Below are 72,089 nucleotides of genomic sequence, written 5' to 3'. Positions count from 1 at the left end.
AAGATTTCCATGCTCGATCAACTATGGAAAACTATTCTTGGCAATTGTTTCTCTCTCTTTGATAGACTAAAATGTTATTTAAAATGTATGAAAATAGATGAAAACCTCTTCATTCATATATATATATATATATATATATATATATATATATATATATATATATTCTTGGCAATTTTTTTTCTCTCTCTTTGATGAACTAAAATGTTATTTAAAATGTATGAAAATAGATGAAAACCTCTTCATTCATATGTGTGTGTGTGAATGTAAGTTTTAATTTTTATTATTATCATTGACTTATTTTACACAATTACTTTTTCTTAAAAAAAAAATGTTAGGAAAAATATGAAGATTTGATAGTAATTTCTAAAAAACTAAATAATAAAGTATATATTTCTTAATTTTATTTTTTAAAATTATAAAATAGTTTTTTTTTTTTAAGAGTTGAAAATAGATGAATATGATATATAAAAATATTTTAGTATACCTTTGTTTCCATAACAATTTTTTTATCATAAAAAATGTTGTATAAATACTTATTTTTAAATTAAAATTAGGACAAATCATTTCAATTTAACTACTCATTCTGATTAGAAGGTGCAATGGAAAAAATTGGGATTTGGTCGAAAGGAGAATGGAGCACCGGTCTGAAACCCTGAAGGAGCATGGTTAGGGTTTGTACAACAACCCTACTGCAGACTCCGTTGCTATTGCAACACCGCTTTCCTCTAATGCGTCGGCATCCTCACCGTCACGGTTTGCTGGGCAACCATCCCCATTTCATTGTCACCTGGCTCCACAGCCTGTTTCTCGCTGTCTTCGGGATTGACTGCAGCATTTCGGCTATGGATGAGGACGTGGTCGAGTATACGACAAATCCTAACCCCTATGATTCCATCTAGACAAGCCCTAACAATCCACCGAAGGTGTCGGTTTCTAGGCCTCTTTGAATGACCTTTCTGTTGCAGTCGGGTTTGCTGTCCGTCCATTCTAATCTCGACCCTTCCATGCACAACATCTCATTCTCTGCTCTCTCTATTGCTTATCCGGGACTTGACTGCCCTCCCCTCTCACCGGCCACCCTACATCTCCTCGTTACTTGCATTCCTCCATCCCCTACGTTTGATTCAGTGTCGTTGGATTATCCGCATCTAACACCCTCCTCTAATATCCCTTCATCGGTAGGGTTGATCTCTACAGCCGATTTCATTATACTCTCATCGAATTCTCCACCCTTCTCGCATTCCTCTGCTGAGCTCAAACTCTCTACCTTGTCATTCGGTTCTTTTGACATCCTGGTTGTGAACCCTAGAACCAGAATCCCACAATCTCAGAAGGACACCACGGGTACTCAGAACCCTCTCTAGGATCACCCGATAGCTTCGCGTTCCGAAAAAGATAAGAAATTTAAGTGTGCCAAAGCCTCTCGAAAGAATCAGGCACTCTGTTTTGGTGAAGCGGTGAAAATGGGGGATGTTGTAGACACCGCTAATGAGGTCTTGGTGGGCAGAGTCAGAGGGAGAGCATACACTGCTGCCCGATTGTGCCTGTGGGTCATGGAAATCTGGGGGCATATACTCATGGAGCTCCTGACTGTCACCAATCTAGCTCGGGGATGGTTTTCACTAAGCTTCTAGCAGGAGGATAACACCACTTAGGTCCTTTCGTGCTATTGGCACATTGAGGTGGCCCCTGTATTGCTCAAGCGATGAAGCCCGTTATTTGATCCTAAGCGAGAACAATTGGGAGTTGGATCTCTTTAGGTAAGGCTACCTGGTCTCCCCCTACATTTTTGGTTAGAGGATATCTTTGCCCGCATTGGGAATGCAATTAGCACCTTCTTGGACTATGACAAGTCTTATGAAACATCAAGCAACAAATCCATGGCTCATATTCTGGTGTATTTGGACACCAAAGAGAGATTGGAGGAGAATATTACATTACATTGGAGAAGATTCACTCACATCCAACTTTTGGACTATGAAGGGGTGCCTTTCAAATGCAGAAGGTGTCACAAGGTTGGTCATATTTACAAAGAATGTCCATTGGTTAGCTCCCCTGCTTCTCCTCCCAAGGCTTCCACTAAGGCGGTTCTTGTTGCACCTTCATCTACTGAAGGTCAGACTCCTTGGTCACAGGGCCCGAAGATTACAGATTGTGGGACATCTCAAATGTTGGCTTCAGCCTCTCCCAGGCCCCCTTCCCCACCTATGATGAGATCCTGGGATGTTGCTGCAGCTGCTCGCTCATCGGGTACTCCTCCTCCCCTATGCTTTGTATATTATTTTATTTCATCATGTTTTGTACAACACTTGCATGTTGCATATGCATCCATCCCATGCATTTCATCATCCCCTATTTACTTCCCATTGGATCTACACTCTCCATCAATCTCTACCACACTGCCCTCGATTCCTGGTTTGGATACTTTCCCCTTTCCGGAGCCCTCGACCACCTCTAGACACTCTCACTCATACAACCTCCACTCCCGGGTGTCTCACCCCCCTGAACAGGCTGGGATTGGGTTGATCTCACCTCCCAAATCCACCAAGACCTCTAGGGGTAGGCATTCCTATATATCTAAAGCTATCATCCAAGCTGGGGTGGATGTGGCTCTAGGCCGGAAATCTACACTCGACAGGGTTCTTAGAGCATCGAACACCCTCCCCCGTTCTCAATCATGAAATGGATCTCCTTCAATTGTAGAGGGTTGGCTAGCCCTGCTAAAAAACTAGCCCTCATAAGACTATTAGATTCTGAGCCTATCGACATTATATATCTTCAAGAAACCCTTGGTAGGGTTGACAAATTATCTCAGTTATGCAATCTTTGAAGACGGGTTGGATTTTCATGCACATAATGTCATTGGAAGATATGGAGTCATTGCACTCAACATCAATCCTCGCACTATAAATATTATTACTACATGGGGGGGAGCTGGCTTTATTGGCATGGACATTTATTCCATGAACTAGGGCTAGATTTCAGAATCATCAATGTATATTCTCATTGCCTCAATAGAGCTAATTTCTGGAATCATCTTCTCAATTTATCCCTGGTCACCATAGACAATCTCGTCCTGGGTGGGGATTTGAATTTTTCTATTGGATTTGGGGAATCTTGGAGAAGCAATGTGTAGTTGGATCCCCTATCAGACACTATGGCTCAACTTCTAGAGCAACAACATTTGATTGATATCCCCATGAACAAGATACAACCTACTTGGCATAACAGAAGAACGGGTGGAGTTGCCCTCGCTAGGTGATTGGACCGATTTCTAGTCAAGGAACACTTGGTACGAGCTTTGACCAATTATCGATAGTGGGTGGGATCTAGTGGTATCTCTCATCACTTTAATATCTTCCTTAAACTATCTGGTCCCTTTCCCAAGCCTATGGCTCCCTTTAAATTCAACTCTACTTGGATGATGGACCCTGATTATACCAAAATGGTCAATGACTATTGGCAAGCACACCCTCCTTCTCAGGGGAGATCCATATCAGAAGGATTTTGCCATAATCTTCCTGAGATAAAGAGTTTATCTATTAAATGGGCAAAGGATAAGAGAGATCAGGATGATCAGACCCTCAGGAACATTGAAAACGTGTTGGTTGATCTTCTGGATGAATAGGGCAGAGGATTCACATCTGAAGAAGCGAAAAAAAATCTCACTGATCTAGAGACTCAAAGATCCAAGATCCTCAAAGAACGTGAGGAAACTTAGTGCCTTAGGAGTCGAGCTATATGGTTAAAGTCTGGAGACGATAATACCAAATTTTTTCATAATTATGCGAAGGGGAGAAGGGACAACAAAACCATTTGCAAAATGCCTGTTGAGCATGGTCAATTTGTGCACTCCTTCCATCAACTGGCCCATCTAGGAAATTCACATTTCCAACAGCTCTTCAAGGCCCCTCCTAGAGCTACTATTGTTGAAATAGTTCGAATTGTTGGATTGTTCCCTCGCTATGTTGACCAAGAAGAATCAGAAAATCTTATCAGACCTATCACTATGGGGGAACTGGAAAGCACACTAAAATGGTTCAAACCCGGGTCTGGATGGGTGGTCTGTTGAATTCTACACAACCTTTTTTGACACCATTGGACAGGATCTCCTCAAAGGTGTGGAGGATTGCAAGTCAACCGGGTGAATGTATGAGGCTATCAATTCTACTTTCATTGCACTCATTCCTAAATTGGATTACCCTAGCTCATTCAATGATTTTAGACTTATTTCCCTTTGCAACTGCCTCTACAATATTATTGCTAAGATTATTGCCAATCAACTCAAACCCATTTTATCTAATCACATCTTGCCTGAGCAATTTGCATTCTTGCATAATCATCAAATACATGAAGTTGTTGGTACTACACAGGAGGCCTTCCATTCCATTAAGATGAAACATCTTAAAGGAGTCATTCTCAAGATCGATCTATCCAAGACATTTGATTGGGTTAGCTGGCTATACATAAGAATGCTCCTCACCCACTTAGGCTTCCCCTTATCCTTCATTAACTGGATCATGTGTTGCATTACCATTGTGTCCTTCAGTGTCCTCATTAATGGTTTAGCCTCCAACGTTTTTCATGTTGAGCATTGTCTTAGACAAGGATGCCCTCTTTCCCCTCTCCTTTTTCTCTTGGTTATGGAAGGGCTTAGTCAACTAATCTTACAGGCTAGAAGGAAGGGATGATTACTGGGTCTCAAGATAACTAATCATTGCACTATTACCCATCTCCTGTTTGTTGAAGATGTGCTCATTTTTCTCAATAGTAGTATTCGTGACTCCTCTGTTTTCCATGATATTTTGATGCTCTTCTCAGCTGCTATAGGTATGGAATTTAACCGAATGAAATCTACTATTACATTCTCAGCTTGCTCTCCACAGGAAATGTAGATTGCTACACATAAATTTCCATTGCAAAGACTACAACTGGAAGATGGGCTCAAATATCTTGGGTTTCGAATCAAACCCTACTATTACAAAACTGCAGACTGGATATGTCTTGTGGCCAAGGTTGAAAAGAAATTATACAATTGGAGCCATAGGTATTATCCAGAGCAGCGCGATTAGTCCTCATCAAATCGGTCCTGGAGGCAACTCCGGTGTATTGGATGTCTTTGGCTCAGATTGCCAAAGGAATTCTTTCACGGATACAAAACATATGCTGTAGATTCATTTGGAATGGAAACAAGGAAGCTAAACCCTTTGCATGGGTGGGATGGAGCCACATTGCACTCCCAAATAAGTGGGGTGGCTAGGGCTTAAAATACCTTCCATCTTTCGCACAAGCACTCGCTGCCAAGATGGGATGGCTTATTCTTACTTCACACAGTCTTTGGATCGAAGTGGTGCACTATAAATATATTTAGCCCTTACAGAATATGGATTGGATCCAACTCCCTTCATGGCAAAGGACAGGTATATCTTCGATCTGGTGAGTTGTCTTACATACCCTTCCCACCATCAGAAACGGCCTTGTATGGCTCATTAGAGATAGCCAATCAGTGCATATAGGCATGGATCCCTGGAAAGGTTGTGGTAACACGTACCGACTTCCTCTCAATCTTATTCTTTTCCTTCAGCACAGAGAAATACACAGGCTTGCCAATATCCCTAATTTGGAGAACACTACCATATTTATTCAAGCATGGAAACAGACTGATATATTGGGCATCCCTGTACAATGGCACCAGGCATGGACAAATTATATAACTACATTGATAGAATCCCACATTTGCATCAAGGAGGTTAATGATGAACTCATTTGGGCCCAATCTAGGCATGGTGTATACACTCCCAAAGAAGGTTATCCCATCATTTATGCCACTCACATGCCACCTATGCTCATAGATTGGTGGTGAACACTATGGAAGCTTAAAGCTCCTCCCCGCACAAGGTTGTTAATGTGGAATATCTTAATGAACAAGACTCCTACTGGAAGCGATCTGATGAAAAGATCCTTTCATGATCCCTCCTGGTGTGTTTTATGTCTTCGGGCTTAGGAAACAAATGACCATCTCTTTCTCCATTACCCCACAGTGATCGATATCTAGTTGCAAGTTCTTACTTCTCCATCCATTATGAACCAGAAACATCATTGTCTTCCCCTGATCATCTGCTGGACCATTTGGCTGATCAGGAACGACATCATATTTAGAGACAGAGTTGTTTGTTGGCCTTTATCCATTTCCCGGATCATCAATGCCTATCATGAAATTCCAGATGATGACCCCACACCATTTGCACGGGTTGTGATTCCTGAAGTCATTAACCGCAATCTTTCATGGTCATACTTTGATGGTGCTGCACAAGAACAAGGGTGTGGGGGAGGGGGGCGGTATTCTATTACACCAATCTGAAAATCATGTTTTCCATATACAGATGGGCTTGGGGACTGGCACTAATAATTTTGTTGAACTCATCACCCTAAGACACTTGCTCCACTTTGCACTTGCACATGATTGCAGACATTTACAGATATTTGGGGACTCAAAAATCATCATTAACTGGTTCAATAACACATCTGCATGTCATATGCACTCTCTTAGAAATATTTTGGATGAAGTTATGCTTTTAAAATCAGGTTGCCGACCAGTTATCCAAGGCGGCCACGGTCCAGCACAAGGGGATTTGGCTAATAAAGGAGCAGCAGGGAGCCAAACATTGTCAATACTATCACCGGCCTTACATTGATCAGTTCTACCAACGGGCCGATAGGTCCTAATTTTGCATTATATATCAGTGATTTTTATCAGTTTCTGGTTTTATATATTTTGTATACATCATTTACATGAACAATATATATCAGTGATTTTTATAAGTTTATGGTTTTATATATTCTATATATATCATTACATGAACAGTCATACTATACCCTCTATGGCTAATTTTGTATAGACATATTTTTTATGCATATGGCGCTCAAGCATCTACAACATGTAATTTTCTCAACTAATAGAAAATTGTGATTTTTCCCCAAGAAAAAAAAAACTACTCTTCTTGATATATATTTAAAAAGGAATTAAATATATTAATAACCAAAGAATAATATATCAATAAAATAAAATGGAATTACATTCTAATATATAATATATTATAATATATAAAATTATTTATTAAGAAGAAATTTAGTTACTATAACTATAATATTATTTTTTATTACCTTTTGACTTTTTAACATTATAATATTATCTAGCCATTTTTTATAGCCATTGATGGTCAACCTAGTCAACCTAGCCGTTGGGAAGATCTGCTCTCCCTATTTAATTTGCAGCCATGATCTGACTCCTCAACTTGTCCTGACGATGAACCACACTAGTTGGTGCGAAACACGTCGACAAAGGTTTTCTACATGTGATTTACGCCGAAACTCTTCTTATAATACTCATTCTGATCTTAGATATATTTTTAATGAATAGAAAATATGAAAAGCATTACAGAAAAATAGAAATCCAATTTAACTCCCAATTTATTAAAGGCCAAGATGATCATATTTCTTTGAACTCTAAAAAAAATTGTACCTCAAAACATTTGATCCCTCTAAATCAGAAATTACCATGAATGTAAAATGATTTAATTATTAATTATAATTGTAATTATTTATTTATTTTTTATATTTTATTTTATTTTTATATAATTTGACAAATTTTATTTTTATTTTAATATAATGTTTACCTAACCATGTTTATGTAACACATCACGAGAGGAAAATCTCTCCTCTAGATGGAGAGGGTCTAGAATAATTTTAGGGTAGTTAGTAGTTGATTTGATTTTATCTAAATGGTTGTTAGTTGATTTGATTTTAATTGTTAGATGATTTGACTTTGATTGTGATGGCCTTCCACCAAGATCCACTTCACAGGAGAAAAAGTGGTGTGTGGTTTAAACTTCGAGAATTATTTATAATCCTAGCGATGTTCATTTTCTTCTTAGTACTAGTCAACATAGAGAGATAATTTTGGTTATCAACGGTGGGACTAATCACCTTCTTATAGTCCCTTAGCTTCCTTTTACCCAGCTCCTTACTGTCCCACATCTTGTCCTTAATACTGGAGATAATATTATCTTTGATATTGTTCTTGCTTCCCATGATGATCTCCTCCTTAATCCCCCAAAAGATGAGCCAAGACTGAGCATCCTGATGCCACCCGCACTTGAGGCGTAGGTGGGGGTTTTGACTAAATTTAGAAGCAATTTTTGGGAGCCTCTTGGATTCCATATTGTGAAACTTATTATTATACATTAGATATATAAACATAGTCATACTTTCAATGGGGTTCAAGCCAGCTTCAATCAAGAGGAAAGGATAAGGAGTATTCCCTTGATCTTGAGGTTATAGGTTATGAATTGCTTTTGGATCATCTCAATCTTTCTCCATGACTCCCTAGATATATTGCACCCCCAAAATTCACATCTGTATGAGATAACAGAGGTGACGAGAGTCTCAAAGAGGAACATTTTTTTACTCCAAATATACAGATCGACTAACATACAATTGTTTTCAAACTCATAATAAGCTTTCCAGCCTCTAATAATTATTTTCTCAATGCTGTAATTCGAGTTGAGCTAACGAGGAAAGTCAATACCCAAATATTTATAAGAAGAAACCTACTCAAGACAATGGTTATCATAGACGAAACTACGATGGGTGATATTTTTGGATTTAATGATCATGGCTTTAGTCTTGTCAGTATTAACACTCATATCCATCTTGGAGCAGTAGACATGAACAGCCTTAAGTTGCTCGTCTAGGTAATCATGGATCCTTGCAAGAAGAAAAATATCATCAGCATAAAGGAGAAGAGTAATGATAATACTAGCAAGATCGATGCCTTTGTAGCCTGTAGTTTCCAGACACACCTCTAATTTATCGATGTAAATACCAAAAATGGGAAAGGGGACAGTGTCGAAAGATTTTCTAAAGTCCACAAAACAACATAAGAGATCGGTTTTACTATTGCGACATTCCTCTACGATGATTCTAAGGGTGACAAGTTCGTTGATGGTCGAGTGATGTCTCCTAAAACTAGCTTGCCCTTTAGCTCTGTTACCCTGGTTCTCAAGCCAAAGGCTAAGTTTTTTTTTCCAGAATGAGCCCATAAAGCTTGACTAGGATGTGGCTAATCATAATGGTATTTTAGTTAGAGGGAACTCTTTTGTCCCCATTCTTGAAGATAGGCACAATAAGCCTTTTGCATCCAAAGCTTAGGGAAGCCATGCTTTACAACCAAATTGAGAAGCTTTTGGAGATGAGGAATGAGGAAAGATTTTCCCATTTTAAAGATCTCAACTTGGTAACCTTCAATATCTTTGGCTTTCCCATTAGTGAGTTTATTAATCCAGACTCAACATCTTCCAAAGAAAAAATATCATCCTTAATATGAGTGTTTAAGATCGTGTCAGGAGAATCATACAACTTCTTAAGATAGCTATCCGAATTTTCTAGGGGTATAGAATGATAACGTTTTTAATAACTTTTTTCAATAATTATTTATTAATTTTATAATAACTTTTATGTAATTTTAAATATTTAAGTAGATTAATTATGTTATGAATTGAAGAAATTTATTTAAAAGTTCATATTATTATAAGTAAATATGACTATAATTATTTATGTTTAATATTAAGAGAAATAGAATTAAAATTAAATGGATATTGGTAAAATTTTTAGTTAAATGGATGATTTCTTTTGTATTGTTTATAAATCATATCCAAAAAACATAAGTTTGGAGCATGGTATCTATGAGGAATTGAACATCAATAGTTTGAAAGATTTCCATGTTTGATCAACTATGGAAAACTATTCTTGGCAAATGTTTCTCTCTCTTTGATGGACTAAAATGTTATTTATAATGTATGAAAATAGATGAAAACTTCTTCATATGTGTGTGTGTGTGAAGAGTGTGAATGTAAGTTTCAATCTTTATTATTATCATTGACTTATTTTACACTTGCAGAATTACTCTTTCTTTAAAAAAAAAAATTGCTAAGAAAAATATGAAGATTTGATAATAATTTCTAAAAAATTAAATAATAAAGTATATACTTCTTAATTTTATTTTTTAAATTATATAATAGTTTTTTTTTTTTTTTTTTTTTTAAAATTAAAGTTGAAGATAGATGAATATGATAACTAAAAACATTCTAGTATACTTTTGTTTCCATAACTTTTTTTTATCATAAAAAATGTTGTATAAATACTTATTTTTTAAATTATAATTAAGACAAATCATTTCAATTCAACTACTCATTCTGATCTTAGATATATTTTTAATGAATAGAAAATATGAAAATCATTACAGGAAAATAGAAAATTACATAACACTTTACTCAATAATTCTGGCTATTTCAATTTTCAACTACTTCAAATAATAAATTAGTGTAAATTCAATTTAACCCAAGATCTACCAAGGGCCGAGATGATCAGATTTCTATGAACTCTAAAAGAAGTTTGTACATCAAAACATTTAATCCCTCTAAATCAGAAATTACCATAAATGTAAGATAATTTAATTATTAATTATAATTATAATTATTTTTTAATTTTTCTATATTTTATTTAATTTTTATATAATTTGAAATTTTAATTAATAATTAATTATGCCATAATGTGTTACTCTTTGAAAACAACTCTCCTAATTAGATGATTGAAGATTTTCAAGCCGTCATTAATAATTAATAGTTAAAAGAAAACTAATAATTAGAACACCTAATGAGAAATTTCAAAAAAAAAAAAAACTGCTTTTGGCTAAGTAAAGTAACTCACCAACTTCATTCTCTTCATGGCCCCATTGATCGATGCTAACCAGAGGTGTAGGCTAGGCAGCTCCTACTTTCAACTGGAAGAAGCCCAAAGTTAATGGGAAATAGAACAAGGTTGGTTAGGCTAGGCGGCTCCTACTTTCAACTGAAGAAGCCCAAAGTTAATGGCAAATAGAACAAGGTTGGTTAGTCTAGTTGCTTAGTTCTTCTTTTGCTAGAGGTATTTTTTTATTTTTAAAAGGCTATCTATCCATAATGGAGATATGGTTCATTTTTTGCGATGGACAGAGTTAGAACAGGAGATATGGTTCATTTTTTGCGATGAACAGAGTTAGGACGAGGTATTTTATTTTATTTTTGAACTCACTGGTCCGTTAAGGAACAGAATTAGGATCGGAGTTATGTTATTGTATTCTTGAACTCACTGGTCCGTCAAGAGATTTTGTAAGACAACGAATTATTAAAATTCTTTGTTGTGAATCTAACTACAAATTTTGTACGAATAAACCATGAGAGATCTATTTGCATATTTTCCAGGACTGGAAGTAAGAGATTAACCCCTGACATTAATTGCCAACAACAACACTGCAAACGCTTGACAGGTGAGCCAACAGACGGTCAACAAGACTTTGTAAGTGATTTTGAAATTTTTGTAACTACATCCTACAATATTCGCATAGCTAAAATTCATTTGAATGAATTGAAAAGTGCCCATGACTTAGCATCATCCCAATGCAGAAAATTTAGTTGAGATCGAGGAAATAACCGGTGGCTTCGGAACGCAAATTGGCAGAGGAGGATTTGAGCGTCTACGCTACGCATGTCTCTATGCCATCTAAGTACTATCAAAAACATGGAAACAAGGAGATCAGGAACCCTCAACAGAGGTATATATTACTGCTGGATTGATTAAGGTTTCATTTCTTCATATATCAAAATCAAAAAATTGTCATTAAAAATAAAATGTCAAATTTTTGTGTCATAAAAATTAAATGGTTTTATCTCTATTTGGGTAGTTTTGGAGAGATGTGTGAAAACAAAATAGTGACACGTGAGAAAAACAATATATAATACAAGTTTCTCTGCGTTCAAAAGTCCATAAAAATCGTGTGTCGTTTGTGGCATATTGTTGTGAAAGAGAATGGTAGATATTGATTTACCATTACATGTTCATGGGAAACTTCCTTGGAATTCTCTGTTATGTCCAATGTTTTGTTTGATCGGAAAAAGACAGTCTCAAAATCACTATATATTTGCTTGTTTTAACTAACGATTTTGTTATTGAACAGGACCAAATGTTTTAAAGAAGTGACATGATTCGAAAACAAGACTTGACATTGCATTGAATGCAAACCATGAATTAGAATATATATAATATCTGGGAGAGAACCAGTGGATACAAATGTCTGAGCGGTGGAAAATAGTCATATCTCTCGTGGGTAAGCTTCGTTAATGTAAATATAGCTGTATTTGTGGGTATGAAGATATTGGAGAACTAAAAATGTAATGGTGTTGTGGATTCTGAATTTTATCTCCCGGGGAGATAAATGATTTGGATAGTAAATATTGAAATCATTTTGGATGAATAAGTAGTGAAACAGGTCAATATGAGCACAATGTGGAAAATGGCGGAGTTGGCCATGCTGTGCATAAAAATCCAACCCAATGAAAGACCGGCAACGAATGAAGTTATAAGTGATTTCCATGATCAAATCTTTTATGTGGCTCTAGCATCATAATAGACTAACAACTTATCTCCAACGTATCTATATCCTCAAACTTATATGACCTACTTACATATGTTTGGGTTTCTATGGTGATAAAATATTCACTCTTTATCCTGAGAATATAAGATTTGTGAGAATCGCGCAACAACCTTCTTTAACTAAGACAGTTTAAGTGCTATGGTATAAGAGAGTTTAAGTGCTATGGTATTATGGATTATCCATTTTTATTGTTATTAATTAATAAACAAATCTTAAATTTAATTTTAATGATTGTGTGATTTTCACGAAGAAATTAGATAGTCTCTTTTAATTATATTAAAACATTTTGTTTTCATTTCCTAACATTCAGGTAATTTGCCGTTTATATTTAATCATCCCAAGGAAATTGACCGTCTCGATGAGAGTTTGACTCTGCCATGCTCGGTGGAAATCGTATGCGTTTGGGTTTTTTTGGGTTTGTAATGACTGTTCCAAGTAATTAACATCCCACAGCATGTATTTGGCTTTGTAACGACTGTTCCAAGTAATTAACATGGAACATCTCACAGCATGTGCATTGTAGCATAAATGTTATTTTAACTAATTAGTATAATGTCCAGAAAAATAATATTTTTTTAAATTTAGTTAATAATTTATTTTATGATTAAGATTGCAGATTGCATCATTATATAATATTTCATTTATTTCAACATTTTTATTGTGGAAAAACAAAAGATTTAATAGTGTGGAAAATTTGAGGTTTTGAAGTTTTATATGGTTAGTTTGAGGTTTTAAAAGTTGAGGGTAAAACGTTTTCACTTAATTGTTGAATTTTATGATGTTATTATACTTCAATAAATTTTTAGAAGGGTAGAAGAAAATATAAATTTATATATTTAAAATATAATATGTCAATAATACACAAAAATCAAATATGTAGAAGAAACATATGTTTATTAAAAAATATTTTAATTTTTTAATTTTATTGTTATATATATATATATATATATATATATATATATCTTAAGGCATTCTCTTTGAAAACAACTATAACATTGGATAGAATGTCATGTTAAGCAATTGAAGATTTAAGTCATCAAATTAATAGTAGTTAAAAGAAATGGTTTCTTGATGCCTTAAACAATTTATTCCTCTCTCTGTTCTGCAAAAGAGGGTCCTTGGTCAACAACTGTAGGCTAGGCGACTCCTACTTTCAACAAAACAGGATCCTTGTTCAACAACTATAATTGAGGTAGCACACCAACTGCATTCTCTTCATCGCCCCACGTGATCGATGCTAACCAAAGGTGTAGGCTAGTCGGCAACTGCAACATTGGATAGAATGTCAAGCGATTGAAGATTTAAGTCGTCAAATTAATAGTAGTTAAAAGAAATGGTTTCTTGATGCCTTAACCAATTTATTCCCCTCTCAGTTTTGCAAAAGAGGGTCCTTGTTCAACAATTGTAACTGAGGGTACCAGACCAACTTCATTCTCTTCATTGCCCCACGTGATCGATGCTAACTAGAGGTGTAGGCTAGGCGGCTCCTACTTTCAAGAGAACAATGATCGATGCTAACCAGAGGTGTAGGCTAGGCAGCTCCTACTTTCAACAGAACAGTGATCGATGCTAACCAGAGGTGTAGGCTAGGCGACTCCTACTTTCAACAAAACAGGGTCCTTGTTCAACAACTATAACTGAGGTAGCAGACCAACTTCATTCTCTTCATCGCCCCACGTGATCGATGCTAACCAGAGGTGTAGGCTAGTTGGCTCGTACTTTCAACAAAACAATGATCGATGCTAACTAGAGGTATAGGCTAGGCGGATCCTACTTTCAACAAAACAAACTCGAACCATCACCAAAGCTAAATCAAGTCCAAAGTTAATGACAAATAGACTAAGGTTCATTCTCTTCATCGCCCCACGTGATCGATGCTAACCAGAGGTGTAGGCTAGTCGGCTCCTACTTTCAACAGAACAATGATCGATGCTAACCAAAGGTGTAGGCTAGGAGGCTCCTACTTTCAACAAAACAAACTCAAACCATCACCAAAGCTAAATCAAGTCCAAAGTTAATGGAAAACAGACTAAGATTGCTTAGTTCTGCTTTTGCTGAGGTATTTTTTTATTTTTAAAAAGTTGTCTATCCATAATGGAGATATGGTTCAGTTGTTTGTGATGACCAAAGTTAGGACCAGGTATTTGAATTCTTGAACTCACTCGTCCATCCAAAGAGATATATCTGCGTATTTCCAGGATAGGCAGTAAGAGGTTAACCCCAATGGAAAGAATACCATGACAAATGCTTAAGAGTTGAGCCAACACCACTCATACTATTTGTAGAAGGCTGTGAGTATTCTTCTAGGTGGCTTCTCACATGATGTACAAAGTGATTTTCAATTACTTAGATTTTTAGTAGTTATTGTAGTATAATCGTGTTTGGTTAAGGGCACTGATTGCTTGGTATAGAAATTAGCGAGTATTCTTCTCGGTGGGGTTGAAGGCCGACCTTCTCGCATGATGTACAAAGTGATTATCCAGTCCTTAGATTTTTAGTAGTTAACAATGTTTGGTTAAGGGCACTAATTGCTTGGTATAGAAATTTGCTAACCATTTTATCACTTCTTAAGAGAGGAAGGATATGATGTTTAATACAATGTGTTGTTAAAATGTTGGTTTGAATGGTTTATAATTATAAGTTATATTTTTAGATGATTTTAAATGAAAAGAAGTAATATGGAAAAATTAGTGATTGTTATTATAAGAAAAGTAGAATAAAATACACGGAGATTCTAAACTATGTTGCATTGATTACATTTTTATTATTCATATTTTTCATTATTTAACATTGAACTATCTTATTTATATTCAACCTTTTTTTTTATGCAATTGTTGAATTATTCTTTTAAATTACATTTTCTAAATAATATTTTGTATAAATTTAAAACAATAACATTGAATTATCATCAAGTCTAAATTATTGGATTAGCTGCACATGATCTTCTCAAATTTATGCTTTCGGGCATTTCCTTTGCAACATCTAGTACAATCGCTAATTATAATTTATTTTATTTTTATTTTAATGTAATGTCTACCTAACCATATTTATGTAACACTGCAAGAGAAGACAAGAAGGAGAAGGTGTTGAATAATTTTAAAGTAGTCAGTAGTTGATTTGAGAGGACATGAGGGAGAGGGTGTTGAATAATTTTAGGGTAGTTAGTAGTTGATTTGATTTGATTTTATCGAAATGGTTGTTAGTTGGTTGTGTCCAATTTCTTCATTAACTATTAGATGATTTGACTTTGATTGTTACGGCCTTCCACCAAGATGCACTTCACAGGAGAAAAAGTGGTGTGTAGTTTAAACTTCGAGATATAAAACTACCAGTTGTTGCGCGCCCCCCCTCCATAATTTTAGTAAAAGCCAAATTTGTTTTTCTGGCCATTCTCTTTTTTAATAATGTTAATAAAGGCACCGGAATTGGCTACTGAACCTTTGAAAATGCAAAGAAGCGAATCTGTTAGCAATGCAAAAGTTAAAAGTTTAATCCTCATAAGAGCCATGTTTGTTTTAATTCAGCACGCTGACATGTCTTTATACATCTACAATATAAAAATGCTGACTTCTGTTTTGCAACATGTGACAAATACCTGCATCCCTTAGAATTTACATTTTGGCAACATTGAAATTCATGAGCGCTACATCTCTATCAATCTTCAAGGAAATTACAAGTATTCCAAAGGCTTTCTTTTCATGTGAAGTAAGCTGTGATGAATAATGAAATACAAGCTGATGGACTGCCAGTCAGTGCTCAAAGTTGTAATGCTTGTCCACAGCTACAGACACGTCCCAGGTGCAGTTCATCCCCTTTGGAATGACCACCAAATCACCTGCACCGAAATCCACGTACTGGTCTGAAGATCCCTTCATATATGCTCTCACTTTACCTTTCACAAGGTAGAATGTCTCCTCTGCCTCGAATTTCAGTAGAAACTTTCCTGGAGGACATCCCCACCTGTTACATGAAAACCAGTTTAATATATGTATAAGATTTTTGTTGAAGAGTTTGTTTAATCAATAAAGTTAATTAGGTATTTGGTTGATTCTATCTTGAAAGATAGTCTTTTTAGAAATGGATGTGTTAGATTTAATAGTTTGAGAATACTCAATTTAACTGATAAAATTAAAGTTTTTCAAATAGTTTTTTTCATTTCAAAACTTCTGTTATATATTTTGGATCTCTTTTTTGTCATGGCCTGACAATTTTTAAAGATTATATATAGTAAATGATATATGTTTATATGACTATCTACATTTACCTTAATTTATGTAAGTATTAATGTTAGATATTTGGTTAATTTCACACCAGAAAATATCTTAACAAATATCTTACTGGAATATATACAATTATCTTACTGGAAGATGCAATAATCTACTCCATATCTTTACTAAGAACACCAACCAACGAAAGCATCCTCAGAATTCAGAGGGAAAAATTACTTTAAAAAAACTCTAAAATTTCATTTCAATAATGAAGAACAGACATACGTTTTAAAAATATCCATATTCATCCCAACAATCCAAATATTCATAGTCATCCCAACAATCCAACTCTTAAAGTCATATTCACTGAAAAACCAGCAACATCCTTTCAGAATAATACTGAACCGTATGGCTTGAGCAGAATAATTACCTTTGAAACTTGCGAAAAAGTTTGATAGGGTATGAACATTTGGTCAGTTTTACCAAATTCAAAATTCATTATCAAGTACACCAAATGCTTTAAGCTCAGCTTTCATACCCTTCTGGTATATGTTTCAGCTAAAGCCACCAGCATACATGATTAGGAAGAAAATTCATCGAACATATTGCAGAAATTCTCGTGAGCCTTAAACTCTCTGCATTTATAAGATCTTCAACCTAAATCTCTGAACTATATATTGATGAGTAAGAACATAATTAACCACAAAAAGAATGAAGAGATGAAACTTACTTAGGCCAAGAACGGATCTCAAGATCGGACAAGCGAGACTGCGAGGGGCCCCTCTCGATTCTGACTCCATATTTCTCCTCCACATTGCCACAGGCATCCCAATTCCCAATCCCGTCTGCCATATCAATATATCAACTGATTGATCAATCAATGGCCTAATTATCTATGATCTCCCTGTGCCTTAAATTGGGAATTACAAGCTCTGTATTCGGACACAATTCCCTTCATATTCTCCCATGGAATCAACGAACCGACCCCATGGAAAATGACAGGAAAAAACAAAGTATTTAATGTCAGATTTGTGAGCATTCGTTGCAAAATATGGGCGAATGCGCTGCAAGATATGGGCGAATACACACGCTGTTAATGATATGATTTGGAGAGAGTAATTGTTTAACGAACGTGAAAAAGCATGGAAGCTCACAAGGTCAAAGCTTGACGACGATTTTGTACCTTACATGAATGTGGCACCTCCATTAACTGGTGTGCACTTTGACGCCATCCAACGAGAATCTGTAATGTTTTTTTCCTGCCTTTCAGAAAAGTCTGTAATTTTATTAGTAAAAATAAAATTACATAGGCATATGCATGTGTTTTTAGGGGACTGGAAAAGTTTGAAGGTGTCTGATTTGAAAAGTAAAAAAAAAAATTACAATATCTTATATAAAAATAAAATTATATAGGCATAGGTATGTGTTTTTAGTAGCTTGGAAAAGTAAAGATGGTTTTTGATTTATAAAAAATAAAAATAAAAACTGCATGTGGAGAAAGGTTCATTCTACAACCCATTATGACTCCCATGTGTAAATATGTCATATCCTCAAAAAAATAATAAAAATAACTTTCAATAATATGACCAAAACGTTAGCTTAAATCTTAAATTATATAACTTAAATCTTATATTATATATAACTTTTTAATCTTATTAATAGACTAAGAATAATTATTAAAATATAACTATGTATTATTATATATAATTTGAATGGATAATAAATTATTATACACATCCTCAAAAAAAATAATTAAAAAAAAATATCAATAATGTGGCCAAAACATTACCTTGAATTTTAAATTATATAACTTAAATTTTATATTATATATAACTTTTTAATCTTATTAATAGACTAAGATTAATTATTAAAATATAACTATGTATTATTATATATAATTTGAATCGATAATAAATTATTATACACATCCTCAAAAAAAATAATAAAAAAAATATTCAATAATGTGACCAAAACATTACTTTGAATTTTAAATTATATAACTTAAATTTTATATTATATATAACTTTTTAATCTTATTAATCGACTAAGATTAATTATTAAAATATAATTATGTATTATTATATATAATTTGAATGGAGATGGATCATAAATTTACCTTTAACAAAAAAATTTACCACATTAAAATTTTAAACATTTTTACTCTTTCCTAAATCCAATATCGTTCTTAAATGAAAGGAAAAAAAGTTAATTCAACACAGAATCAAAATCATGCTCCAAATTTTTTTAATATTTCTTTCAATTAAATATTTATAAAATGAATGTTTAAAGGGAAAATCCATATCTTATGGATATGTTAAAATCTTTAAAGACATGAATATTTCGACATCAAAATTGTAATATTTGAAAATATTAATTTGATGTAGTTTTATTATAATTTTTGTTATCATGCCATGTAAAAAACATCATTAAATTTAATATTAAATATAATATTAATATAAATATATTATAATATTTATATTTTGAAATGAGAATTCATTGAATTTAGAAAATTGTGAATATTAATTTTAAATATAATATTTTTTATTATAACTTAAATTTTATATTATATATAACTTTTTAATCTTATTAATCGACTAAGATTAATTATTAAAATATAACTATGTATTATTATATATAATTTGAATGGATAGTAAATTATTATACGGTGAATTTGGATCTGAATGGATCACAAATTTACCTTTAACAAAAAAATTTACTACATTAAAATTTTAAATTAAGTAAAATTTTAAACATTTTTACTCTTTCCTAAAGCAAATATCATTCTTAAATGAAGGAAAAAAAGTTAATCCAACACAGAATCAAAATCATGCTCCAATTTTTTTTAATATTTCTTTCAATTAAATATTTATAAAGTGAATGTTTAAAGGGAAAATCCATATCTTATGGATATGTTAAAATCTTTAAAGACATGAATATTTGGACATCAAAATTGTAATATTTGAAAATATTAATTTGATGTAGTTTTATTCTAATTTTTGTTATCATGCCATGTAAAAAACATCATTAAAATTTAATATTAATATTAATATAAATATATTATAATATTTATATTTTGAAAAGAGAATTCATTGAATTTAGGAAAATGTGGATATTAATTTTAAATATAATATTTTTATGGTAAGTAAGCACCCATAGGGGATTTGAACCAGTGACCTATCACAAGGAGTGCCTTAACAGTGCACCCATTCATTGGCAATCCAAAGCCTCATGGGCAATTTTAAATATCATATAAATATAAATATAAATATAAATATATTATAATATTTATATTTTGAAAAGAGAATCCATACAGGTTAATTGAATTTAAAAAAACGTGGAATAACCTGTTTAGAGTTTTGTTAAACACCACGTTTCGCCAATTATATAATAATTACACTGGAGGATATCTTGGAGTAAGAGAGAAGAAATTAGTTTATTAAATGTTTAATATTATTTGTGAAAATTTGTGTGAAATAATTATTTTTGTGAGAAATAATTTTCATCTTCCACCTTCTTAGTATCACAAATCTGAGAAATTTTATCGTCCCAGGGAGTCTTGGGAGTAGACCATCGCTCGATCTCACTCTGAAGCTCATGGGAGTTATTTATGATCCTAGCAATGTTCATTTTATTCTTAGTGCTAGTCAACATAGAGAGATAATTTTGGTTATCAAGGGTGGGGTTGATCACCTTCTTATAGTACCTTAGCTTCCTTTTACCCAACTCCTTAGTGTCCCACATCTTGTCCTTAAAACTGGAGGTAATATTATCTTTGATACTATCCTTGCTTCCCATGATGATCTCCTCCTTAATCTCCCAAAGGTTGAACCAAGACTGAGCATCCTGGTGCCACCCACGCTTGACGAATAGGTGGGGGTTTTGACTAAAGTTAGAAGCAATTTTTGGGGGCCTCTTGGATTCCATATTGTGAAGCTTCTTATTATACGTTAGATATCTAAACATAGTCATACTTTCAATGGGGGACAAGCCAGCTTCAATCAAGAGGATAGGATAGGGTGTATTTCCCTTGATCTTGAGGTTATAGGTTATGAATTGCTTTTGGATCATCTCAATCTTTTTCCATGACTCCCTAGATATACTACACCCCCAAACTTCACATCCGTATAAGATAACAGGGGTGATGAGACTCTCAAAGAGGAACCTTTTTTTACTCCAAATGTGCAGATTGACTAACTTAAAATTGTTTTCAAGATCATAAAAAGCTTTCCAACATCCAATAATTATTTTCTTGATGCTATAATTCTAGTTGAGCTTATGAGGAAAGTCAATACCCAAATATTTATAAGAAGAAACCTGCTTAAGACAATGTTTATCATAGACAAAACTACCATGGGTGATCTTTTTGGATTTAATGATCATGACTCTAGTCTTGTTGATATTAACATCCATACCCATCTTGGAGCAGTAGACATGAAGAGCCTTAAGTTGCTCATCTAGGTCATCATGGATCCTTGCAAGAAGAACGATATCATCAACATAAAGGAGAAGAGTAATGATAATACCAGCGAGTTCGGTGCCTTTGTAGCCTGCAGTTTCTAGACACACTTCTAGTTTATCGATGTAAATACCAAAAATGGTAGGGGAAAGGGGACAACCTTTCTTAACCTCCATATTACATTTCATATATTTAGACCAACCTTCGTTGGTCTCCAACTTGGCAATGACAGTCTCGTAGAGGCGAATCACAACAATCCTCGGTTCAGGAGGAACCATGATCTCTTCAAACCTCTCCCAGAGCTTATCTTAGGGGACAATGTCAAAAGCTTTTCTAAAGTCCACAAAACAACATAAGAGACCCGTTTTACTATTGTAGCATTCCTTTGTGATGATTCTAAGGGTGAAGAGGTGGTCGATGGTCGAGTGATGTCTCCTAAAACCATCTTGCCCTTTAGCTCTTTTACCCTGTTTCTCAAGCCAAAGGCTAAGCTATTTTTCCAGAATGAGCCCATAAAGCTTGGCTAAGATGTGGCTAATCATAATGGTCTTTTAGTTAGAGGGAAAGCTTTTGTCCCCATTCTTGAATATAGGCACAATAAGGCTTTGCATCCAAAGCTTAGGGAAGCCTTGCTTCACAGTCAAATTGAGAAGCTTGTGGAGATGAGAAATGAGGATAGATTTTCCCATTTTAAAGATCTCTGCTTGGTAACCTTCAATATCTTTGGCTTTCCCATTAGCGAACTTATTAATCTAGACTCAATGTCTTCCAAAGAAAAGATTTCATCCTTAATATGAGTGTTTAAGATGGTGCCCGGAGAATCATACAACTTCTTAAGATAGTTATGCCAATTTTCTAGGGGGATAGAATGATAACTTTTTTAATAACTCTTTTCAATCATATTTATTAATTTTATAATAACTTTTTTATTAATAACTTTTATGTAATTTTAAATATTTAAGTAGATTAATTATGTTATGAGTTGAAGTAATTAATTTAAAAGTTATTATTATTATAAGTAAATATGACTAGAATTATTTATGTTTAATATTAAGAGAAATAGAATTAAAATTAAATGGATATTGGTAAAAAATTTAGTTAGATGGATGATTTCTTTTGTATTGTTTATAAATCATATCCATAAAAACATAAGTTTGGAGCATGGGATCTATGAGGAAGTGAACATCAATAGTTTGAAAGATTTCCATGCTCAATCAACTATGGAAAACTATTCTTGGCATTTGTTTCTCTCTCTTTGATCGACTAAAATGTTATTTAAAATGTATGAAAATAGATGAAAACCTTTTCATATATATATGTGTGTGTGTGTGTGTGTGTGTGTGAAGAGTGTAAATGTAAGTTTTAATCTTTATTATTATCTTTGACTTATTTTACACTTGCAAAATTAGTTTTTCTTTAAAAAAAAAATTGTTAGGAAAACTATGAAGATTTGATAGTAATTTCTAAAAAAGTAAATAATAAAGTATATATTTCGTAATTTTATTTTTTAAAATTATAAAATAGTTTTTTTTTTTTTTTAATTAGAGTTGAAAATAGATGAATATGATATATAAAAATATTTTAGTATACCTTTGTTTCCATAAAAAAAAAATTTATCATAAAAAATGTTGTATAAATACTTATTTTTAAATTAAAATTAGGACAAATCATTTCAATTTAACTACTCATTCTGATTAGAAGATGCAATGGAAAAAATTGGGATTTGGTCGAAAGGAGAATGGAGCATCGGTCTGAAACCCTGAAGGAGCACGGTTAGGGTTGTACAACAACCCTACTGCAGACTCTATTGTTGTTGCACACCGCTTTCCTCTGATGCTTCGGCATCCTCACCGTCATGGTCTGCTGGGCAACCATCCCCATTTCGTTTCCACCTGGCTCCACGGCCCGTTTCTCGCTGTCTCCAGGATTAACTGCAGCATGTCGGTTATGGATGAGGATGTGGTTGAGTATACGATGGATCCTAACCCCTATGAGTCCATCTGGACAAGCCCTAACAATCCACCGGAGGTGTCGGTTTCTAGGCCTCTTTGAATGACCTTTCCGTTGCAGTCGAGTTTGTTGCTCGTCTGTTCTGATCCCGACCCTTCCATGCGCAACACCTCATTCTTTGCTCTCTCTATTGCTTATCCGGGACTTGACTGCCCTCCCCTCTCACCGACCACCCTACATCTCCTCGCTACTTGCATTCCTCCATCCCCTATGTTTGATTCAGTGTTGTTGGATTATCCACATTTGACACCCTCCTCTAATATCCCTTCATCGGTAGGGTTGATCTCTGCAGCCGATTTCATTATACTCTCGTTGGATTCTCCACCCTTCTTGCACTTCTCTGCTAAGCTCAGACTCTCTACCTTGTCATTCGGTTGTTTTGACATCCTGGTTGTGAACCCTGGAACCAGAATCCCACAATCTCATAAGGACACCACAGGTACTCAGAACCCTCTCCAAGATCACCCGATAGCTCCGCATTCCAGAAAATATAAGAAATTGAAGTGTGTCAAAGCCTCCCGAAAGAATCAGGCACTCTGTTTTGGTGAAGCGATGAAAATGGGGGATGTTGTGGGCACCGCTAATAAGGTCTTGGTGGGTAGAGTCAGAGGGAGGGCGTACACTACTGCCCGATTGCGCCTGTGGGTCATGGAAACCTAAGGGCATATACTCATGGAGCTCCTGACTGTCACCAATCTGGTTCGAGGATGGTTTTCACTAAGCTTCTAGCAGGAGGATTACACCACTTAGGTCCTTTCGTGCTATTGGCACATTGAGATGGCCCCTGTATTGCTCAAGCGATGAAGCTCGTTATTTGATTCTAAGTGAGAACAACTGGGAGCTGGACCTCTTTGGGTCAGGCTACCTGGTCTCCCCCTACATTTTTGGTTAGAGGATATCTTTGCCCACATTGGGAATGCAATTGGCACCTTCTTGGACTATGACAAGTCTTATGAAACATCAGGCAACAAATCCATGGCTCATATTCTGGTGTATTTGGACACCAGAGAGGGATTGGAGGAGAATATTACATTGCATTGGAGAAGATTCACTCGCATCCAACTTCTGGACTATGAAGGGGTGCCTTTCAGATGTAGAAGGTGTCAAAAGGTTGGTCATATTTGCAAAGAAAGTCCATTGGTTAGCTTCCTTGCTTCTCCTCCCAAGGCTTCGACTGAGGCGGTTCTTGTTGCACCTTCATCTGCTGAAGGTCAGACTCCTCGGTCACAATGCCCGAAGATTACGGATTGCGGGACATCTCAAATGTTGGCTTTGGCCTCTCCCAAGCCTCCTTCCCCACCTATAACGAGATCTCGGGACGCTGCTACAGTTGCTCGCTCATCGGGTACTCCTCCTCCCCTATGCTTTGTATATTATTTTATTTCATCATGTTTTGTAAAACACTTGCATGTTGCATATGCATCCATCCCATGCATTTCATCATCCCCTATTTACTTCCCATTTTATCTACGCTCTCAACCTATCTCTACCACACCGCCCTTTATTCCTAGTTTGGATACTTTCCCCTTTCCGGAGCCCTCGACCAACTATAGACACTCTCACTCATACAACCTCCACTCTCGGGTGTCTCACCCCCGTATATAGGCTGGGATTGGGTTGATCTCACCTCCCAAATCCACCAAGACCCCTAGGGGTAGGAATCCCTATATCTTTGAAGCTATCATCCAAGCTGGGGTGGATGTGGCTCTGGGCCGGAAATCTACACTCGACAAGGTTCTTAGAACATCGAACACCCTCCCCCATTCTTAATCATGAAACGGATCTCCTTCAATTGTAGAGGGTTGGCTAGCCCTACTAAAAAACTATCCCTCATAAGACTATTGGATTCTGAGCCTATCGACATTATATATCTTCAAGAAAACCTTGGTAGGGTTGATCAAATTATCTCAGTTATGCAATCTTTGAAGATGGGTTGGATTTTCATGCACATGATGTCATTGGAAGATATGGAGGCATTGCACTCAACATAAATCCTTGCACTATCAAGATTATTACTACATGGGGGGGAGCTGGCTTTATTGGCATGGACATTTATTCCTCAGAACTAGGGATGGATTTCAGAATCATCAATGTATATGCTCCTTGCCTCAATAGAGATAATTTTTGGAATCATCTTCTCAATTTATCCCTGGTCACCATAGACAATCTCATCCTGGGTGGGGATTTGAATTTTTCTATTGGATTTGGGGAATCTTGGGGAAGCAATGTGCAGCTGGATCCCCTATCAGACACTATGGCTCAAATTCTGGAGCAAAAACATTTGATTGATATCCCCATGAACAAGATACAACCTACTTAGCGTAACAGAAGAACAGGTGGAGCTGCCCTTGCTAGGCAATTGGACTAATTTCTAATCATGGAACACCTGGTACGAGCTTTGACCAATTATCGATAGTGGGTGGGATCTGGTGGTATCTCTGATCACTTTCCTATCTTCCTTAAACTATCTGGTCCCTTTCCTAAGCCTATGGCTCCCTTTAAATTCAACTCTACTTGGATGATGGACCCTAATTATACCAAAATGGTCAATGACTATTAGAAAGCACACCCTCCTTCTCAGGGAAGATCCATATCAGAAGGATTTTGCCATAATCTTCCTGAGATAAAGAGTTTATCTATTAAATGGGCAAAGGATAAGAGAGATCGGGATGATCAGACCCTTAGGAACATTGAAAACGTGTTGGTTGATCTTCTGGATGAACAGGGCAGAGGATTCACATCTGAAGAAGCGAAAAAAAATCTCACTGATCTAGAGACTCAAAGATCTAAGATCCTCAAAGAACGTGAGGAAACTTGGTGCCTTAGGAGTCGGGCTATATGGTTAAAGTTTAGAGACGATAATACCAAATTTTTCATAATTATGTGAAGGGGAGAAGGGACAACAACACCATTTGGAAAATGCCTGCTGAGCATGGTCAATTTGCGCACTCCTTCCAGCAACTGGCCCATCTAGGCAATTCACATTTCCAACAGCTCTTCAAGGCCCCTCCTGGAGCTACTATTGTTGAAATAATTCGAATTGTTGGATTGTTCCCTCACTATGTTGACCAAGAAGAATTGGAAAATCTTATCAGACCTATCACTATGGGGGAACTGGAAAGCACACTAAAATGGTTCAAACCCGGGTCTGGATGGGTGGTCTGTTGAATTCTACACAACCTTTTTTGACACCATTGAACAGGATCTCCTCAAAGTTGTGGAGGATTGCAGGTTAACTGAGCGAATGTATGAGGCTATCAATTCCACTTTCATTGCACTCATTCCTAAACTGGATTCCCCTAGATCATTCAATGATTTTAGACCTATTTCCCTCTGCAATTACCTCTACAATATTATTGCTAAGATTATTGCCAATCATCTCAAACCCATTTTATCTAATCACATCTTGCCTGAGCAATTTGCATTCTTGCATAATCATCAAATACATGAAGCTGTTGGTACTACACAGGAGGCCTTCCATTCCATTAAGATGAAACATCTTTAATGAGTCATTCTCAAGATCAATCTATCCAAGACATTTGATTGGGTTAGATGGCTACATAAGAATGATCCTCACCCACTTAGGCTTCCCTTATCCTTCATTAACTGGATCATGTGTTGCGTTACCACTGTGTCCTTCAGTGTCCTCATTAATGGTTTAGCCTCCAACGTTTTTCATGTTTAGTGTGGTCTCAGACAAGGATGCCCTATTTCCCCTCTCCTTTTTCTCTTGGTTATGGAAAGGCTTAGTCGACTAATCTTACAGGCTAGAAGGAAGGGACGATTATTGGATCTCAAGATAACTGATCATTGCAATATTACCCATCTCTTGTTTGTTGAAGATGTGTTCATTTTTCTCAATAGTAGTATTCGGGACTCCTCTATTTTCCATGATATTTTGATGCTCTTCTCAGCTGCTACAGGTATGGAATTTAACCGAATGAAATCTACTATTACATTCTCAGCTTGCTCTACATAGGAAATGTAGATTGCTACACAGAAATTTCCATTGCAAAGACTACAACTAGAAGATGGGCTCAAATATCTTGGGTTTCAAATCAAACCAAATATCTTGGGTTTCAAATCAAACCCCACTATTACAAAATTGCGGATTGGATATGTCTTTTGGCCAAGGTTGAAAAGAGATTACAGAATTGGAGCCATAGGTTCTTATCCAGAGCAGGGCGATTAGTCCTCATCAAATCGGTCCTGGAGGCAACTCCAGTGTGTTGGATGTCTTTGGCTTGGATCTCCAAAGGAATTCTTTCACAAATACAAAACATATGCTGTAGATTCCTTTGGAATGGATACAAGGAAGGTAAACCCTTTGCATGGGTGGGTTGGAGCCACATTGCACTCCCAAAGAAGTGGGGTGGCTGGGGCTTAAAAGACCTTCCATCTTTCACACACGCACTGGCTGCCAAGATGGGATGGCTTATTCTTACTTCACACAGTCTATGGACCGAAGTGGTGCACTATAAATATATTTAGCCCTTACAAAATATGGATTGGATCTGACTCCCTTCATGGCAAAGAATAGGTATATCTTCGATCTGGCGAGTTGTCTTACATACCCTTCCCACCATCAGAAACGGTCTTGTATGGTGCATTAGAGATGGCCAATCAGTGCGTATAGGCATGGATCCCTGGACAGGTTGTGGTAACACATATCGACTTCCTCCCGATCTCATTCTTTTCCTTAAGCAAAGAGAAATACACAGGCTTGCCAATATTGCTGATTTGGAGAACACTACCATATTTATTCAAGCATGGAAACACACTGATATATTGGGCATCCCTGTACAATGGCACTAGGCATGGTTAGATTATATAACTACATTGATAGAATCCCACATTTGCATCAAGGAGGTTGATGATGAACTCATTTGGGCCCAAGCTAGGCATGGTGTATACACTCCCAAAGAAGGTTATCCCATCATTTATGCCACTCACATGCCACTTGTGCTCATATATTGGTGGTGATCACTATCGAAGCTTAAAGCTCCTCCCCACACAAGATTGTTAATGTGGAATATCTTTATGAACAAGACTCCTATTGGGAGCGATCTGATGAAAAGATCCTTTCATGATCCCTCCTGGTGTGTTTTATGTCTTCAGGCTTAGGAAACAAATGACCATCTCTTTCTCCATTGCCCCACAGTGATTGATATCTGGTCGTAGGTTCTTACTTCTTCATCCATTACGAACCAGAAACATCATTGTCTTCCCCTGATCATCTGCTAAACCATTTGGCTGATTAGGAACGACATCATATTCAGAGACAGAGTTGTTTGCTGGCCTTTATCCATTTCCCAGATCATCAATGCCTATCATGAAATTCCAGACGATGACCCCACACCATTTGCATGGGTTATGATTCCTGAAGTCATTAACTGCAATCTTTCATGGTCATACTTTGATGGTGCTGCACAAGAACAAGGGTGTGGGGGAGGCAGGCGGTATTCTATTGCACCAATCTGAAAATCATGTTTTCCATATACAGATGGGCTTGGGGACTAGCACTAATAATTTTGTTGAACTCATCACCCTACGACACTTGCTCCACTTTGCACTCGCACATGGTTGCAGACATTTATAGATATTTGGGGACTCAAAAATCATCATTAACTGGTTCAATAACACATCTGCATGTCATATGCACTCTCTTAGAAATATTTTGGATGAAGTTATGCTTTTAAGATCAGGCTTCCGACCAGTTATCCAAGGTAGCCACGGTCCAGCGCAAGGGGATTTGGCTAATAAAGGAGCAGCAGGGAGCCAAACATTGTCAATACTATCATCGGCCACATTGTCAATACTATCACCAGCCTTACATTGATCAGTTCTACCCACAAGCCGATAGGTCCTAATTTTGCATTATATATCAGTGATTTTTATCAGTTTCTAGTTTTATATATTCTGTATATATCATTTACATTAACAATATATATCAGTCATTTTTATCAATTTATGGTTTTATATATTCTATATATATCATTACATGAACAATCATACTATACCCTCTATGGGTAATTTTGTATAGATATATTTTTTATGCATATGTTGCTCAGGCATCTACAACATGTAATTTTCTCAACTAATAGAAAATTGTGATTTTTCCCCAAGAAAAAAAAAAAACTACTCTTCTTGATATATATTTAAAAAGGAATTAAATATATTAATAACCAAAGAGTAATATATAAATAAAATAAAATGGAATTACATTCTAATAGATAATATATTATAATATATAAAATTATTTATTAGGAAGAAATTTAGTTACTATAATTATAATATTATTTTTTATTACCTTTTGACTTTTTAACATTATAATATTATCTAGCCATTTTTTATAGCAGTTGATGGTCAACCTAGTCAACCTAGCCATTGGGAAGATCTACTCTCCCTATTTAATTTGCAGCCATGATCTGACTCCTCAACTTGTCCTGACGATGAACCACACTAGTTGGTTCGAAACGTGTCGACAAAGGTTTTCTACATGTGATTTACCCCGAAACACTTCTTATAATACCCATTCTGATCTTAGATATATTTTTAATGAATAGAAAATATGAAAAGCATTACAGAAAAATAGAAATCCAATTTAACTCCCGATCTATTAAAGGCCAAGATGATCATATTTCTTTGAACTCTAAAAAAAATTGTACCTCAAAACATTTGATCCCTCTAAATCAGAAATTACCATGAATGTAAAATGATTTAATTATTAATTATAATTGTAATTATTTATTTATTTTTTATATTTTATTTTATTTTTATATAATTTGACAAATTTTATTTTTATTTTAATATAATGTTTACCTAACCATGTTTATGTAACACATCACGAGAGGAAAATCTCTCTTCTAGATGGAGAGGGTCTTGAAGAATTTTAGGGTAGTTAGTAGTTGATTTGATTTTATCTAAATGATTGTTAGTTGATTTGATTTTCACTGTTAGATGATTTGACTTTGATTGTGATGGCCTTCCACCAAGATCCACTTCAGAGGAGAAAAAGTGGTGTGTGGTTTAAATTTCGAGATATAAAAAGTGGTGTGTAGTTTAAACTTCGAGATATAAAACGACCATTTGTTGCTCGCCCTCCCTAACTTTCTAATTTTAATAAAAGCCAAATTTGTTTTTTCGTCATTCTCTTTTTTAATAATGTTGATAAAAGCACCGGAATTGGCCATTGAAACTTTGAAAATGCAGAGAAGTGAATCTGTTAACAATGCAAAAGTTAAAAGTTTAATCTTCCTAAGAGCCATGTTTGTTTTAATTCAGCACGCTGACATGTCTTTATACGTCTACAATATGAAAATGCTGACTTCTGGTTTTGCAACCTGTCACAAATACTTACATCCCTTGGAATTTACATTTTGGCAGCACTGAAATTCATGAGCGCTACATCTCTATCAATCTTCAAGGAAATTACAAGTATTCCATAGGCTTTCTTTTCATGTGAAGTAAGCTGTGATGAATGTTGAAAGACAAGCTGATGAACTGTCAGTCAGTGCTCAAATTTGTAATGCTTGTCCACAGCTACAGACACGTCCCAGGTGCAGTTCATCCCCTTTGGAATGACCACCAAATCACCTGCACCGAAATCTACGTACTGATCTGGAGATCCTTTCATATATGCTCTCACCTTACCTCTCACAAGGTAAAATGTCTCCTCTGCCTCGAATTTCAGTAGAAACTTTCCTGGAGGACATCCCCACCTGTTACATGAAGAGTTTGTTTAATCAATAAATTTAATTAGGTATTTGGTTGATTCTATCATGAAAGATCAATATTTAACTTTTTTTGGAATGGGTTTTTAGAATAGATTCAAAAAATTAAAATATATTGATGGTGTAGATTTAATAGTTTGAGAATATTTTTATTGGTATATTCAATTTAGCTGATAAAATTAAGAATTTTCAAATTATTTTCTCATTTCAAAACTTAAATGATATATATTTTAATAACCATCTACATTTATCAACTACTAACATTAAATACTTAGTTAATTTCACGCTAAATAAATATCTCAAAAATCTAGATAAAAAGAAAAAATGCAATAATCTACTCCATATCTTTACTAAAAACACCCACCAAAGAAAGCATCCTTGAAAACATCCCTGAGAATTCGGAGAGAAAAATAACTTTAAAAAAGCTCTGAAATATCATTTCAATATTGAAGACCAGAAATATGTTTTCAGAATATTCATATTCATCCCAACAATCCAACTCTTAAAGTCATTCAGAGAAAAACCAGCAGCATCCTTTCAGAATAATACTGAACCGTATGGCTTGAGCAGAATAATAATTTACCTTTGAAACTTGCGAAAATGTCCAACTGGGTATGAACATTTGGTCAGTTTTACCAAATTCAAAATTCATTACCTAGTAAACCAAATGCTTTAAGCTCAGTTTTCATACCCCTCTGGTATATGTTTCAGCTAAAGCCACCAGCATACATGATTAGGAACAAAATTTATTAAAAATATTGCAGAAATTTTCGTGAGCCTTAAACTCTCTGGATTTATAAGATCTTCAACCTAAATCTCTGAACTATATTTTGATGAGTAAACATAATTAACCACAAAAAGAATGAAGAGATGAAACTTACTTGGGCCAAGAACGGATATCAAGATCGGACAAATGAGACTGCGAGGGGCCCCTCTCGATTCTGACTCCATATTTCTCCTCCACATTGCCACAGGCATCCTCATTCCCAATCCCTTCTGCCATATCAATATATCAACTGATCGATCAATCAACGGCCTAATTATCTATGATCTATCTGTGCGTTAAATTGGGAATTACAAGCTCTGTATTCTGCCACAATTCCCTTCATATTCTCCCATGGCATCAACGAACCGACCCAGTTTCTTCTTTCTGAAAACGCAAACCACTCATGGAAAATGACAGGAAAAAACAAAGTATTTAATGTGAGATTTGTAGAGACAAAGCAGGAGCATTCGCTGCAAAATATGGGCGAATGCGCTGCAAGATATGGGCGAATACACACGCTGTTAATGATATGATTTGGACAGGGTAATTGTTTAAAGAACGTGAAAAAACATGGGAGCTCACAAGGTCAAAGCTTGACGAAGATTTGGTACCTTGCATGAATGTCGCACCTCCATTAACTGGTGTGCACTTTGACGCCATCCAACAAGAGATCTCGTCTCCGATATCCTTGTAAATATATATATATACTTGCACCTTTCTTTTCCATTAAGAAAAGTAAGTAATTTTATTAGTAAATATAAAATTGCATAGGCATATGCATGTGCTTTTAGCAGGCTGGAAAAGTAAAGACGGTCTCCGATTTCTTAAAAAAAAATCGCTATATCTCTCATAAAATATAAAATTACATAGGCATATGCATGTGCTTTTTAGCACGCTGGAAAAACAAAGATCGTTTCTGATTAAAAAAAAAAACTATTATCTCTCCATAAACCCAAACCAGAGACACCCAAAACCACATATAAGACCATAACTGTAACCGTCTAGAAACATCCATCTGACTGTTCCACTTATACATTAGAGTCCATTGATTATGGCTATACAATGATACCAGATAGGAAGACTATATTCATAAATACTGAAATCATATAAAAATTGTTTGGTTAAAGATCATATATTAGCTGCCTCTGGCCGAAGATTTGCCAGAAAAGGTTTGTGAATTTTTTTTTTTAATGCTTACTGATTTGTCATAATCTTATAGCCTAAGTAAAACTTGTTTTAGAGAAAGTTCTATTTTTGTGTTCGGTTCCCTGTAAATATGTTCATACGAAATATGATTAAAAGGTTGTTTAAGCAAATAAACTTCTCACAAATAAGTATCAATGTGTATAAAACAAAACTGCTTACCATTAAACCATTTGACAATGATCAAAATACATGCACTTGACAATGATCAAAATACATACAGTTATTCATTAGATAGTGGTATATTATTTATGGCTTGGTTTAAGCTTGTTAATGTATATTTTTCTTGATTTAGCAATGTGTTTTTTTTTAAATCTTCAAAATAATTACTTAAATTTTATAATTCTTATTTGTAATTATAATCAGCATGAGTCCATAGGGATTAAATTTTTTCATGTGCAAACTTTTTTAGAGTGTAAAATATAATGTGTTATTTTTCATTGTTTAAATATACACATATTATTTTAAATGATATATAATATATACTTACTTGACATTAAAATATTTTACATAATATGTATATAAAGACATTTTATGACGCAAATTAAAATGGTTTTTTATTATTAACATATTTTAAATATATGTCAATATTAATTCGTATTAAAATATTTTTTCAATAATCAAATTATAAGATTTAAACATCTTACTCACAATTTAGTTATTTCTAATTACTTTACTAATATATTTATTTTTTTATTATTATAATCGACATACTAAATTGTAGAATAAACCTCTCCACTCAATAATTTTTTATATCCAAACATATCTATACACTCTATAAATATATAATTTTCCATTCAAATCACATATATTTTTTTTGGATATCTCATATAGCAACAACTTTTTAAACCGGCAGAACTCCATTTACTTTTTAAGGTTTTGTTCTATTGTTTTAGAATGAATTGTTTTAGAAGGATAGTTTAGTACATGGACATTTGATGGTCACAAAGTTGTTTTTTCTTCTATATAAAAGTCTGGGTTTTGTTTTTTGTATGAATGTAATTTTTTATATTTTAATTAAAAATTGAGATTTTTAATAATAATAATAATATTTTTTAATTAAATTTAAATAAAATATTAAAAAAACGATATTTATATTACACTTATTTATTAATAATTATGAATGGTCCGTAAAGGTCATTTTCTTACCTATCTTGAAGGCCAGGGATTTTTTTTCGAGAGGTTCATTCTCATTAACTTGTCACGAGATATCAACGAACATATTAGATTTTATGAGATACTACTATGATTATAAATTTTATAATTGGTTTATTCCTTACGCATTTATGGAATTCAAAATATAGTCAAGGGATCCTTTTTTTCGAGAGGTTCATGTTCATTAACTTGTCACGAGACATCAACTAACATATCAGATTTTATGAGAAAACCAGTGCACACGTAAAGCTAAAAGAAGAGAGAAAACAAATGAAAAAGAAAGGAAGGTGTAAAGTTGTTTTCAAATAATGGCTTTCTGTTACTTTCTATTATATTTTATGGTATTTTAAATAACTATATTAATTATATAAACATGGAAGTATATAAGTTCAATAGGTTAAAAAAATTAATATAAAAGTGAGATATAATTTTGTTTTCAAAGTTTTAGATATATATTATGAATGGCTTTTGGTATATAGGTATGGTATAGTTTTCATATTTAAATATTTAGGTTAATTAGTAATTTTTAAGGTTTATGCGTTATGTATAGGTTTTAAAGTATGATAATTTGTTATATTTCAACCATATATAAATTATTAGAATCTAAGATTGTAATAACACGGTATCATTTATAATATATATGATATTTTGAGATAAAGTTTTATTTTTATTTTCAAAAATTAATATTTAGGTTTCAAACGAATAGATGGATGCATTGATCAAACAGATCAATTTGTCTATTTCACAAGTTCTTCTTTACCTTATTTTACAAGTTGCAATTTCGTTGACTTGGCTATGTGGATACGCATCTATGTCAACTCATCTACATGCCAAGTCTCTACTAACTTAAATCACCAAGAAGTTCATGCAAACTTTGTATTCTTTATTGATCTCATAATACGTTTCTTGACTCAACGAGGATTTCAACTCTCCACACATGGAGTTACTGTAGGATTTATCCAAACCCCCTTCTAATCTTATCAAGGTTAATCCTCTCATAGATATATTGTCTTCTTTTAGGATTAGATGCATAGATTGTGTTATTCGCATAGTTGACTCTTATTCACCACATGAGTAATTAACATAACACACAACAATACAAATATTCATACACACAACATTTGGTGAATTTGCATTTCCATTTAAACTAAGTAAAAATGTACATGCATCAACTCAGAAAACTATCTTCTTGTTCCTCTCTTAACTTGATTCTACCTTTATTTGGTCGTTAGCCTTGCTTGTAGGCTTACAATGATTAAATACGAAGTTAGAAGAAAATAGATTTTCCTACATCCATAAATCACTCCCTAGTTTATTCCCTAAACGTCTTGTGTTTTCCAAGGTAAATTAGCTTTTTCCTTATGGACAAAATCTCACCTATCCATAGTTTTTCTAAAACTATGACTCATATAGTTCTAAAACTCATAATATATCTCAACTTGGAAAATACAATTTATTTACATAGAAGAATATAAATTATTCTCAAAATTTAAGACCCCTCTGTGGCTTGGAACCTCTAATGTTCCTGCATCACTACAATGGGAACAAGGGCACTATATTAAGATCTCACATAACAAGGATGGGGTTCGAGGCTTGGAACATGGTTTAGCATGCTCAAAAAATGGTGGAATTCATATTTAATAGATCATTCTATCTCACAAGCCAAGCAAATATCCTTAGATTGCCACACAAGGATTGCAAAGGAAATATTTGATCTATAAGAGAGATATAAACACCATCTACAGGTTTTATGTAGAAAGGATGCATTTCAAAGACCAAGATATAATTTACAATTTACAATTAGAGACTTGGGCAACAATAGTTGTCTCTAGGGCTCATAGGCCATGCATAAGCGTCCAAACAATGGCACAAGAATTAGAGAGTGAATATTTGGCATGGAAGTGGGATATGGGTATCATATAAGTTTTATGTGTTAAGGATGGTTTTTCAATCTTAAGCCATACCACTAGCTTGAAAACCTTGGACTGGGGCCTTAAAAGTTGTTTTTATGGCTCATGGTCCATGCATTAGGCCTAGTGTCATCACATAGGCCATATAGAGGGAATTTTTTGCCTATGATTAAAGTATAGGAGCTACTTTGAGGTTTATGTACCAAGGATAGATCTTAAGCCCTCGTCCAAAGCTAAAAACTTATGATTTACGCCTTAAAATTTACTTTTAGAACCTATGGCCATGAATAGGGTCCTATACCACTATAAAGGTTATATAGAGGGATCCTTTACCCTACTAGTATGATATGGGGACTATTTTCATCATTTTCACAAAAAGGATGGGTGTCAGAGATTGGGCTATGGTCTGGGATGGTTGTAAACTAGAAAGTAATGCCCTAACAATTACTTTTGAGATTCATAAGCCATGTCTACATCCCTAAACAATCATACAAGCCTTACAAAGAAAGTGGCTTGACTTGTGAGTGTGATATGGGCATCACTTTCAAGATTAGTTCAATAAGGAAAGGTATATAAGACTAGGATAAAGTATGGGTTAAACCTAGTGACTTAAGAAATAACAATTGCTTATAATGCTCATAGGCCATGCAAATGACCTTAGACCGCCATATAGGAATTATAGATGGAAAATTTGATATATGAATGATATATGGGGACCATTATATAATTTGGCACCATGGTTTAGAGCAAAAGATTATGGACTCATACCTCAATATTTTATTTTAGGGTTAATGAGCCATTAAAAAGGCTCAAATCGACCACACATGACCGATGGAGGAATTTTTTGTACTATGACTAGGATATTGAAATTTTTTGAGATATTTCAATGATGACCCTAAGGACCTAGGTTGTTGTGCAATGTTAAAATTATGGGTGTATATACTAATATTTGTTACTAAAAATCACAGGCCATGTGATGATCCCAAAACAACCACATAGGATATATTGAGGGGATATTTTCTCAATGTATGGCATGGATGTGATTTAAGGATTTTGCTTCAACATAAGTTCTTTGAACCTTAGCCATGGCTTAGCACTAAAACCAAGGACTTAATCCCTAACATTTAATTCTAGATGTCATGGGTCATTCATGAGGCCCTAAACCACCACCACATAGGCCCCTCAAATGTAATCATAGATCTACAAGTTGGATATATGCACCATTTCGTGGTTTTATATGAGAAGAATGGGTTAAGGATTATGTCATGTTTTAAGGCCAAAAAATATTGACTTGATCCTAATGGTTACTTGGTCCTAATGGCCTATGCACATACCTCTAAACCATCACATCGAATTATTGTTGCAATATTTTCCCTAAAAGTGAGATATGGGAATCTTTTTGAAGTTTTTTTGCAAGAGGGATGGGTATTTTTACTTAGACCATGGTATAAACCCAAAAAATAGGGACTTTGGTCATGTTAGTTTCTTTAATGGTGCAGGGTCCATTGACTTGGCTATAAAGAGTTATATAATCCATATTTAGGGATCATCAACATAAAATTGGTGCATGGAAACCATTTAAAAGGTTTGGCCTAATAGTTTTTCTCTTGGAATGCAACTTATGATCTAACACTAAAAACAAGGGACTTGGCCCCTAATAGTTTCTTCTTGTTTCATGGTTCATGCATGAGACCATAGGCTACCACACACACCCTATAGAAGGAATAATTTTCAATGTATGACTAGTATATGAGCACCATTTTGAGGTTTCTCACCGTTGCTATCGGTCCCAATGCCTAAGGCATAATTTGTAACCAAAAGTTAACGTCTTATTTCCTATTAATCATTACAATGGATCATGGGCCATGCATAAGTACCCAAACCACCACAAAATCCCTATAAATAAAATCTTTAACCTATGAGTGCAATATAGGTGTAACACTCCCTCCCACCCCCTTGTTCTATCGTGGGTTGTGTAAGGTGTTACTTACTTTTCTAACTCAACCTCCAAGGTCTATTATGATGATGGGGTTACAAAAATCCTTCTATTTCAAAGTTTGTGGAATTAAATTTTGATACCATCATCGCATACAACTCGACGAGAGTTTTCCGTGATATCAATCTGACTCTCGAATTGAATGTTATGCTCATTTGAAATCTCACCAATTAAACTATGCCACCTTAGCAATGGACCACCACGTATGACCCACGTGTGTCCCGCATGGTCATTCCACGTCACCCTGAGAAATTCAACCTCACTCATGGATAATACACAACATCCACGTAGATTTTATGGCGCTCCCACATTAACCTTAGTATTTGGGTCCCACTAGGCTAACCCCTTTGTGTTTTGTAGCAAATTTACACTATATTTGATGCTATAGAAATATGTCATGTTAATAGTTATCCCTTTTTTCCACACCCCCAGATCCTCGAATGTCGGATACATGTAACTTTGTGGAGAAATCTAGTCTCAGTTCTATCCAAAACTTTTTATCTGTGTTTCACTCTGCCAACATAGGATTCCACAAATCCCATAAGAATTATTTGTTGTAGAGAAATTCGATCTATGCATACAATTTACCCAAGCGGGGACCACCCCAAAATACTAACAATTTTATATTTTTTCCTATGTGGTTCATGAACCCCAGATATCAATGATTGTTACATCCATAGAATATTTGTACCAAACAGATCCACCTAAAGGGATAATTTCTTGTCGCTCAATCACAGAGCCTGACCCTGAGGGTGTCGAGAGAATTGAACCCGTGGCCTCTCAATAACAAAGGTGCTTTAACAATGTGGACTTGGCTAATTGAGATAACCCTCGAGGCTTACTAACAATTACACACACACATTTGGTTCAACTTAGATCCAGATGACTTTCCATAGTGAACATGTCTAGATCATCTGGTTGTTCGGATTTCTAGATGCATCCAACCTTAAAGTTATCAAACTTCCACCTTCTTCAATATTCGAACATAAGGCATGTTTATGGGAGACATGATCCCATGTAACATTGGATACACCCACACTTGAGTGACAAATTAATCGTTTGAACTAAATGCGAAAACCATCCAAAGAGAAATATGACCCCAGATTGATTTTTGACTTCTACTAAAACTGCAAAAAAGGAACTTAAGGATATTTCATCTTAGCGTACCAATTCTTTTGCTAAGAAAATCAAGTCATTGAGGCAGTGACAAAGTCGAAAATTCAAATTATTATAGATACTTTGTTGTGTTCAAATGATTTTAAGGCACTAACATATTTTCAACCCACCATAAATTCTAAGTATTGGGAAGAACTAATCCTAGAGGCCAAAAAAAGTCACGAGTACAAACATTCTAGCCTAACTATCTATAGTGATTTAAATATTTCCCTGAATAGAAATAGTCAATCCAAATCCCTATCAAGAAGACATATTGCTTATTGCATGCTAATACAAGAACACTACAGACCCAACTAAATAGTGAATCACATAACATATAGCAACATGTGTAAGTGAGCATAATATTTCACAATCATCTCAACAATTCATAGAATAATAATTCTCAACATTAAACAGACCTTCAATAATTCCACCATATATGAGATAATTTGTAGTTTCTAAATTCTATAACATAATTTAACAATACTAAATATGCATGTAACCAAGAATACACAGAGCAACTTCAACCATGGATATACAGTGCTCTTAGGCACTCGTTCATGAATTATACAAAAGCATATTTCAACTTATTATCATTATTGGCATAAATCAACATTCATAAATCAATATAGATAACCATGATACTTATATAAGTATGTTAATTCAACTAGCAACTAGAGAACAACCTTCCATTCTCCACCTAACTGTAGGGCAACAACACTGCAATGTTTCTTACCGCTGACTAGCCTGACCTAGATCCAGGGTCTGAGGGAAATTCTTACAGAGTGGTAATTCACACCAATGGATAGGTAAAACACTCAAAGGATGGGGTTCATTGTCCAGGTGGTTTAATAATTATACAACAAGACCAAAGTGACCCACTTACTATTCGAGGTTCAAACACAGGGTACACCCAAATACAAGGAAATAGACGTGTTGCTAAGTTTTCAATGGACTAAATCCACTATGCCAGTGGCTTTTTTCACAACAATTTGACAAGAACTAATTATTGGTTTCACAGATACAACAAGTAATTAGTGGTTTCATAGCAAACAACAAGAACCCAAGAATTTCACTACCAAAAGTTAGCACCTAATGGATATGTGGTTTCATAGAAAATTAGAAGGCATTAAGTGGTTTCAAATACACAACAAGAACTTAGTGGTTGAACTTCAATCCTGAAGCAACAAATTGGTAACACAGTAGTTAACACCAAACACATGTAACCCTTGAGCACCCAAATCAAATGAACCAAACAACCAACCCTCATTTCACTATTTTTGCATATATATGTACAAATCCATCCACATCCCTTCACAAAACCAAGAGAGTGCACCTCCTTGGACCCTCAGTTTCCTTTCCTCCACCATTATCTCCTTGATCTGCGATAGGGAAGAATAAGGATGGACCTCCCATTCCAATTTTTTCTTCATAAATGAGTTGTCAGCAATGTTTTCGTTAGAAACAAGGACAATACTAAGAAGGGGGTGAATCAGTATTGTAGGAAATTTAAAAATTTATTTTCACTAGTAAATAATACTAGGACACAATTAAATACTTTAACAACAATTCATATTAGCATCAAAAGAATCAAGACAAGAAGCAGAAACTATCATGCATGGATTCTTCAAAATTTCCTTCAATTATTTCCACAAAGGCAAGCTTCTACTTGTTGTTACAAAGTTCACTGGATACAACTAGAAGTAATCTAATACTTCTTGATTTACCAGCCACTACTTGAATGAGCTACAACCCCTGATCTGCAAGCTACCACTTGCCTGACCTTAATGATTCATCTTTCATTAAATTTTCTAACTCAAATCATGAAAGCCAATTCCTTTCACAAAAAAATAAATATCTCTCTTCAACCACTCACCATAATCACCATAAAATTGTCGAAAAATATGGTAGCCATGGTCGGTATTTTCATCTAGAAAAAGAAATTGAAAATTAATTTTTTTAAATTTGCCTCCAAAATCAATAGGTTGGTTGCGCGCCTAAGAGGCACCCATTTGACCCCCACTTGAAGGCTATATAAATTAGTCCATTTCTCCTCATTTGGACACATCATTTTTGTCTCATGCATCTTTGATCCAGCGAAATTACAGGATGGCCAAAATTTAGGAAGATGTTGAAATTTCAGGAGGAGACCAAAATTCTAGGGAGGGCCACAATTTCAGGGACTTGTATTTTGACATGGCACCTCATCATGATTCTAGTTACTGTTTTGGTTATTATTCTGCTATTATTTTCGTTTTCCAAAGGAAAAATCGTAATTTTATTAATGAAAACAAAATTACATTTTGCAAATGTTGAAATGCATTACATCAAACAGTTGAAAGGCTGTTGATCAGAGGTTCATGTAAAACAAATTAATTTACAATTATGCAGACTAATTTACATGAAGGGGAGAGTCATGTTTTTCTCCCATTCTTCTTTTCAACCTTGCACCACTCCCCTTGAGTTGGCATCGAAGATACAAGTGCAAGTGAGTTGAATGCATCAGGTTGGGGATTGTCCTTATCCGAATTTGAATTGTCTGGTGTATGCAGTCGTTTTGCTCCACTTGAGTCCTTTGCCTCAGGCATCTTTTCCGGCTGTGATTCCATAGGATCTTGTGGATTTTTCTCATGTGCTTCTGGTTCTTTGTCTGCCTGGTTATTCTCATTGGGCATGGGGTATTCCACAGCCACTTCCTCCTCATCAGAGTCGTGGGGGGGAAATTGCCAACCCTTGGGTTGTTTCCCTATTTTCTTTTTTCTTCATGTCTCTTTTTTGGCTTCCGGGCATGTGTTTTGCAGATGTCCTGTTTTCCTACAAATTATGCATCTAAATGATGTGTTTTCATAGTCCAGTATCTGTGTCCAGCTCCGTTGTTGGTGTTTCAGCAGCATGCGATCCGGTAGTCCTTTGCTAAGATCTACTTCCACACAAATATGAGCGAAAGTGTATACTCTTTCCTCTAGTCTTTGTGTGTTCATTTTGATATATCACCCAATGGAGTTGCCAATACCAGCTAGGACCTATTGGTCCCAAAAATGTAATGGTAGATTATGTTGTCGAACCCAAACCGGCATACTTGAAACAACCATAGTATTAGCATCAAAATCTGGAAACCAAGGTGTGAGGAAGAGGCTTGTGGATCCCCAAAACCATGGTCCTTTTTGTAGTATAATGTCCCTCACCTTGGCTAAATGAAATTTGACAATGAAAAACCCTTTTGAGCATAGGTGTATTTCACAGTGTACAGTCTAGTTTGTGAAAATCCAATGGAAAAGCTCAGTAAGTTTTGGCCAAAAACAGTTGAATCAACAGATTATGGCTTGTGATTCAAAAGTATTATAGTGGATATCTGCTTCTAGTATATCTATGTTTAATTCTGGAATGTCATTCAGTTGTTCCAAAATATAGGGTCTAGGTTCAGTTCCAGCTTGCTTTGTTGTTGTTGTAGGTGTGTTTTTTCCTTGTAGGATATTCTTGAAAGAAAGCCCTCCATTTTTGTGCTTCTGTTGTGTTTCATTTTTTTTTTGTTGTACTACTTCCAAATCCTCCTCCTGGATGTTTTGTTTTACTGGAGGTAGCAACTCCACCTCACAGCCTCAAGTTGAGTGTTATGGTGGACACTGACATAATGTTGTAGTCCTTCAAGAGTCTACAGTCCTGTAGTGCTTTGCCCCCAAATATCAAAAGTTGAAATCCGACAGGATATCCAATATGTTGGGAGATGAAATGCTTCGAATGCAATACATTATTAGTTTCGAGTACCCAAAGTAGAAAATACTACCCAGGAGGGGTTTTAATAATAACCTGAAATCGATGAAAGTTTACCAAATGTGGGGAAACAGTGTTTGCCTCAGATTTGCATTGTCGTGCTGCTCCAAGTACTCTGTTTTGCAGAACATTGTGTGGATGCAAGACAAGAGAAAACCCCATGATCGCCAGATTCGCCAAGTGCTCTGTATCAGTCAATGGAGATCGTGTGTATGTGTCATGATCCAGAGGCAGTAGTAGTTTGACTGTTACCTCAATATCCAGCAGGCCTAGCGTCGCAGAATGTAAACCCCCATCTGTAACAATGGGCATGCTTTCATGCATAGAAACCCTTTCCACCATTCCATTGTCGGCAAGCCGATGATACAAAGGATCTGGGCAAATAGGAGGGTATCTGATCGAATACACTCCAACCATTGTAGATCTGTTGTGGCCGCGCAGTAACAAACAGTAATGGAGCGATAGATCTGCAGATACCCACTCTGTCGCCACCATCCCACATTACTCAAGACCATTCTTCCAGAACCACAGCTCATCTGCCTTTTTGGCTCTTACCAGAGTGTCCACCATGGATTCGTGTACAATTGCCTCGAGTTGTATCCGGTATTTTGTTCTCCAGAGTATTCGCCGCCAACCCATCGTAGATAGTAGTGCATATTCCCATCTGGTGGCAAAAAACTGTCAAGGTTTAGTCTCGGCATACCTATGATCCTCACTCCCTTTGACCCTGTGCATGTTCCTTGCCTCCACTCCCACACTGGAGCCTACGTGTGAAACCCTAGCACTCTTGCTCGCCATCGCTGAGACCCCTCAACTATTATTCTGCTATTCTTATTTATTATATCTTTATAAATATGGAAACTCTCTCTCTCATAAGAAGATTTTGTGCTAGGTTTTCCCCTTGTGGGTTTTGCCTTGGTTGTGCGCCTAATTTTCTATGTCTTTTGTCTCTTTATTTCATGGTTACTTTACTACTCTTTCATGTTGATTTTTTTCTTTTGTAAAACTACGTAAATGATATTAAATTTAATACTATAAAAAATAATGTTTAAATTAATCATTGAAATAGTTATTAGGTGAGGAAAAATGTTATTATAATAAGTGACCTAGAAAATCAACATTATATTAGAGCAAGGTTCGATGAGAAACTAAAACAAATACCTCATCACAAGTAATTTAAAATATATATTAAACGAAGATTGATTCTCCTTTAAAAATCCAATTTTTGTGGCATGTAACAAATCTGAGTTCTGCGGCATCGTATTCTTGCAACAAATTTGAATTTTGTGGCATAATAACAAATGACTATATTCTACGCTTTGGTTACAAGACTATATTATGCGCTTTGGTTATAGGACTATATTCTCGCCTTTGTTACAAAACTATACTCTCACATCTACTACAAGTCTTATGCTAGAGAAATACTCTCGCATATGCTACAAGACTTACGTATATGATCTCGCATGTCAGTTCAACACGGTGTTTATGATGACTCTCGCATGGCTTTCCTCTATGATAAATCTTGCATGGCTCTCTTGTATGATTACTCTCGCATTGCGTTAAAGTATGATGGCTCACATCACATCACAGTAAGTTCTCACATTACAGATGTATGCTATTAGTATGGTCTACGATGTCTCGCATTCCAGAGGTATATTATCTCGCATTCCAGAAGTATATTATCTCGCATAGTATGCTATATCATTACAATGGCATGATCTTGCACTAAAATATGTATGGTATTCTCTATAGCATGGAAAAGCATTGTATACGAAATAGTGTACAAACTTCATTACTTGATGTGAATATTGGATACTATTTAGATCGTGTTTATTCAAATACTACATATAGAACCGAAGCTTGTAATGCTTAGTTATGGTATGGAAAACAACATTATGATATGATATATGGCAGACAACAATTATGCTATGGCAGACACCACGATGATAGGGCAGACAACCTTATGACGTGATATATGACAGAGAACACTATGATATTATATGGCAGACAACCTTATGACATGATATATGACAGAGAACACTATGATATTATATGGCAGACTTCAATATGACATTAATATATGATACATAATATGTCCTTACATTTAGTAATATATCATAATGACCTTATGATAATGAGATATAAAGCAATGTATGCTTCATGGTTTGGAAGACAATTTTGTATGGTTAAGATGCATGGTTTGAAGTCATTGTTGCAAAATATCCTATGTGGATAAATTGATGATTGAGTTGTCTTATACATAAAAGATGGACGTCACACACTACCATATGGGGTCGACCAGATCAATCTGAAAGATATAAAGTCGATTCATATATGTTCTAGGTCAAATACCGTCAAAGGTATGAAATTTCAAACTTGCTTGGGATTAGTGTGATGTTCTACAGATGGTCAATAAAGACTATAAAATTCTAATACGATCTTCAACATTGGAATAGGCAAGTTCAAACTGTATTATAACTTATATATATATATTATAAGGAGACTTCTACTAGAACCTATAAAGAATTGATATGTATATGTTGAGTCATCAATTTTTTTCTGGCATGGATATGATGTTAAGTTTTGAAAGGTTCATGATTCTTAATTTCAAAAGAAGAACCTTTGAACTGAGATACATATGCTCCTTGAAATTAGAACCTATATGGATCTATGGAAGAAGATCAAAACCGAAGCATGAGATGATACCCAAGGACCCTCTATCAAAAGAGATGAAGTCTCTCGAAAATTATACAGTCATCCTAACTAATCTGACTCATATGTCAAAAACATTGTGCAAAGGACTTGTGATCCTAAATTTGAAGATATTGCAATAGTGAGTGTTGAAGAATCTAGGGTCTACATGACCCCAATCAAATTTGAAGATTTTATGGCCTCTAAAGAATCTGGAGTTTGAAGGTTTGACCAAATCCTTCAAATATTTGACCTATTATGGATTTATAAACCCTAGTAAGGATTTGATCTCAGAAACCCTGGGATTTCTAATGAGTATGATGGAGATGAAATACAATGCAGGAATGTTAATCGAGAAAGATAAGCATTAGGTTTGGGACTAAAAACGTATTAGGTCAACAATGATTGTAAATTAAAAACCCTAGGCATGTGGATTGATTTCTTCCCTAGTTCCTAAATTAGTTGACATCTTGGTGATGAGGTTGATTTTTTGGATGAATTAAAAAATCGAGAAGGAGCTATCGCAATCTGAAGATGATAAGTGTTGGCTGCTCGAATGGTTTATTTATTAAACATTCGAGTACCACATTAAATTGTCAACCTGAGAAAGTCCTTTTGTCTCAAAGGTGACTTCGTACTGTATGCACTTAATTCTAAAAGTATTAAAAGCTGTAGTATAACTGAATCTACTTTTTATCAAACCCTTACTCTATGTTACAGCAGTTATGAGCTATTGCAGAAATGAAATGAAAGTAATAAACTAAAGGTAACAAATCTGCTAAAAGAAATGATGGTTGTCTTGTAACAGAGGATCAGGACCCTATCCTCAGGGTGAGGATGTTCAGCACCTGCCCCTGTAATCAATTTACCAATGCACACTGCAATCCCTAATCATCGGTGACACACTCTTGTACAGCGCCAATTGATTTAAGAAAACAGAGTATCAGCAAAGGGAAATATCAGAAGCAATGCCACACAGAAGTCACACACACTTAACAAAAAAGAAATGGGTGAATCTTGTGAAGAAGGTGGGCCTTGTCCCTCTCACAAGATTCCCCAGGACATAGATACTAAGAAAAAATGCTCAGGACAATGCTTTATTCATCTGCCAAAATGTCAAGTTACAGTTGAGGTTTAGACTTGCTCTGTAATACCGTACCCTTGTTATCTCTTCTTACTGTAGATGTCTCCTCTTTATAGAGGAGACATCTCTTACAATAGCTTGTCACTACCCGTTTAGTTGACCTTTTTGTACAAAATAAGAAATGTTGTTATAACAGTATGTGATTTTATCATATCGGATCCTTTTGTTGTTGCTCAGCTGACAGATTTCGACCATCCCCTTGATATCCTTGTACAATCCCTGGCTGTTCCACCATTGTTGCTGATCTGGTGAATCTTAACTGTTCCCGTAAAGCTCTCATGCTGCTCCTGGTGTTCCAATATTTGCAACTGTGTTTTGTCAATTTTGGGCAGTGGCCGATCATGCTATATCAGCATCTGCAACGTATTGTTCTGGCCGCTTCAGACGGTTACTGCTCCTGCTGGCCAATTGTTGTTCCAGATATCTCGGTCATTTGCAAAATGAGGATTTACCTGGTTTAGTCAGTTGCTATTTCTGGTATGGCAGCAACTACGCAGTTGCTGTTTCTGGTGTTCCAGCAACTGTGAATTATAATTCTGCAGGCTTTAAACAACTTAGTCAACTTCCAAGGATTAATTATAAAGATAGCATGAATATGTGTTGATTAATTAAACTTATAGTAAATGAGGAGAGTTGCTTCATACCTTTGGAATAATCAAGTCAAAATACTATCAAGGCTTTCAACTTATGGGCTAAAGAGGGTAATAAAATAACAAAATACAAGGTTAAAAGTAGACAATATGGAGTCCTAACATCCCCCCTAGCTGAGATGGTTGCATGTCCTCATGCAACATTTATTCTGAATCGGAGTCGGAATACTGGGATGAAGAGTGTAAGTGGCTGATACGGTAGCTAAAGAAGGTGTTTTCCATCTTATTTCTGAACCCACAGACATTCTGTATTTGCTGCCATACTGCCACCTCCTCCTTTTTGGTCAGTTTGTAATGAGCCTTGTATTGCTGACCAAGTATCCACAAGAGCGGAAAATGAAAACAGTACCCAATCCATTGTTCAACACACTGTTCCATACATCTGACATAATAGGGAATTCGTGACATTGCTACTGGAAGATTGAGGGGATTGTAAGGATGATACTCCTGTCTCTCCTTTGGACAATGCTCCCAAAATAAATTGTTTGCTTTGATGGCCAGATCTCCCTTTGTTTTCACGTAACGCTGGCAGTCCTGTAAGACTGATGTTTGTAGTTGCCTCATATGATCAAGCATGCCGGGTTTAGTCAGATTCTGTTGATGTTGTGCAATAAAGAGGGCTGCATTCCGTGGTTCACTTCGAATCCAGAGGAGGCAATTCTGCTCATTATGTGTTGCAGACATAAAAGAATTTTTCCAGGTGAGTTGGTTGGCAAGGAAAGAGATGAAAGCCCTTATCTGGATATCACCAGCGATGGGAAGTATATTCATCACTCTATCTTCAGGCATCGCCTCATTGTGAAGATAGAGTTCACAGAGCAAATTTTGATCATTATTTGGTGCTTCTGTGAATGTTTCAATAAATTGATCAAGTCTAGCAACTTGATAAGGTCTTCCATCTTTGATTGCCTTTATTTGTAAGAACGCTAAGCGTTCTCTTAAAAATGTTGCATAGTTGAAAAAGGGTTTTCTTGTAGCCAGTACCCTCTGGACTAAGTCAAAGATATTGGACAGCCTTTCTTTTAATCTCCTGTTTTCTTTGCGTTGAGCTCGGAACTGTTCAAGTGCATCCCAATTTTTGTATGCATAGCTAAACCAGGTTGACTTTTGCTGTTGGAATGCTTTCCCTTGTGAAAGCTCATATTCTGTTCTCCATATGTCCTTTAGTTCTTGAAAACTAAAGGTCTCAGTCTGAGCATTGCTGACACTGGGAGATTCAGTCTGTGTAGATGCATCAGTAAAGGATTTCTGCTCTGTAATGGTTTGGATAGGCCGGGGTGGTTTTGTATCCTCCTCTATAATTCTTGAGGGGCCTGCTGGTTCTTGTGTAGCAGCAGGTTGTTCAGTTTCTTGTTTTTCCATTCTTAGAGGGCCTGTTGGTTCTTGTGTAACAGCAGGTTTTTCTGTTTTGACTACAACAGGGGGAGTTTGTGAGCTGGTTCCAGTCATCGGAACTTCGACGATCTTGTATCCCGCCTGAGTGTAAAGCTCACCACACTCACTGCACATATATTCATTGTATTGGCTCTTTTCGGCTGCAGAGGCTACCCGTGCTAAGGTGTGCAGATTGAATTCATTTTGATAAGATTCCTTAACCATTATTATCTCCTGCTGATAATCCTTAATTTGAGACTTTAAAAACTCAATTTCCTCTTGCAGGGAGGCTAAAGTGGGCGGGGCTTGTGTATCTGCAGATTCAGGTGGAGGCGGGGGTTGTTGTTCATCATCAATTTGATCATTGGCGCCCCCAATAGGTGGTTCTTGTGTATCACCTGTTGGGTCAGTGGCTGGTTCTTGTGTATCAGCCACATGCAGGTCATTATCTTCTTGTTCCCCAACAGGTGGTTCTTGTGTATCACCTGTCGGGTCAGTGGCTGGTTCTTGTGTGGCAGCCACTTGCAGGTCATTATCTTCTTGTTCGCCAACAGGTGGTTCTTGTGTATCACTTGTCGGGTCAGTGGCTGGTTCTTGTGTGGCAGCCACTTGCCCAATATCATCTTGGGTGTCTATTTTGGATTTTTCAGTAGCTGGTTCTTGTGTAGCAGCTGCCTCTTTTGAGGAAAATAATGTCACAAAACTGTCAATGCTCTGCATTTCAGCCGCAGAGGGTGAGGGAGATGAATGCTCAGGGCTTGTTAGGATGCGGGATTTCAGGATGATGGGTGGAGAACTAGGGGTAATGGTTTCAGTTGCCACAGACGATCCTGTCCGTCGTCTTGGTAAGGAGACAGGAAAATCAGTGATTTTTCTCTTGCCACTCCTTTCTTTTAAAATAGAAGTGCTATCGGCAATAGCAGCCTCTTTAAGTGAAGCCCTGGTTCTTCTTCTTTTTGGTGGGGTTACAATTTCCTGCTGCTTTTTCCTCTTACGAAAGATGATGGGTTTATTATCATCGGAATCATCAGTGGAGATATGGAGTACAGGGGTGGATGGTTGAGCTTCATTGGGGGATGGGGTCCTCTGCAGGGGTGTTTCTGCTGCTGATTGTTGATTTTCAGCCGCCTGTTGGGAAATTTCTTGGGATATTTGCTCCGATTGTTGGGGAATTTCCTGGGGTATTTGCTCTGGAGGTTGGGGAATTTCCTGGGGTATTTGCTCTGGAGGATTAACGAGGGGGGTTGGGTGGTTTAGAGCAAAGCCTCTATTTATCAAAAGTTGGGCTAAGCGATGGTGTTTCAGGGACAGGAGCTGATGCTTTGCATTTACAGTATATCGTGACATATTTTTTAGACAACCCAATAGATAATAAGGCATATTTACTAAATGACCATTCCTCAAATGATTTAACAAAACGAAGTCGTGTTGGTAAATTACCTGATAACGACCTTCGCATGTCAAATACTGCTTAACAAACTCCGCGACCTTTGGCCATGGTGGTGGCAATGGCCGAAGTGTGACCCCTCTGCCTTTGGCTTCAACATGTTCGCCTGGTAGGAGAAAGTCTTGCTGCGCATTCAGGATAAGATGTTTTCTACTAAACCAGCGCGTACCATTGGTCGGTAACCCGGAGACTTGGGCTATAGCTTCTTCTGTCACCGGAATTTGCACTCCCTGGACGATGGAAAATCCTTCTCTCAAGTTGCATGCAAACTCTAGAACTTGCTGCGAGTTGAATTCTGGCAGTCTTCTGAAATATTCTACCCATCCTGCTTGAAGAAAAATCTGATAGGCTTCCGGGTAGAGTTCCAGCAATGCTGTTGAACCAGGTTCATACGTAATTAGATTTCCTCCCATATTTGCTAGTTCAGACACAAACACAGTACAGAGCCGAGTAGTCGAGATCGAGACAGAGTAAACTGTTGCAAATGAGGATATGACACGGTACAGTACAGTCAAGGTGAGTTAGATAGTACCGGGAGAATTAGGGGCGGCGGTGGTTGACGTGTTTTGTTATCATAACAATATTTTGGTAATCCCCCCAAATCTACGGTGGAATGATCTGATTGGTAGTATAATGATTTCGGTAGTCGTATCAACATCTCCACATTAACTATAATTTAATGCCCACACTTAAACATGTGTACCTTTATATTTACCTTTAGTTGTTTGCTTCACAAAGTCTTATCTTGTCTTTTGCTGGACCAATAATAATTAAAAAGGGTCTGAGCTTATAAAAATACGAGCAGTCTTTATTATTGGCAAGGAGTGGCAATGGGGAAATGTAATTATCGGGGTGCATGACTGGTTCCTTAAATGATGTGTTCCATTAGAATAATGGTTCATTTTTCGGGAACACAAATAAGGAGGTTGATAAAAAAATGAAAAGGATTGGTATTAAGTATTGGAATATAGTGTTTCGACAACGGGGAATGGTGTTGGCGCGGAAAGTGGTGTTGCAGCAACGGGAAAATGAAAAGTGGTGTTGCAGCAATGGGAAATGAAAAGTGGTGTTGCAGCAACGGGAAATGAAAAGTGGTGTTGCAGCAACGGGAAATGAAAAATGGTGTTGCAGCAAGGGGAAATGGTGTTGCAGAAACAGGAAGTGGTGTTGCAGCAACGGAAAAATGGAAGAGAAACGATTTACGATCTGAAAAGATGCTCCCAGGCTGCAAAGTGATTCTTTTGGATTTTTCGTCTTCAGCGATCCTCCGAAACTAAAATCTGCAAAATAATTAATTGTAACATGGCAACACTTGACAGGGATTATTAGTTTGAAAAAGAATCTAATCTAAAAATAAATATATAAACAGGAAATTAAATGCATTAAGGGATAGTAGACTTCCCCAAAAAGGCATAGTGTATCTATGTCATGCAAGTGGCTTTGAAATCTTCCTTAGAAATAGGCCGTTGATACAAACGGAGTCGATACCCATTCACTAATAATGGTGTTCTGCTATCATCAATCGTTAGGAGTCTGACTGTTCCATTTGGAAAAACAACATCTACTTCATAAGGTCCTAGCCACCGTGTCCTTAATTTCCCTTGAAAGTTTTCAAAACGGGAGTCATACAGTAAGGACCAGTTACCTTTTTGGAACTGCTTGTGCTTAATAATTTTGTCATGCCACCTAGTTCTTTGATGTTGTATCATGGTTGTCTGATGGATGGCATCCAATCTTTTTTCATCCAATTCCTTAAGCTGCTGCAACCTGGCTGTTTGTGCATCCGTCAAATCGAGGTTAACAGTTAAAGCAGTCCTTAAGGTTTTAATCTCAAATTCTACAGGAAAAACAACATTTTTACCATAGACCAATTCATAGAGTGAAAAACCGGTAGTGTTTCTCCAAGTGGTTCTGTAAGCCCATAATTCCTCAGGCAACCTTTCAAACCAATCCCTCCTATTCTCTTTGACTGTCTTTGTTAAAATGGCTTCTATGACCTTGTTTGTACTCTCTACTTGCCCATTTGCTTGGGGGTGATAAGGCGTAGTCATCTTATGTTTAATGTGATATTTCTGGAGCATATCTTTGAAGCCATGAGAATTAAAAGGAGGTCCTCCATCTGTGACTAGCTCTCTAGGCAAACCAAACCTAACAAATATTTCTTCATATAAAAAGTTTAACACAGATTCTTCATTAGCTTTGATAAGTGCCTTAGCTTCTACCCACTTAGTCATATAGTCTGTGCAAACCAGTATATAAACTCTTTGATTGGATGGAGGATTGATGGGACCTATAAAATCTAGCGCCCATCTTTCAAAAGGTTCAAGTATTACCTGGGGATTAAGAGGCATTCCATCCCTATGATTAGGCTGGCCCATTCTCTGACAGCTATCACAAGCCTTGACATATTTCCTTGCATCCTTAAAGAGTGAGGGCCAATAGTAACCCATTCTGAGAACTTTATGTGCTGTCATTTTGTCTGCAAAATGCCCTCCACACGAGCCATCGTGGCAAGCCTTTAGTATATCATAAATTTCATCTTCTCTGATGCATGTTCGAATTTCTTGATCAAGTCCTGTATGAAAAAGACACCCACTTATCCAGCTGTACCTAGCACTTTGCTGAATGATCTTCCTTTTCTCTTTGTACGATAGATGTGATGGTAGTTTTCCTGCAACTAAATAATTGGCAATGTTTGCATACCAAGGTGAGTGAGTAGATACTGCAAATAAATATTCATCAGGAAAAGAATCATCTACTGGAATGTTTTCATCAGTCTTTAATCGAGAAAGAAAATCAGCAACTACATTTTCTTTACCTGGCTGATCTACAATTGTGATATCAAATTCTTGTAATAATAATAACCATCTGGTAACTCGAGCATTTGTAACTGATTTGTTCATTAAATATTTAATGGCTGAGTGATCAGTGTGCACAAAAGTAGTATAGCCGGTAATGTAATGTCGAAACTTGTTAATAGCATAAATGACTGCTAAAAATTCCTTCTCGGTGACTGTATAGTTAAGTTCAGCAGGGGTCATATTTTTGCTAATAAAATAAATTTCATAGGGAAGATTGTTCTCTTCTTGACCCAAGACAGCTCCTATTGCAGAATCTAAAGCATCAGAGGATATATGAAAGGGGAGTGCCCAATCAGGTCCTCTTAAGATGGGAGCTGTAGATAATTGATGTTTGAGTTCATTAAATGCTTTTTGACAATCATCAGTCCACTTAAATTCAGCAGTTTTCATAAGTAACACAAACAAGGGAGAAGCTATTTTAGAAAAATCTTTGATAAATCTTCTATAATATCCAGCATGTCCTAAAAAACTTCTTACATCAGTTTGTGTTTTTGGGATAGGCAAAGTTTGAATTACTTGTACCTTAGCTGGATCAATTTGAATTCCTAGGAATGAAATGAAGTGTCCTAAAACAATACCCTGATTCATCATCATATGACATTTTTCAGTACTTAATGCAAAATGTGCTTCTATACACCTTTTAAGTACTTTTTCAAGATTTTGTAAGGCATCTTCAAAAGTCACACCATAAGGAGTAAAGTCATCCATAAATATTTCTAAGGAATCATTAAGCATATCAGAGAAAATTCCTATCACTGCCCTTTGGAATGTTGTTGGGGCATTACATAGTCCAAATGGAAGAACTTTATAGGCAAAAGTTCCCCAGGGGCTAGTAAAAGTGGTGTTCTCTTGATCTTGGGGTGCAATCTTGATCTGATTATAACCACTAAATCCATCCAAAAAGGAAAAGAATTTCTTGCCTACCAAATTATCTAGTACCTGATCAATAAATGGTAAGGGAAAATGATCTTTCTGAGTAGCCTTATTCAGAGCTCTATAGTCCACACATACTTTCCATTTTCCATTTTTCTTAGGTACTATCACTAATGGTGAAACCCATTCGCTATTAGATATAGGATATATGAATCCTGCATTCAACAGTTTTTGAAGTTCCCCTTTCACAATTTCCCTTAGATTGGGATTCATTCGCCGTTGGGGTTGGCAAACTGGGCGGGATCCTTCTTTGATATAAATTCGGTGAGTACATAATTCAGAAGAAATTCCCTTCATATCTGTGTAATCCCATGCAAATGCTTGTTTATTTTCGTGGAGTAACTTCATTAGCTGTTGTGTTTCAGCATCTGTTAGTTCATGGTTTATATTTAATGTTTTGCCAGGCTCAATTTCGACTGCTATACTTTTGGAGGGAGTGTCAGCTAATGTGTAAGACAAGTTTTCAGTTTTAAAATTCTGCTGTGATTCAGATTCCAAGATTGCAGTCAAGTGGTCATGTAATTCAGAGTTGACCAAAGAAGGTTCAGCAATAAAGCTACTAATTAGTTCATCTTCGGTCGAATTTTTAAAAGTTAGGGCTTGTCCGACAGTCAAAATGGGTTGAATTTCATCATCCTCATAATCTAACCACACTGAATTGTCATTGTTAATCATAGGTGTGGCATGAGGGTACAGAGTAAGCTGCTTGGTTTCAGATCCATTAGAGATTGTCATTGATCCTGACCTACAGTTGATGAAGGCATCTGCCGTAGCCAGCCAAGGTCTTCCTAAAATCAATGGATGACCCCCCAACTTATTTTTGGTCTATAGTACAACAAAATCAGCTGGGTACTTCCAAGATTCTACTGAAATTATCAAGTCTTCAATGACCCCTTCTGGTTTAATTGTGGAGCAGTCAGCCAGTTCTAGAATAGTTGGGGTTTCCCTAATAAAAATTTTTAGCTGCAATAACTGTGTTGTTTCAAGTGTCATGATATTTATTGCAGCACTGAGATCTACCAGAACTCTAGAAACAAAGGCTTTACCAACCTGGACTGTAACTGTAGGGTGACCGGGGTCACCATATTTTACAGGGGGATTTTTTTCTGACATGAGGGCTGCAAGATCACCCATCACATGAACTGTGAGGGGGTCTTTAGTTTTTCTTCCAGGTTTCTTAATACAAATATCTTTAACAGTTCTAGCATAAATCGGTACATCTCTTAATGCTTGTAAAAGTGGAATTTTAACATACAAATTCTGTAATTCTCCTAATAAATTAAAAACAGGTGGCTCAAGGGTTTTTGTAAGAGCCAAATGTTCAGAGAATGGTGGCTCTACTGCTTCAGTAGTATTTTTAGAAGATGTTTCAATAGTTTCGGCGTTCTCTTTAGAGAATGATCCAACTGTTTCAGCATTAGGTGATTTTTCTTTTCTAATTTCTTCTTTATCCAAATCAGAAGTGATGTCATCAATAATAGGTTCCATTATTCTTCCTGAGCGTAAATGAATGTCATTGCATTGCAGAGGGGAAACTAGTTTGTTTTGAACATCAATTACTTGCAGAGCTTTATTATTATTCAGGTTGGGGTTAGGTTGTACAGGCAGCTGAGGTCTTATTGTCTGATTATTAGGTGGGGCATTTGATGGTAAGGAGAGAGTTTGCTGATATTGAGGTAATTGGTTTGGAAAGGGGATTTGTGGAGCTGTCCAACTTGGGTTCTATTGATTGGGTTGCTGAAAAGCCCAGGGATTCCACATTGTGGGATCAAAAAAAGGAGGATTCGGTTGCTCCATGGGTGGGAAATTCATCTGATTGAAGGGTGGGTACTGCATTTGATTAAAGGTTGGGTAATTTTCTTGAAAAGGAGGATGATTATTCCAACGATTAAATGGCACGTTAGAATTCATACCTTGTCCTCATGGTTGCCATTGTCTTCTCTGTGTGAGGAGGTACACTGCTTCAGCTTCCTCTTCGGTTGGCTGCAGTGCTGCTTTTATTCCTGGCAGGGAAGGGCATTGTTGGGTCTCATGGTCCTTTTCACAGATGGTGCAAATTGGTACCTTGTCCAGGGGACACTCCCTTAGTGGGTGTTTCGCCCTGCATTTAGAGCAAAAAATAGCCAGAGCGGCTTCTGCTTCTGCCTACTTCTTTTTAACCTGCAAAGTATCAATTTGTGAAGAAAAAGAGCTTAACATTTTAGTTTTAAATTCTTCAAGTAAGTTACCTATTTCGGCCCGTGTTGCTCCTCCACTTGCTGATTTCTGGAGTCTTGAATACGTACTGTCCTTGCTCCTTGGTCTGCTTGCTGCTCCTCTTGAACATCTTTTACAGAGATCAATAATCTCATCATAGGATTCCTTAGATATGTCTCCTTTCCCAAGCATGTTTAACATATCTAAACAATCATCTCGTACCCCTCTTAGCAGTATTGATTTCAGAATATCCTTACTCATCTCAGGATGATCAAATCGCTGTAAATTATATTGTAATCTTTCCACGAAGTCTTCTAAACTTTCATCCTCTTTTTGAGTCATTTTGAATAATTCCTCCTTTCTTTCTCTTGTTCGACAATAGTCTTGGTATTTAGCCAAAAAAATTTCCTTCATCTGATCCCATGTTGTAATCACATGAGCTCCCAGGCTCATGAACCATCTTAATGCATTCCCTTTTAATGTAGCTGGAAAGAATTTTAATTTATGAGCAGAATTAATATAGTCATAGCTTCTACACAGTATATCGAATTCAAAGAGAAATTCATCAGGATCTTCTGTGGATAACCCATGGAAGTTGGGTAATGCTGAAAGAGGGATATTCTTCATAGGAGTTGCACCTCTGGGAGGTCTCCAAAGGGGAATTCCAGGGTAGAGAGAGAATTTTCTCCCCTTCCCTCTATTTTGCGTCCTCCACCAAAAAGTCCTTCATTGTTATCCTCCATTGGTTGTTTCCCTGATGCGCTTGCTCGGTCTTCGGAGTTTTCTGTTGGGATCTCAATATCATGTACTGGTTCCTCCACCTTACCTTCCTCTATCGGTCGTTCGTCTTCTTCCTCTGGTTCCTCAGTGTATTCTACTGGTTCTAGAACCCTCTCTGGTTCTACTACTTCCTCTGTCTGAAAATCAGTCTGAGAAGAGTATTGGATCTGTGGCCTCCGAGAGCTTAGCCTCTGGGATGTCTCAGCTTTTGAAATAATATCGTCAATAAAATTTCTTCTTCCTCCTCCTTTGCCTTTGCCGCCTGAATGGTTAACCTTCTTGCGTCCTCTCATGCATCCTGCCTTTTTACAAAAAAAAGAAAAATATGTTAATACCTTTAAAATTTTCAGTCGCCTTCCCTAGCAACGGCGCCAAAATGTTGGCTGTTCGAATGGTTTATTTATTAAACAGTCGAGTACCACATTAAATTGTCAACCCGGGAAAGTCCTTTTGTCTCAAAGGTGACTTCGTACTGTATGCACTTAATTCTAAAAGTATTAAAAGCTGTAGTATAACTGAATCTACTTTTTATCAAACCCTTACTCTGTGTTACAATATTTATGAGCTATTGCAGAAATGAAATGAAAGTAATAAACTAAAGGTAACAAATCTGCTAAAAGAAATGATGGCTGTCTTGTAACAGAGGATCAGGACCCTATCCTCAGGGTAAGGATGTTCAGCACCTGCCCCTGTGATCAATTTACCAATGCACACTGCAATCCCTAATCACCGGTGACACACTCTTGTACAACGCCAATTGATTTAAGAAAACAGAGTATCAGCAAAGGGAAATATCAGAAGCAACACCACACAGAAGTCACACACACACTTAACAGAAAAGAAATCGGTGAATCTTGTGAAGAAGGTGGGCCCTATCCCTGTCACAAGATTCCCTAGGACACAGATACTAAGAAAAAAATGCTCAGGACAATGCTTTATTCATCAGCCAAAATGTCAAGTTACAGTTGAGGTTTAGACTTGCTCTGTAATACCGTACCCTTGTTATATCTTCTTACTGTAGATGTCTCCTCTTTATAGAGGAGACATCTCTTACAATAGCTTGTCGCTACCCGTTTAGTTGACCTTTTTGTACAAAATAAGAAATGATGTTACAACAGTATGTGATTTTATCATATCGAATCCTTTTGCTGTTGCTCAGCTGACAGATTTCGACCATCCCTTTGATATCCTTGTACAATCCCTGGCTATTCCACCATTGTTGCTGATCTGGTGAATCTTAACTGTTCCCGTAAAGCTCTCATGTTGCTCCTGGTGTTCCAATATTTGCAACTGTGTTTTGTCAATTTTGGGCAGTGGCCGATCATGCTATATCAGCATCTGCAATGTATTGTTCTGGCCGCTTCAGACGGTTACTGCTCCTGCTGGCCAATTGCTGTTCCAAATATCTCGGTCATTTGCAAAATGAGGATTTACCTAGTTTAGTCAGTTGCTATTTCTGGTATGGCAACAACTACACAGTTGTTGTTTCTGGTGTTCCAGCAACTGTGAATTATAATTCTGCAGGCTTTAAACAACTTAGTCAACTTCCAAGGATTAATTATAAAGATAGCATGAATATGTGTTGATTAATTAAACTTATAGTAAATGAGGAGAGTTGCTTCATACCTTTGGAATAATCAAGTCAAAATACTATCAAGGCTTTCAACTTATGTGCTAAAGAGGGTAATAAAATAACAAAATACAAGGTCAAAAGTAGACAATATGGAGTCCTAACAATAAGTATCTTATATTTATTTGTTTTAACTTACTCACATTGGATTGTTTTGTAAATATTAGGTAGGGTTTTGAGAAGAAATCCTAAGGATGATGAATCAAACCTTGGACCTATTTTCTTCCGCTTAAGAAGATTTGACATCTTATTGTAAAGGCTAATTTGCAATTTGAATGTAAAAGGACTAAATATTAAGTGGGAACTAAAAAGATAAGTATCTTGTGTTTTTCATTTTACTTTTAAATCATTACTATTAATGTGAACCCTTTACAATGAATCCTTGTTGATGATATGGACTCGACAATAATGGACTTATTGATAATGTGGACTTATTGTTAATGATAATAATGTGAGCTCATTGATGATGCAAATGCTGTGAACTCATTGATAATGCACTTCGTGGATGTGAATTCCTTATTGATGTGTTTGATGATGATATGAACTTCCTGATGATGTGGATGATGATATGGACTCCTTAAGGATATTGATGTGGACTCCTTGTTGATGGTGATAAGTACTCCTTGTTGACAATGATGTATGACTCATTAATGACATGGATGATTGAACTCCTTGATGGTGATCTGAACTCCTTGATTTTTACTCTTTGATGATGATGGTAATTTGAATGATGATGACATGGACTCATTGATGACTTGGACTCGTTGATGATGATAATAGTGATAATATGGAATCTTTGATGATGTAGACTCCTTGATGATGATGACGTAGAATCGATGATGATGAAGATATGGAATCGATGATGATGTAGATTTCTTGATGATGATGATGTACACTCGTTGATGATGTAGATATGGATTCCTTGATGACATGAACTCCTTAATGATGTGAACTCTTTGATGATGGTATGGATTGCATGATGATGTAATGAAATCGAATCTATTTGAGAAGGTTAAGATATGACACACTCCCAAAAGATAAGTATTATCTTGATTATTTCTACTGATTATTTCATTATGAGCCTCTTAGCTTGCTTGGTTATTCTTGTTGTTCCATAGCCTCCTACTAAGGATTGTAGGTACATAATGAAGATTGCCAAGTTGTGGCAATCGTTGGAAATGATGGAAAAACAATGTGACAAAAAAGACTCATGATAGGCTCTGTACTTAGGCTCTGTACTTAGTGGGAGCAAGATTACACATGTTTTTAGGGGAGCAAGATTAAACGCATTTTTATAAATATGAATGGAAGTTTAATGAGACTGTGGCTTATGAATTTTGTGCTATGTAAAGGACTTCTTTGTAGAGATTCTACTATGATTATAAATTGTTATTCCTTTTGCATTTAAGGAATTCAAAATATAGTCGAGGGACTTTTTTTTCGAGAGGTTCATTCTCATTAACTTGTCCTAAGATATCAACTAACATATCAGATTTTATGAGATTTCTACTATGATTATACACTTCAAGCGAATTTATAATTAGTTCATTCCTTATCAAATTTTACACTTCAAGCGATTTTATGATTAGTTCATTCCTTATCTGATTTTATGAGATTCTACTATGCTTATACACTTGAGCGATTTTATGATTAGTTCATTCCTTATGCATTTAAGGAATTCAAAATAACATTAAAGCAACGTGTCATTAGAGTGGCACATAAGTTTAAAGATAACATCAAAGTAGAAATTGCTTTTACGGGTGTAATGCTGGAGACGCTGAGATAAACACTAAGGGAAAGAAAAGCAGTGCGCACGTACAACTAAAATAAGAAAGAAAGCAAATGAAAAAGAAAGGAACGTGTAAAGTTGTTTTCAAATAATAACTTTCCGTACATTTCTATTATATTTTATGGTATTTTAAATAACTATATTAATTATATAAACATGGAAGTATGTAAGTTCATTGTCTTACAAGAAATTTTTAATATAAAAGTCCGATATAATTTTGTTTTCAAAGTTTTATATATTATGAATGGCTTTTAGAACTTAGGTATGGTATATGCTCAACACTCAAAGAATTAGGTTTTATTAGTAACTTCTAAGGTTTATGAGTTATGTATATAGTTTTAAGATATGATAAATGATTTATATAGGGGCTTATTAATTTATAAGAGGGATAGGGGTACTATATTAAGATCTCACATAATAAAGATAGGATTTGAGGCTTGGTTCATGGGTTACTATGCTAAAAAAATTGGGAATTTGGATTGAATAGAGCTTATATGTTATAAGTCAAACAAATATCTTTAAACTACCACATAGGTATTGTAGAAGTCTAATTTTTTACCTATAAGAGAGATATAGACACTATCTTCAGGTTTTATGTAGAAAGGATGGGTTTCAAAGACCAAGTTATAATTTAGGATCTACAACTAGAGACTTAGGAAATAATAGTTTCTTCTAAAGCTCATAGGCCATGCATGAGCCCCCAAATGATGGCACAAGAAATATGGAGTGAATATTTTACATGTAAGTGGGATATGGGTTCCATGTAAGTTTTATTTGTTGAGGTCATGTCTACATCCCCAAACAACCATGCAAGCCTTACAAAAAAAGTGGCTTGAATTGTGAGTGTGGTATAGGTATCATTTTCAAGATGGGTTCAATAAGGAAAGGTATGTAGGACTAGGATAAAGTCTAGGTTAAAACTAGTAACTTAAGACACACAAATTTCTTATAATGCTCATGGACCAGGTAAACAACCCTAGATCACCATATAGGCATTATAGATGGAACATTTGATATATGAATGATATATGGGGACCATTCTATAATTTGGAACCATGGTTTAGGGAAAAACATTATGGATTCAGACCCTAATATTTGATTTTAGGTTTAATGGGCCATGTAGAAGACTGAAATTTGCCGCATATGACATATGGAGGAATTATTTATCCAATGACTAAGATACTGAAAATTTTTGAGATATTTAGTGATGACACTAATGACCTGGAACATTGTATAATGTTAAAGTTGGAAGTAGATACTAATAGTTGTTACTAAAAATCGTAAGCCATGTGATGATCCCCAAACAACCACATAGGCCATATAAGGGAGATATTTTCCCTATGCATGGCATGGATGTGATTCAAGGATTGTGCTTCAACATAGGTTTTTGTACCTTAACCATATCTTAGTACTAAAACCAAGAACTTAATCCCTAACATTTAATGCTATACCTCATGGGCCATTCATGAGGCCCTAAAAACCACCACCACATATGCCCCTCGAATAGAATCATTGATTTACAAATTTGATATATGCACCATTTCATGGTTTTATATGATAAGAATGCATCATAAGGATTATGTCATGTTTTAATCCAAAAACTATTGACTTAATCCTAATGGTTACTTAGGACTGATGGGCTATACACATACCTCTAAACCATCACATAGACTTATTATTGGAATATTTTCCCTAAGAGTGGGTTACATGAATAATTTTGAAGAATTTTGTAAGATGGATGGGTGTTTGTACTTAGACTATGGTATAGGCCCAAAGGTTAGGAAATTGGCCTTTTTAGTTTCTTTAATGGTGCAACATTCATTGACTTGGCTATAAAAATATATAATACATATTTAAGGATTATCAACATATAAATGGTGCATGGAAACCATTAAAAGGTTTGGCCTATTATTTTTTCTCTTGACACCTAACTTATGATCTAACGTTAAAAGCAAGGGACTTGGTCCTAATATTTGCTTCTAGGTTTCATGGTTCTTGCATGAGACCATAAACTACCACACATGTTGTATAGAATGAATAATATTCGACTTATGAGTAGTATATGAGCACCATTTTTAGTTTTTTCACCCTTGGTATAGGTCTCAATGCCTAAGGCATGATTTGTGACCAAAATTTAAGGCCTTAATCCCTATCAATCATTACCATGGATCATGGGGCATGCATAAGTCCCTAAACCACCACACAATCCCTATAAATCAAATCTTTAACCTATTATTGCAATATAGGTGTAAAACTCCCTCCCATCACCTTGTGTTATCTTGGGTTGTGGAAGATGTTACTTACTATTCTAAATCAACCTCCAAGGTTTGTTATGAACATGGGTTTACAAAAATCCTTATTTTTAAAAGTTTGTAGAATAAATTTTAATATGACCATCACATCCAACTTGATGAGATCTTTTCAGTGATATCAATCCACCTCCTGGATTGAAAGTTATGCTCATTTGAAATTTTACCAATTAAAATATGCCACGTTAGTAAGGGACCACCACGTATGAATAATGTGTGTCCCACATGGTCATTCCACATCACCCAAAGAAATTCCACCTCACTCGTGGATAGTACATATTGTTCGCGTAGAAGTTAAGGTGTTGCCACATTAACCTTGGGCTTGTGGGTCCCATTGGGCTCAACCCCTTTGTGTTTTGTAGCAAATTTACATTATATCTAATTCTGTAGAAATATGAGATGTCAATAGTTATCCCTTGTTTGAACACCCCCAAATCCCCAGATGTTGGATACATGCAACTCTACGGAGAAATCTAGTCTCGATCCTATTCGATACCTTTTATGTGTGTTGAACTCCACTAGTACCATATTAGCCATATCTTGGAGGAAACACCCACTACGAGAAGTTCGATCTACACATACAATCTACTCAAGTGGGGCCACTCCAGAATACTAACAATTTTATATTTTTTTCTATGTGGCTCACGAACCCCACAGATCGGTGACTCCTATATCCACAAAATATTTCTACCAAGAAGATCCACCCGAAGGGATCACTTCTTGCCAGGTTAACCATAGAGCCTGACTTAGAGGGTGTCGAGAGAGTTGAACTTATGACCTCTCAATAGCAAAGATGGTTTAATGATGGGGACTCGACCAATTAAGCTAACCCTTGGGATAACAATTTTATATATATATATATATATATATATATATATATATATATATATATATATATATATATATATATATATATATATATATATATAGATATCCAGACAACTTTCCATATTAAACTCATCTAGATTTCTAGATGCATCCAATATTAAAGCTATCAATATGCCCCCTCCTTTGATATCTAGACACAACGAAAGTTTAGAGGAGACATTGAATCATATATAACCTTAGATAACTTGCACTTGGGTGGTGAATTAATCATCTGGCCAAAATGAAAAAACCATCCAAAGAGCCATCTGACCTTATATTGATTTTGGACTTCTGCTAAAACCATAGAAAAGGAAATTAAGGAGTTTTCTTCTTAGAGTCCCAACGTTTTTGCTAAGAACCTCAAGTCCTTTAGGAAATGGCCAAGTCCGAAATTCAAATTATTAGAGATACTATGTTGTATTCAAATGAGTTTAAGGCACTAACATATTTTCAACCCACCATAAATTATAAGCATTGGGAAGAGTTGATCCCAAAGGAAAAAAAATCACCAATACAAGCATTCCAACCTAACTATCTATAGTGATTTAAACAATTCCCTTAATGGAAGTAGTCATTCGCATTCCCTATTAAGGAGGCATGCCTTATGCATGCTTATACAATAACACTATTGACCTAATTGAACAATGAATCTCATAACATATAGAAACATGTGTAAGTGAGCATAATATTTCACTATCATCTAAGTTGTTCATAGAAAAAACATTCTCAACATTAAATAGACCTTGAATAAATCCACCATATATGAGATAATCTATATATTTTTGAACTCTATAACATAATTTAACAGTACTAAATATGCATGTAACCATAAATACACATATAAGCTTCAACCATAGATATATAGTTCTCTTTGGCACTCATCCATAAATTATACAGAAGCATTTATCAACTTACTATCACATCAGACATAAATCAACATTCGTAAACCAATATACATAACCATGATAGTTATTTGAGTATGTTAATTCAACTGGAAACTGGAGAAGGGACTTCCTCTCTCCACCTAACCATATGCTAGCAACACTAAAATATTTCTTACAGCTAACCACCTGCGAACTAGATGCAAAGTCTAAGGGAAATGCTTGGACAGGGGTAATTTACACCAATGGATAGGTCAAGCACTTAGAAGATGGAGTTGACTATCTAGGTCGTTTAAATATTTTACAACAAGCACCATAATTACCCACTTAATCTTTGAGGTTCAAACATAGGGTACACCCAAATACAACAAAATAGACATGTTTCTCAATTTCAAGGCATTGAATCCACTATGTAGGCCGTTTCACAACAACTTGGCAAGCACTAAGTGGTTTCATAGATACAACAAGAATTTAGTGGTTTCACAACCAGCAACAAGCACCCAAGAATTCCACTACTAATAGAAATAACTTAGTAGATAAGTCGTTTCACAGCAAATTAGCAGACAGTAAGTGGTTTAAAAAAAAAACAAGAACTTATCGGTTGAATTCCAATCCTTAAGGAATACATTGGTGACATATTAGTTAACACCAAACACATGTAACCCTTGAGCCAACTCGAGCGAACCAATCAACCAACCCTAATTTCATTGTTGTTGTGTGTATATGTAGAAATCCATCCATGTCCCTTAGCATAACCAAGACAGTGCACTACCTTGGCTCCTTAGTACCCTTTCCTCCATGATTTTCTCATCAATCTATGATAAGCGAGAATAAGGATGACCCACCCATTCCATTTTTTTCCTTCATAAATGAGTTGTCAACGATGTTGCCAACCTATTTCAACTTTAATCATGTCACTTTAAAAATTGGTCAAAGGATGGCTTTTCTTATTCACAGTTGTCTCTAGTATTTAATTTTGACAAGGTATGGTTATTCAATATATGCAAGCTTGTTAGGCCCCTATACTACTAGTGTAACCCCTTATTGTTATTAGTATAACCCACTTATTATATTGATGTACCCATGTAGTGCCCATATTGTTACTATTGTGCACCATAGAAGCCCACTATTGTTATTATTGTGCCCTTACATTATTATTGTTATGTCGGCTCTGATTATGTTATGACCCCTTAGACTCCTATATATAGAAAGGAGGTCTTTTCATTTGTATCATCCAAGAATTATTCATTTATGTAATGTAAAGGAGGTTGCCCCATCAAAGAGGCTAAATTCTAAGGCGTTGATCTATCTTTTCTATCTTTTCTTGAGTTGGTTTCATAACATTTGGTATCATAGCTTTGGATTCTAGGGTTTCGCTGCTCCAAACAGGTCATCGTGGAATTTTTGCTATAACTTTTTTTATGTGATGTTTCAGAAGTCGCAAAAAACAACCCATTTGAGAAGAAACGCACTGAACCTTGGGTCTGAATTTCAGAGCTTTTCACGTGATATTTGCGGAGATATGATCTGAGGAAGTTGGTATTTTTCCAGACTCCTGAATTACATTCAAAACAGGTGACCTGGGGAAAATCATCATAACTTTCTCTCTGGGGATCGGATTTAAATTTTGTAAGAAGGTACAGAAAGAGGATGGACTGTAGTTTCTTGTATGCATTTTTCGGATCCAAAGGTTGAAACAGTGACTTTTGGCACGTCGTACAAGTTCGCTCTACTGAACTAGTCTATAATTAGGTCATCTTGGGAGATTGTGCATAACTCTTTCTTGGAGAATCCAATTTGGATCAGACTAGTGGCATTGGAAAGAGGACACAGAGGGCTACTACTGCTCACAATTTCAGAACGTAAAGATCCGAAAGTACAAAGTTACAGTCGTTTCAAGGTAGAGCTCCTAAAATCAAGAAAAAGCAAGATGAGGAAGTTTGATGGCAAGGATCCGGTAAATTGGATACTTCAGATGGAGCAATATTTTGATACACATGGTGTACAACTGCTACAAAAGGTATGTATTGCATCTTCATATTTAGAACCAGATCAATTTTTATGGTACAAAGGATTTTGTTCTCGTAAACAACTTGTTACGTGGTCAATTTTCACAGAGGAAATGATAGCACATTATGAGGATACAAAGAGCAACACCTTCTTTAGAGCAACACCACAACAATTGGAAAGAGTAAAAGGGTTTTGTGACATAGTGGAAAGCAAAATTATGGAAACCAGGAAGTGTACCCCTCACAACTATAAAGATGGAAGTGTTGTTTCTCCTAGCCTTCCAGAACCTACAAGGGTTACACCACAACAATTGGAAGAAAAAAGAGAAAAAGGGCTTTGTTACAATTTTGATAGCAAATGCACTAAAGATCATAAGTGTGCTGAGGAGAAATTATTTTACATAGAATATGAAGAGGAGGAAGAAAAGGATCAAGAAACAACAAAAGAAGAAGATATACGCTAGGACCCCACCCGAGAGAAATAAGAAATGAATCAGACCATAGCTTGTAAAGCATTGGCAAGAATTACCACTCCTCAAACTCTCAAGATAAAAGGACATATCAAGAAGAAAAAGGTGCAAGAAGTGAAAGATCACATCGAGAAAGAAGAAATGAATCCAACCATATCTTTTAATTCATTGTTCGAAATTACCACTCCTCAAACTATCAAGATAGAAGGACATATAAAGAAGAAAAATGTTCAAGAAGTGAAAGATCACATCGAGCATCAAGAAATAAATCTGACCATATCTTGTAAAGGATTGGAAGAAATTACCACTCCTTAAACTCTAGAGATAGAAGGACATATCAAGAAGAAAAAGGTTCAAGTAGTGAAAGATCACATCGAGCATCAACAACAAGTTCTCCAACTTTTAAAGGATAACGCCACTTCGGTGCAAAATCAAATGAAACAACAGGCACTTAAAAAATGGCGACCTTACCGAATGGGAAGACTCTTCAAGGATGAGGATGTGGAAGCATTATTTTGTGCTATTTATATTATCCAACCAGATTGGATAAACGAAGTAAGGGATGAATGGAAGAAGGACGAAGAAGTATGGCCACTTATTCAAAAGTTGCAAAAGACTCCAATTCAAACAATATTGCCAGAAATTAAAGAGGAAGGAAAAGTCATATTGGAACCTGGAGCAGTCACGAAAACAAGAACCCGACAGCTACGAAATCGATCAATTTCAGAGTATCTCATCAAGTGGAAGAAGTTACCCGCTGAATATTCCACATGGGAGGACAAGAATTTTATACAGAAGCATCAAGAACTACTCAAGCGTTGAGGACAACGCTTTTTGAAGGAGAGGGGCATGTTAGGCCCCTATACTACTAGTGTAACCCCTTATTGTTATTAGTATAACCCACTTATTATATTGATATACCCATGTAGTGCCCATATTGTTACTATTGTGCCCCATAGAAGCCCACTATTGTTATTATTGTGCCCTTACATTATTATTGTTATGTCGGCTCTGATTATGTTATGACCCCTTAGACTCCTATATATAGAAAGGAGGTCTTTTCATTTGTATCATCCAAGAATTGTTCATTAATGTAATGTAAAGGAGGTTGCCCCCTCGAAGAGGCTGAATTCTAAGGCGTTGATCTATCTTTTCTTGAGCTGGTTTCATAACAAAGCTCAACAAGAAATTCCCCTCAGACTTTGATCCATTGGTTGTCCCTTCCTCCATCATGTTTAATTAATAATTTACAACTACTTAAAAAACACTTAAGTCAACTATGGTTTTCCCATGCTAGAGTCACAATCACATAGAATGTTTACACCAATAATGTTCAATTCATGGGATGTTACAAATCCCACCCCATTAAAGGAACATTTCCCTCGGTGTTATGTAGATAGAGAACAACAACAAATAATGAGCTTCATAGTTACAACTCTTTACATTAGTTTACATATGTAAAAAATATGGGTACAACACCCTTGTTTGATTAACATGCCCCCATGTTACTTCATATGGTTACACCTTGACCTACTCTAGTACTCAATTTTAGATCATGTTTTGTCTCCAGTGTAAGAGAACACAATGGTTTTGGTTGGAATTCTCCTTTGGATTCCACCTATATCATAGACCAATAAATCACATTTTTAGTGTCACATACATAATTTTTAAATAATGATATGTGAAATGCATTGTATGCTTCCACTATGGGTGGAGAGGCCAATTTATAGGTCACTAAACCCACTCTTTACAAAATCTGAAAGGTTCCATAAAATCTAGGTGCCAACTTAGCACAAGATCCCATTTTTTGTGAGTTATTCTTTGGTCTTGTGTGGAGATATACATGATCTCTCACATGAATTTTTGTGTGCATTCTTTGTTTGTCTACATAGCTCTTCTCTCTGCCTTGGGCTACCTTCAGTTTTTTCCTGATATTGATTATTTCCTACTCCATTTCCTTCAACATATCAAGTTGAAGAATGACTTTGTTTACTAGATCATCCTAACTAATGGGTGTATTACACTTTCTTCCATATAGGGCCTCAAAGGGGTTTATTTTTAATGATTATTGATAACCATTTTTCTATCCAAGTTTAACTAATGGAAATAATTATTCCCACCATATAGGATGTTGCATTACATACATTCTCAACATATTCTCTACAATTATGCTCACTCTTTCAATTTTTCCATTAGTATGAGGATGATAAGTTGTGTTAAATGCTAACTGAGTTTCAAAACCAACAAATAGTGTTTTCCGAAAATTTGATGTAAACTTGGAATCTTGATATGAGATGATCTTCTTGGGTATGCCATGCAGGCTAAATATCTTTCTCATATAATTATGGGCTATTTCAATGGCCTTTTGGGTGGACTTGAAAGGTACAAAGTGAATTTTCTTTGTCCAGTACCACCATGATGGCATCATGTTGCTTGGATATTTTTGGAAATCTTGTTATGAATTCCATGGATATGACTTCCCATTTCCACTCAAGGATTGGAATGGGTTGCACCGATCCAACTTGGTGGCGACATTCTACTTTAACATGTTAACATTCCAAACACCTGGAAATATATTCAAGGACTTCATTTTTTATGCCTGGCCAATAATACTTCTTCTTCATGGTGTTGAGAAATTTAGGGGGCAAAAAGTGTAGGTGATTTCTCTTACTTTGTTAATTGCTCGTGATGTATTTTTACTTTACTTGATTAATTTATTTTTTCTTATTATTATTAGTGTTCTCTGTCATCAAACAACTACCAAATCATAAACAACAATGATACAATAGGACACAAGATATAGGCGATCAGTAAGGCCAAAACTTCTCCAACTGAGAGGAAAACCCACCATAATCCTTCTCTTCTTATAGAAATTCAATTGAAGAATTCCAAGACCTATGACCCTTGACCAATACCCTCAAATACCAATCCATCCTTCCTTCATGATGAGATTTCCTTACACATCTTCTAACAACAAACTTTGACCTTCCAGGAAATTCGATCCCAAAAACAATTTGTATAACTTCAACCTAGTAGCTTTAGTAACGACCTAGGAGCTTCATAACTTTGACCTTGATGAAAATTCAACAACTTTGACCTAATAGCTTCACAAGTTCAATCTAGAGACATATTTATAAATTTGTCCTTGCATCTTCACAACTTCGATGCAACTTTATCGTCTAGCCCATAAACTATAGAAACCCTAATGAGAGAGAGAAAAAGAGAGAGAGAGAGAGAGAGAGAGAGAGAGAGAGAGAGAGAGAGACCCAAAATATTTGATCCTGATCTTCTTCTTCTTCTTCTTCCAGCTTCTATCTTGAGGAGATCAAACTTGCTTGACTGAATGTGAAAATGAGGTCGAATTGCTACTTATTTATAGGCTTGTGACGAGTACAAATTTCTATCTTGAGGCCGACTTGTCCCTTCATGTAGGCAGACTTGATCTTTGTGCCATGAAAAGGTCTTGGAGGGTTTTTTGACTCTATTTTGACTCAATATTTTTTTCTTTACAATATGTAACATGTCCAAATGGGTCTTCAATACATGACAATGACTACATTGACTTTATGACAAACCTAGAAGCACTCAATGGGTGCTTGAACTAAAAATAAATTTCCCTTGAGCATGAAACCCATGCCTCAAGAGTACAAATAATAAATTTATTTTTCTCTTTTCATTAAATACATAAAATCATGATTACATATGTCATTATGAAGACTGAACATAGTTACATATTTCAACACTCCCTCTTAACTAGGGAGGTATTCATAATCCATATAAGGTACTTGGAAATTCTCAATCTGAAGAATTCTCATAAGAAGAGTCGGATTGGTAACCCATTTGTATAGAATCATATCATCCAGAATTGTCACATAGTAAGGCCTTGACTAACAGCTCTATCTCTCCACAATATCATAGCACAACGTGGGGGATACCAATGATCTATAGACACCCTCAGCATTGTTTCTCTCATAACATACTCCACCCAGGTTCCCTTAGAGTATGTTCCACCAAGACTATTCTTATCTTGGATTCCCAGTCCCCAAAGAATATTGGTCCTCTATGACTACTCTTATCTTGGATTCCTTACCACATCCTCAAAGAGTATCAGATGCCAGATGCTTACCCAATCCTCCATTCTATTTTCCCAGGTGAATACAAGAATGATGTGTCTATCTGTGCCTCTCAATTAGGGAGGATATGCCCATTCCAGTTAAGGAATGTACCCATTCCTATAAAGTAATGTAACCAAGCTCCCTCTTGACTAGGGACTTTCTTCCAGTAGCTCTTTAGTTGGAGATCATGGTACAACCAACTCCTTGAAGAGCTCCTCCTTTCGATGTCATGAACTTATTTTTCTTTATTCAGGAGTCTTCATATTTTTGGGAATTCTTCGTATGGAATCGACCATCCATCACTTTCATTCATGAATCATGTCAGTCATTTCATCCTTTCCTTCATTGGAAAGTGATCCATTAGTCCATATTTGGCCTTTCCTTCATTGGAAAGTGATCCATTAGTCCATATTTGGCCTTTCCTTCATACCTTTCTACCTTCTTTGCATCATGTTTCCTTTAGGATCTTTCACCCTACCACATGAGTGTCAGTTGTAGATGACATATACAACTCTTCCTTTGGTAGCCCCGCATTAACCCATCCAGATATTGTTCAAAAATAGAAAATGAACATTAATTCAAAAATACCTTTTTGATGTTCTTTCATCATGACATCTCCTTGTTTTCATTAGCATCCTAGATATATATTGACACATCTCAAAGAAGATATACAACTTCAAGGGTCTCTTTCTTCTTCAAACTTTATCAATATCTTCATATCTTTCCCACGGAGATATCATAGCCAAATATTCTAGTCCTTATATTTTGATTACCTTCTCCATAGTTTCATTTTTCATTTTTCATGATCTCTTCCTTTCTTTATTCACACATTTCCTCCTAGGAACTTCCAATCATAGTTCCTTCGACTTTGTCAGCCACCTCATATTTCATATGAAGACATATTATGTTGATTTCATCCAATCAATGTGTGAACCATGCCTTCATGCATCCTTTCATCGGAGGAGATCATTTCTTTTTATCATTCTCTTGAGGTAGAGCACTTATTCATGATATCTATAACCATATGACATGACTTTATTTTATCAAGTAC

General features: G+C 35.9%; 2 protein-coding genes across 2 annotated transcripts; both read right to left on the bottom strand.

Moving 5' to 3' along the window:
- Positions 1–16,082: 16,082 nt before the first annotated feature.
- LOC149150366 (uncharacterized) lies at positions 16,083–17,663 on the bottom strand. Its single transcript, XM_089441371.1, has 2 exons — positions 17,468–17,663; positions 16,083–16,489 (listed from the first exon to the last, which is right to left on the bottom strand). The coding sequence occupies exons 1-2, from the start codon at positions 17,587–17,589 to the stop codon at positions 16,279–16,281; spliced, it is 333 nt and encodes a 110-aa protein (XP_089297497.1). The 5' UTR covers positions 17,590–17,663; the 3' UTR covers positions 16,083–16,278.
- Positions 17,664–30,592: 12,929 nt separating this feature from the next.
- On the bottom strand, positions 30,593–32,252 carry LOC149150365 (uncharacterized). The gene is made up of 2 exons (XM_089440175.1): positions 31,818–32,252; positions 30,593–30,924 (listed from the first exon to the last, which is right to left on the bottom strand). Exons 1-2 carry the CDS (start codon positions 31,937–31,939, stop codon positions 30,714–30,716), a joined length of 333 nt encoding a protein of 110 aa, XP_089296301.1. The 5' UTR covers positions 31,940–32,252; the 3' UTR covers positions 30,593–30,713.
- Between the last annotated feature and the right edge of the window lie 39,837 nt (positions 32,253–72,089).

Source organism: Pinus tabuliformis, chromosome 9, assembly GCF_031772625.1.
Source record: "Pinus tabuliformis cultivar Carrire ecotype Pingquan chromosome 9, CPIR1, whole genome shotgun sequence".
Lineage (NCBI taxonomy): Eukaryota > Viridiplantae > Streptophyta > Pinopsida > Pinales > Pinaceae > Pinus > Pinus tabuliformis.
This window is presented reverse-complemented; position numbering and strand designations above follow the sequence as displayed.

What these genes read in the sequence shown, in the direction of transcription:
- LOC149150366 (XM_089441371.1), bottom strand. Translation starts at nt 17,589, where the DNA reads ATGGCAGACGGGATTGGGAATTGGGATGCCTGTGGCAATGTGGAGGAG. An exon ending in GAGATCCGTTCTTGGCCTAA is followed by an intron (nt 16,490 to 17,467) that starts GTAAGTTTCATC and finishes TTCATGTAACAG; the next exon opens with GTGGGGATGTCCTCCAGGAA.
- LOC149150365 (XM_089440175.1), bottom strand. Translation starts at nt 31,939, where the DNA reads ATGGCAGAAGGGATTGGGAATGAGGATGCCTGTGGCAATGTGGAGGAG. An exon ending in GATATCCGTTCTTGGCCCAA is followed by an intron (nt 30,925 to 31,817) that starts GTAAGTTTCATC and finishes TTCATGTAACAG; the next exon opens with GTGGGGATGTCCTCCAGGAA.